The sequence below is a fragment of the Hordeum vulgare genome, chromosome 3H (genome assembly GCF_904849725.1).
Source record: "Hordeum vulgare subsp. vulgare chromosome 3H, MorexV3_pseudomolecules_assembly, whole genome shotgun sequence".
NCBI lineage: Eukaryota > Viridiplantae > Streptophyta > Magnoliopsida > Poales > Poaceae > Hordeum > Hordeum vulgare.
The window spans coordinates 608,506,890-608,578,978 of record NC_058520.1 but is presented as its reverse complement, the minus strand read 5'-3'; the positions used below and the strand labels follow the sequence as shown (position 1 = coordinate 608,578,978).

The window sequence follows — 72,089 nt, the reverse complement described above, 5'->3', positions numbered from 1 at the left end:
CAAAAATGTTCTAGATTTTCAAAAAGTATTCTTTAAATATAAACCTGTTCCTAAATTTCAAAAAACATCCTTGCTTTCGAAAAATGTTCCAAATTTCAAAATTTTATCGTTTTTCAAGCTTCAATCATAAATTCAAAAAATGTTCCGAATTTTTAGAAATTGTTCTTCAAAATCGAAAATAATTTTGTTTTCCAAAAAATTGCTCTGCAGTTTCCAAAATATATTCTGGATTATCTAAATATGTTTGCGGTTTTTAAAAAATGTTCTTGAAATTCGAAAAATGTTTGAAATTTATCCTCAATTTAAAATTTTGTTCTTGATCTAAAAATGCTTAAAAAGTTATTTGGGCTTCCAAATTTGCTTATTATTTTTTAAAATTGTTCTCGTTATTAAAATTTGTTCTCAAGGTACGAAAACTGTTCAGGATTTAAAAATTTGTCCATGCTTTCAAATTTATTCTCCGTTTTAAAAAATATTCAAAATTGTTTGCACTTCCAAATTTGTTTGGCATTTTTCAAAGTTGTTCTCCATTTTAAAATTTTGTTCTCAAGATTCAAAAAATGTCAGGGCATTCAAAAATAGTTCACGCTTCCAAATTTGTTCAGGATTTAGTAAAATTGTTCTCGTTTTTGAAATTTGTTCTCAAAATTCAAAAAAAGGTCGTGCTTTAAAAATTTGTTCGTGATTCCAAATTTGTTCGGGGTTTTTCAAATTTTGTTCTCAAGATTCAAAAAATGTTCGTGCGTTAAAAAAATTGTTCACGCTTGCAAATTCGTTCATGATTTTTCAACATTGCTCTCGGTTTCAAAATTTGCTCTGAAAATTCAAAAAACAAAATCATGCTTTAAAATTTTGGTTGCGCTTTCAAATTTATTCGTTGTTTTTCAAAATTATTATCCTTTTTAAAATTTCAATTTTAAGATTCGAAAAATGTTCTTACTTTAGAAAATTGTTAACGCTTTCAAATTTGTTCATGATTTTTTAATATTATTCTTCAAATTGAAAAAATGTTTTTGCTTCAAATACAAAAAAAGGAAAAAGCAAGAATGAATGAACCAAAAAAAAAGGAAATAGACAGAAAAGGAAAAATTAATAGAAACAAAAAAGAAACAGAACTGGACTGGCCCACTCGGGGCGCCCGCTCTGTGCAGCGCAGGAGTCCCTGCCGCAATGAGCGGGAGGTAGGAGCTCCCTTCTAATCCCGTGGGGAAGAAGGCTGAGGGGATAAGAGATAGTGGCTGCTGGTCCTTGAGCCGGTTTCAGATGGGCCGGGGTGCTGGCTGGGTTATGGGCGGCGAGTAGAATTTTTGATAATTTTAACCGGTATATTTTTTCTGTTGGGATCCACCAGATGGTTTGAAAAATCTCAAGAAAAGAGAAGCGGGTCAAAAAAGTCTTGCAAAAAATGTGCGAGATGGTGAGGGTGGATCGACATATGAGGGGTATTTAGTCCACTCTTACTGAAACATACGAATGCGCGCGCGAGGAAGTGAGGGTGGGTTTGGTTGTATAGCTTTGATAGGCTATAGCTGAGCTCAGCTCGGCTTTGCCATACTTGCCTCGGCTGTGTGTTTTGCTGGAGTAATAAAGACGAAGATGTACTTTCTCCGTATGTAAATATAAGTATTTTTAAAGATTTACTAAAGATTACTTATGAAATAAAATAAATGAATTTACATTTTAAAATATATCTATATGTATTTGTCTGTAGTTTAACAGTGAAACTTTCAAAAAAAAACTCATATTTGGAAAGGGGGGAGCATATATGCATCACAGCCCAGCCAGGATTTCCTTGACGAGCGATTATTTCCGGGCCGAGCAAAGGCGAGTTTATTTTAGGAAAACTATTATTTCCAACCGTCTAATTTTTCTAGGTCATCAGCCGCGTCGCGGGCCATCCGATCGACCTGGATCGTGGGCCGCTTGTCTTTCGCGGGCCCTCGTCTCTAGTTGGACCATCAAGCTTTCATGGACCCCCACACACGATCAACCTTATCCTTTCATCCATCTGTGTGAGCCTGATCGCTTTTGTACCAATCAGCGACACAAAATTCGGCCACCGTGTTGTGATGCAGCACATCGGCATTGTTCAGCATCACCGTACGACGCTGTAGATAGGCTCCGGTGCTGCGAAGTAGCACCCGTCGATGGCCGCCGGTGTTGCGATGCACCCACTCACGGATGATGTAGTTGGCTGGGGCACAACGATGCAGTGTCATCGGTGCCGCTGTGGAGCACGCGCCGATGCTGCTACGGGTGTCGGTTGCATCTATCGATGCTGCGAGAAGTCGGGGTTGTCCTCATCGGTGTTGGCTGCGCAAATCAACACGTGGTTGCGAGCTGCAACGGAGATTCATCGGCAGTCGTCGGTGGTGCAATGAAGCTTCGTCACAGCGATCGATGCAGCGTTGGAGCTCCTGCGAGGCTGCAATGGAGCTTTGTCGGAGCCGCCGGTGCTGTGTTGGAGCTCAGTGGGGGGCTGCAATGGGGCTTCTTCGGATGTGTCAGTGCTTCCATGAGCGTTGGCGCGCCGGTGGGGCATACCATGGCCGGCAACATCGACAACCGTTGCATACATGGCGAGCGTGGAGCAAAACTAGTGCAGCTAGGGGAGGAAGACAGGCTGCGAGCCTACGGATCAAACGACCACTACACCTTAATCGGACGGTTTCACAGGCAAATGATATTTGTAAATATCATCCGGATGATTTGTAGCATTGACCTTTATTTTAGCCGAACCAAACACGTATCCATCCTAGCCGAGCGAGGCTATAAGAGAATCTACAGTCGGGCCTTACAAATCCGGCTCCTCAAACGTTCGTGGATGAGTCCGGACGCGTCCGCGAACACCGACCGGTCATGCTTCAAGTTTCTCTCTTCACATCCAACTCTCTCATATTTCATCCTTCATATCCGTACAAAAGCATGCAAAATATATCCTACGTACTAACTAGTGTAAGGTTCTTCCTCGTCGGAGGTGGCCTGTGCCGGAGCCTGAGCCGTGTGTGCTGCCGTCCGCGCTGCCTCCTGTGTCGCCTGCGCTTCTTCCATTCGACGCCTGGCCACCACAGCCGACTCGGAGCAGATAGAGTTGAGGATGGCCAGCTGCTCCGGCCACTGATCGACCACCGTCGGCGCCTCCTCCTCCGGCTCTTGCAGCAGCGCCTCCTCCTCGGGCTCCTCCTCCGGCTCTTGCAGCAGCGCCTCCTCCTCGGGCTCCTCCTCCGACGCCTCCTTCTCTGGCGCATGTGGCTCCTCCTCGGGCTTCTCCTCCGACGCCTCCTTCTCCGGCGCATGTGGCTCCTCCTCGGGCTCCTCCCCCACCCTCCTCCTCGAAATCAACCGCCGGTTCCAGAGGTAGCCCCGCTTCCCTTCGGATTCCGACCCGCTGAAAGAGGAAGAGACGGTGATGGATCGTGCAATGCCGATGACGTGGTGGCATGGCTGACGGGCTCGGACAGGAAGTGTTTGGGTGGCGGCGGGGACAGGGAGGAGGCGAATGTGCTAGTGCTGGGGCGTCGGCCGGCTTAAATAGCCGGTCCCAAACCCGTAGCGATGCCACATGACGTTCACACCGTGTCGACGATCGAAGCGCCCGTCGGACCGTCGGGTTTCCCTGCGAGTCCGCGTGGGGCCAAGCCGTCAGGCCGACGTGGCAAACATGCCCGGATTCCTTCATATTTGCCCCATATTTGGGATGGAAATGGAGGGTACCGGTCAATCCAAGCGTTTGAGATCGGTTTGAGAGGTTTGTGTGGATCAAATTTTTATGATCGAGCAGTGACCGAGCGACCTGTCCGAAACGGTTGATGAAAGTTTGAGGGGTGCGGCTGTATATGCTCTCACAGTTTTTGTCGTGAAATCAAACAGATCCTCAAACAGATCGATTCAGAGGGTGCTTGGATCCAAGGGACTTATTTTAGTCTGATTAAAAATAGTCTCTTTAAGAGGCTAATTTCAAGCACCCCTGACTAAAGAGGGGCTAAAACTAGTCTTGATACTAAATTAGGCCCTGTTTGGAACCACAATAGATTATGATAATCTGGATTATGAAGGTAGATTATATAATCTGGTTTATAAAAATAATCGAGGTGGACATGTTTGGAGGCCAGATTATATAAACTGTAATCCAGGCTTTACATTGCATAATGACCTGTCTGCCCTCTGTTTTATTTTAAAAAAGAGGAGGGTGACGGTGGTAGGAATGTAATTATCTCCTACTTTACAAGGGTAATGGGTCATTAGTAATTCATAATCTGATTTTAGCTGGTGTAGAGTAGATTATGAGTTTTTAATAATCTGTCTATCTAGTTTTTATAATCTACACCATAATCTGTCCTGTTTGAAGACATAATAGATTATAAAAACTGGATTATATAATCTGGATGGTTCTAAACAGGGCCTAAAAATGTGGATTAGTCCTCTCTCTCTCCATTTAACTCCTCTTTTTTTAACACAAGCAGAGTTCTGAATTGGAGGGTTTGGAGAATAATAAATGCTCATTAATTTGATTTTAGTCTGTTTAGTATTTGGATTCAAGTATGGTTGAGGCTAGCAAAAATTTTAATCCCACAATTTTTAGTTATGAGACTAAAACATATGAAGCACCCCTCTCAGTTGTGTGTTTGTTTCGATTTGATAGACTGTAACTGTAACTGCCCGTACGTGCGGCCTCACCGCCGCCAATGGAGGCCACCTCCTGAACCTCCTCCGTCTCTCCGATCCCATCCTCACCTGAGCGCTCCACGGAGGATCAGGGCGCAAGACATGGGAGGAGGAGGAGGAGGACTCCCGTGGTGGCTGGCCACCACCCAGTGCACGCCGCCGCCTCCGTCATCAGCCTCCCTCGCATTCATCTTCCTCTCGCCGTGCCCGCAGCGCGCGCTCCTCGGCGGCATCGACCTCCTCTTCCTCGCCGCCTCGCTCATCCTCCTCCTCATCATCCGCCTCGGCTCCGGCCGAGCGGGCCCTGAGCACGACCCGCTGCTCCCGACGCCCGCCGCGCCGTCACGGTCCATCACAGCCCGTTACGCCGTCGCGCTCGGCGCGTCCGCAGTCTTCGCCGCGGCGTCCGCCGTCCTCCTCGCGATCGCCGCCTTCCTCCTGCCGGCAGAGACGCCGTGGCGCTACGCCGAGTTCGCCTTCCTCGCCACCCACTGCGCCGCGCACGCCGTGGCCGCGTGGACCGTGCTCGCCGCTTCGCGGAAGCCAGCCGCCGCACGCCCTCCGAGGCACCTCCGCGTCTTCTGGATCGCGACCGCCCTCTCCGCCGCGCTGTTCTCGGCCTCTGCGGCGATCCGATGCACCGCCGGCGGTCCGGTACTCCCCGACGACGTCCTCGCCTTCGCCGGTTTGCTCCTCTCGCTGCCGCTCGCGTACGTTGCTGTCACCACCACCTGCACGTTGCGCGATGAAGCCGACGAACGGGACCAGAACCCCAGCGCGGCTGCGGCGGCGACGCCGTACGCCACCGCGTCGTTCCTCTCGCGCGCGACCTTCAGCTGGATCACCCCGCTCGTCTCCAAGGGGCATGCCAATAGCTCCCTCGCCGCGGCCGGCGACGTGCCGCCCGTGTCGCCGGCCCACAGAGCCGAGGCCACCTATGCTCTGCTCGCGTCTAACTGGCCGGCCACGGCTCGGAGGTGGCGGAGCCCCGTGGGCGTCGCGCTCTGCCTTTCCTTCTGGCCTCAGCTCCTACTCACGGCCGCGCTCGGCCTCGTCATGCTCGCGGCCATGTCTGTAGGCCCGTCGCTCATCGACCGCTTCGTCGAGTTCATCCGCCGTGGCGGCACGCCATGGGAGGGGCTCCGGCTAGTCCTCATTCTTCTTGTCGGCAAGGCAGTCCAGACGCTGGCGTCGCACCACTACAACTTCCAGGGCCAGATTCTGTGCATGCGCATCCGCGGTGCGCTGCTTACGGCGCTGTACCGCAAGTCGCTGCGGCTGTCCGCCGGCGCGCGCCGCACGCACGGCGCCGGTGGCATCGTCAACTACATGCAGGTGGACGCCTGGGTCGTGTCAGGCGCCATGCACGAGCTGCACGACCTATGGCTGATGCCACTGCAGATCTCGGTGGCGCTGCTCCTCCTGTACGCATACCTCGGCCCCGCCGTGCTCATGACCCTCGCCGTGATCGCCGTGGTCACCGTGCTCACCGCGTTCGCCAACAAGCTCAACATGGGCTACCAGATCAAGTTCGTCGAGGTCCGCGACAGCCGCGTCAAGGCCCTGACGGAGATGCTCAACCACATGCGCGTGATCAAGCTGCAGGCGTGGGAGCAGACATTCGGCGACAAGGTGCGGGAGTTCCGGCAGGCCGAGGTTGGGTGGCTGAAGAAGATGATATTCTTCGAGTGCGGCAGCACTGTGGTGTACTCCAGCGGGCCCGTCGCCATGGCCGCGCTCGTGTTCGGGACATACCTCGCCGCCAAAGGGGAGCTGGACGCCGGCAAGGTGTTCACCGCCACCGCCTTCTTCCGCATGCTCGAAGGGCCCATGAGGAGCTTCCCGCAGACGATCGCCATGTCTGTGCAGGCGTTCGTGTCTCTCGGCAGGCTGGACAAGTTTCTCTCGGACGCCGAGATCGACAGCGCGACGGTGGAGCGTCTTGGCAGCAGCGGTTCCGGGGATGAGGTGGCCTTGAAGGTGAAAGATGGAGTGTTTGCATGGGATGTCGAGGGCAGTGAGGGCGGGGAGAAGGATGTCGGAGGGGATGAGCCGGTGCTGAAAGGGATCGAGATGGAGGTGAGGAAGGGTGAGCTCGCGGCGGTGGTCGGCACCGTTGGCTCGGGCAAGTCGTCGTTGCTATCCTGCATCATGGGAGATATGCATAAGCTCTCCGGCAAGGTGAGTGTACTCCTTTACTTTTATATGAAATAGCAACACCAGCAAACACTTGCATTAGATTTATGAAGGATTCATAGGATTTCTGAAGGAATTTCCAATGATTTTAATCCTCAGCAAGAATATGTATATACATGACATGAGTTGTCTGATTTGTAGGATTGCAATAACCCACATGATTTTTGCTTAGAATTCATTTGCATTAGATTTTGTAGGAAAAAATTTCATCTACTCCAACCTTGATTCTTGTGATTTTATATTGAATTAACACAGTAAGTTGGAACAAAAGGTAATTAATGTGATGATGTGAAGTTGTGAACAAGATGTTTTTTTGGGTGGACTATGTTATGGTAGGATGGATTTCTGTACAAATTTACTTGACAGTGGAATCTTGAATTGGGTTGTCCATCAGTCCTACAGAACTACATGCTATACTTATGTCACAGTCTACAAATGCAAGAATGTACAAAATCATTTGAGAGTACAAACTACAAAGTTGCAACTAGCTTAGAAGACACTCCGCGCACACTCTTTCACTCGAGTTCTCCGATTTACAGATACGCAATGTAGAAATAAATGTCACTTGCAGTCCAATCCGAAACCGCACATGAGAATAAGAAATTGGAGGGGGAAGAAAATTGTAGCTGTTCGACAGGAGAGCGTGCAAATTTATTATAGAAAAAAAAATCATCATATGTACAATTAGCTCCACTCTTGTCATATATAGTAGATTGTAGATGTTGATATGAGGATTCAGGAATTTATACATTAACATTGCAAAGCTTTTCAGTTTTTCAAATCAGTTTAGTACTTTTTTGCCTGACAAACATATTGTATTTTGTCTTTGATATAGGTTAGCATATGTGGGAGCACAGCATGTGTCAGTCAGACAACTTGGATTAGAAATGGAACCATTCAAGAGAACATCTTATTTGGACAGCCAATGCATCTAGAAAAGTACAGGGAAATCATACATGCTTGTTGCTTAGAAAAAGATCTAGAAATGATGGAGTTTGGCGATCAGACTGAAATAGGGGAGCGTGGGATCAACCTCAGTGGTGGCCAGAAACAGCGCATCTAGCTGGCTAGAGCAGTTTATCAAGACTGTGATATATATCTTCTTGATGACATATTCAGTGCGGTCGATGCTCATACTGGCTCAGCTATATTCAAGGTAAATATTATCTATTTTGTACTAATAATGGACAGGTGACAAACCCTCTAAAGAAATGTATGTTATGTAGGTACTTTAGCCGGTTATTAAACAGCACACTAACACTTAGTCCTCTTCTGCAGGAATGTCTCAAGGGCATACTGAAGAGCAAGACTGTTTTGCTTGTTACTCACCAAGTGGATTTCTTACAAAATGTGGATACCATATTCGTAAGTTCTATTTTTCAACTGTCGGATTGATTTTGGAGAAAATAGAGTATACATATATTCTTGCTTCAGAAATGAAGTGATTGCAGAGCATCACTAGGAATGTTTTTTTTTCTTTGGTTCAGTAAGTAGAGAAAGAACAGCTGAATTCTTCATACCTATGGTTCTTAAAAACTTTCTTTAATTGTATGTTTAGTTGTGTTTACCTGCCAACATATGCCACACTTATGGTACTATGAAAGATAGCACGGTGGTAAAATTAAAAAAAAAAGATAGCACGGTGATGATATCGACAGATAACAGAGATGAAACTGTATTAACTTGTGTGTGAACATGCAGGTAATGAAAAATAGTGGGATTATTCAATCAGGCAATTACGTGGATTTACTAGATTCGTGTTCAGATTTTGTGGCTCTTGTTGCTGCTCATCACAGTTCCATGGAAGCATCTGGGGTGCAAGGCCACAATATTCAGAACACTGAGAATTGTCCAGCCACCACGACGTCACAGGAGACCCCTTCTGTTAACTCCAACTCGAGTAATGTAAACAACGATACAAATACTGTTGTGCCGAGCAAAGAAGCAGGTTCGTCGAAACTGATCCAGGAAGAGGAGAAGGAGAGTGGACGAGTAAGCTGGCATGTGTACAAGCTATACGTCACGTAAGCTTGGGGCTGGTGGGGAGCTCTGCTCATTCTAGCATTGTCAGTGCTGTCAGAGGGCTCTACAATGGCAAGTAACTACTGGATGTCGTATGAAACATCAGGGGGCACCATATTTGATATCTCAAAGTTTCTTCGTGTCTATGTTTTGATAGTTTCTGTTTCGATTGTGTTTGAATTTATCGCCTTTATTTTCCAAGCATTTTTGGGACTTAAGTCAGCCCAGGCCTTTTTCAGCAAGATGTTAGACAGCATTCTGCGAGCTCCGATGTCGTTTTTTGACACCACTCCTTCTGGACGGATCCTAAGCCGGGTATGTCTTCTGAGGCCATAGATTTAGTGTTTTTACCCGTCATGTATATAGATAGAATCATGTGTTTATTTTTTTTCCAGGCATCAGAGGACCAGACTAAAATAGACGTATACCTTTTATTCTATACGGGTGCTGGCATATCGATGTGCATTTCATTGGCGAGCAGCATTGCAGTTACCTGCCAAGTAGCATGGCCGTCAGTCATAGCAGTGCTTCCCCTACTGCTTGTGAACATTTGGTACCGGGTATAATCCAGCTACTACAATGCATCTTAATTAGAGAGTGATATCATTCTTCATATCACTAAACCTTAACTGAAACATGGCAAAAACTTCTTTTTATTATTATTATTTTCCAGAATCGTTATATTGCAACATCCCGAGAGCTAACTCGTCTTCAAGGAGTAACAAAGGCACCGGTTATTGATCACCTCACTGAGAGCTTTTTGGGCTCTCCAATTATAAGGTGCTTCGGGAAAGAGGATGAATTTTATCAGAAAAACTTGGACATGATAGATTCGAATTTGCGCATGTCTTTCCATAATTATGCAGCAAATAGGTGGTTTGGGTTTCGCTTGGAGCTAATCGGCACACTTGTGTTGTCTATAACTGCTTTTCTCATGATCAGCTTGCCGAGCAATTTCATCAAGAAAGGTATTATTAAGTCTCGGTCAACTTAGTATTTATAGAATTGCTTTTCATAGGACAGAGTAGAATTTATGGCCCTCATGTTCTATATGTTTCCTTGGTCTAAATTTACTTTTTTCATTGAATCCGTCATCAACTCTATAAGAAATTGAATCTTGTGCAAACTGTTAAGCATGTAGGTATGTGAAGACTGAAGTTGCAACTGATAGAGTAACAAAACATACTCTCATATTGAATTATCCATTCATTCATGTCGCACTCCAATTACATTATGTCACAGAACTAGAGTAATCGGTATCGCAATCCAGAGACCCACCGTCGAACCAGATTCTTAGGAAGTCACAGACCATGAACCGAGTGAATTATGGATCTGATAAATCTCATGTTACACAAGAACAATCAACTCATTTAGCAGAAAAATCAGGCATTGAGATTGTAACACATTCATACCTGTAATAAACTACTCCCTCCATCCCATAATATAAGAACGTTTTGACACTACACTAGTGTAAAAAACGCTCTTATATTATGGGACGGAGGGACTAGTTCGTGCAACTGCTAGCAACTGGGCAAAGTTTCTTAATTTTCCGCCTTTCTGGCTCTGTATAATTGTGTGTGGCCTTCAAATGCGTTATGACATTCCTTCATTGATATTTACTATTTCTAATGTAGAATTTGTCGGCATGTCTCTATCCTACGGTCTTTCTCTCAACTCGTTGGTGTACCATGCAATTTCCATAAGTTGTATGATAGAAAATGATATGGTCTCTGTGGAAAGGGTGAATCAGTACAGTAGCCTTCCTTCTGAGGCAGCAGTTTCTCTGCGTTCCTCACCAAATTGGCTCCGACGAGGAGACATTGACATAAAGGATCTAGAGGTCAGCAATTCTTCTTTTCTTTTCTTGGTTCTTCCTTTAGCAAGCTTCTTTTTGTAAGCTACTATTCTCTAGGTGACTGATAGAAATGAGCCACAAAATGCTGTTGTTTTCAGGTCAGGTATAGACCAAACACACCTCTAATCTTGAAAGGCATTACAATAAGCATCCGCAGTGGAGAAAAGATTGGCGTTGTGGGAAGGACTGGCAGTGGCAAGTCAACTTTGATCCAGGCGTTGTTCAGGCTTGTGGAGCCGGCGAAAGGCCAGATGATCGTTGACGGAGTCGACATTTGTACTCTGGGCCTTCATGACCTGAGGTCTTGCTTCGGTGTGATTCCTCAGGAGCCCGCGCTCTTCGAAGGAACTGTGAGAAGCAACATTGACCCAATTGGGCAGTACTCTGAGGCTGAGATATGGCAGGTAACAGGGTATAGCCGATGTGTGTTTCAATACATGAACTTCCCTTTTGACACGCTGAGTAATTCACTATTTTTCTGTTGACCTTAATATGTTTGTTCGTATATATGCAGGCCCTTGAGCGTTGCCAGCTGAGAGATACAGTAGCTGCAAAGCCTGAGAAGCTTGACGCACTAGGTATGATATGATTCCTTACCATATGGAAATCTTGATCCTTTGTAGGATCATGACTAGGTGGTCCATAGATACAAGTCTGTTAGATAATATAACTTTTTTTTGGTGTGTGTCAGTGGTTTTCAGAAATTACAACACAAGTTTGATGATTCTTAGTGCAATGTATGCATTCATTTCTTGTTCTTTAGTGACAACAGGAACTTATTGTTTGTCTGCAGTTGCGGACATGGGGGAGAACTGGAGCGTGGGGCAGCGTCAGCTCCTGTGCTTGGGCCGTGTCATACTGAAGCGCAACCGGGTGCTGTTCATGGACGAGGCCACCGCCTCTGTCGACTCCCAGACAGACACAGTCATCCAGAGGATCATCCGGGAGGAATTCCGTGAGTGCACTGTCATCAGCATTGCTCATCGTGTCCCGACCGTCATGGACAGCGACAGAGTTCTGGTGCTGGATGCAGGTAGGCTGCGCCCCTTTTCTGTTACATACACGATGGAATCATACTATGTGTTTCTCGTGTCTTCCACACAAGGAGACTGAATCATGTGTGTATTTTTCTGTTTCAGGGTTAGTGAAAGAGTTTGATGCACCATCCAAGCTGATGGGAAGGCCGTCAGTTTTCGGGGCGATGGTTCAGGAGTACTCGAGCCGCTCGTCGCAGGCAACCGACTGATGATGTGCATGTCTACCTAGCAAAGGAAATAACATAGATAAGATCTTCCTCACAAAAAAAACATAGATCAAGATTCAAGCTGAAAAGGTTTAGAAAAACAAGCAGTCGTAGGAAAAAATGAATTCTAGAATGAAATCTGTAAAGTATGCAACCGTAGGACAATAAGCATATCTGAGTTCAGTATGCCTAACAGATATAGAGGATATCTCTGAACTTCCCTAACTTCCCTAACTCTGAGTTCAGTAGGCGCTCCAGAATCAAGATCCAGGGCTTGAGGTCGCTTTTAGCCATCGCTTGGAAGGAGGCTCCACTCGTGTTGTGTTTTTCGAGAAAAGAGGGCTCCGATTTCATTCTAACAGAAAACTTGATTACAAGCTGGAGTACCAGACTAAGGATTCCTGGCGGTTCAGCCAGCCCAAAATAAGGAAGCTCATACAGCTATCACTCTCACTCTCCCTAGCAAACATATACATTTCAAATATCATTGCGATTTCTCCAGATAGTCCAAAAGAATAGCAGCCATACCAATAGAGACTAGATGCTTATAAACTTTCAGATAAAAAAAAATTAGCCATGCTCCATAACTGTTATTCAGATCAATAGGAGACTAAAAGCACACCGTCAAACTCAATATAAGTCATTAAAAAAAACGCAAGACAAGTCTGGATACGGAGCACGAGAGAAAAAATGATGGTCCACAGTTTCATCTTGTCCACATAACGGACGAGCATTGCTATCCTTTTTCAACATGTCATCTTTGTCAACACACTATTTTTATATGATGACGAAAAAGGATTCCCCTGCTTTATATTATAAAGCAACCAACATCGCTACGTTCGAGATCACCGATACAAACACACGCCCACACCTCACTCAACACACACACCCAAGGCAAGATATAAGGGTGCCGGACACCGACACACCATCCAACAAGTAGAAAGCACACTACAAATGAGCAAAGAAGAACCGCTTTGAGCCGATGGAGACCATCACAAGTGTGATGTACCGAGGAGGGCTAGACGGTCAATGTCGGAGCAGGGACTCTAAAACGACAAGCCGCCACCGTCTGATCCCGCGGATCAAGTTTTCATCCACAACAATACGAAGGGAGTGGGAGCACCGCAACGGTGCTTGAAAGGAAGGAACGACGGCCATCGTCGCCGCCACCGTCGGTCAGTCCAAAGACTGGGCAAGCGATGTACCCCAATGCTCTGACCCCTTCGACGAAACCCCGCTCCACCAACCACCCGCATCCATGCCGCCCAAGCAGCCATGTCCGCTTGCCCGCATCCGAGCCGCGCAATCTGCCAAGACTAGCACGTCCCCCACCGCGAGGGCCACTGCCCTGCATCCAGACCACCCCGAGACCATCAAAGGGGATGGCCTTGGACAGCTCCGCCAACCCCAACCACCGCCGGAACCGGCAGCGACCATCCCGCCTCAAGCACCACCAGGAAAGCGACCAGAAAGAACCATGTCGGAGAAGGGGGAAGGGGAGGAGCGACACACGACCACGACTGGCACCCCCCCTGTGCCAGCGATGGGCGGCTCGGCCATGCCGGAGCCCCCATCCCTCCTAGCACCCTGCTTCACGCCAACACAGGTACTGGCGCAGACCGATGAGAGACCACTAGCAGCCCTCCGCCCTTCGAAGAAGGGGGGGGGGGTAGATCCACCGCCCCCATGGCCAGGGATGGGCCCACGAGTAGCCTTCCCATGCCACATGCCGTCGTCCAGATGCCGGGGAAGAAGAGCCCAAACAGAAGCCGGGACACACACACACACCACAACTGCCGCTGCCACGCCACCAGCATCGTCAAAAGAATCACAGCCGCACCAGTCGCCCGTGGCCCCTGTTGGCCTCAGCCCTAGCCGCTAGATGGGCCACCGGCAGTAGGTCTGGCTGGATCTGACCGGGCCAACGCACGCGAAACCACCCGGCGAAGAAGCCCCGTCACCACCGTGGACCGCTTCGCCAGCAGCTGTCGCGCCGCCACCAAGCAGCAAGCAGAGGCCGCGCCACCGCCGGACGGTGCCATAGTGCCCGTGCATGGCCGGCACCGCGCCCCTGAGCCCTGCCGTAGCCTAGCACCTCCGGCAGACAACCGTCCCGCGCCGGCTAGGGGTTTCGCATAGAGGGGAAAGAGGCGGACCCGTCGCCGACTATGCGGCCGGGCTTCGCCCGCTGGCTCCTCTAGGTAGCGGCGAGGGAGGGGCAATCAGAGGAGTGGGTGAGAGTGGCGGTGGCCGTGAGATCCCTTGTCCGCTCGTGGGAGCTAGCGGCTCGGGGAAAAAGTCCGCCCCCCTTATTTTTGTACAATTTAATCTCATGAGGTACTTTAACTTCCCACATAAACTTGCATGGAAAGTTACTATCATTGGTCCAATTTTTGATAGAGATTTGACAGAAAATTTACCATCAGCGGTAAGCATCCATCTAATGTTATCTCTATGATCCGATAACGCTATTTCATCACATTCTTCCTTCAATTCATTCCACACCTTCAAAGCATCCCCCCATAGTGTTGTTTGAAAATTTATTATATCCCACCCTTTTACAAACTTAGTAGAAACAAAAATGTTCCTATCAAAACCAATATTTATAAACTACTAGCATGAGACTTATATAAAGGTCTAAACCTAGCCACCAATCCCCCAAAACCTGGTATTTTTACCATCTCCTATAACCTTCTTACATTCTGATGGAATGTCTAGATTTATAGTTAATGCCTGACAGACATTTACCTACCATCTTTACTATTAACGGGGAGTCCGCGCTTGTGATGGTATCTTTGGTGCTTGTTTGTTCGTCTATCGTGCCTCCTCCCAATACCACGGTTTGCATTAGCTCAATCAAATCTTACCAACACTTCAACTAAATCAAAATCAAATCTGGCTTATTACCCTATCCATACCAAATCCAATCAAATCTTACCAAAACCTCAACTAGATCAAAACATTCCTTACCTTCCTTGTCCATACTCAAGTCAAATCAAATCTGACCAAGATCTAGAATATGGTAGATGCAAGGTATATGTCGGACATGAGTGTTGAACCACTAGAATATTTATGCCCTCATTGTCTGCCACAAACACTGCTCAGTCTTCATTTCCAAAACCATTTAGCCAACAAGACCTTGATCATATGTTACAAATTTAAAATGTCTACTTGTTTTTTGGCTAGGCAAACAGTGCCTCAATTAATCAAGTGTTTTTTTTCTCATCCTCTTGCCAAACCATCCTAGGGTTATATGACATGAACTTAATACACAATTTTATCTTCAATTGAAGGTCACGTGCATAGTATTTTAGTTATGTGCTATGCCCCCAAACGATAATTTTGTCATACATGAAGGCAGACAATCATGATTCTGACTTCTTTTGACGTTTTTGTACAAAATTCAAGTCCTAATCCGCTCTAGTGGTCACCCCTCCATGCCGTTTGTGCACATTTTTGCCGAGTATCCGATTACAACATTGGATAACAAAACAACCAAAAAGGATGGCTTTGCCGGCCCGACCACTAGAGTGTGCCGTAACACTCAGAAAACATTTGATGAGTGTTTCCCAACTTTTGCCGCCAATTTCAACGGTATTCACTATCATCCACATATAATCCCTCTGTTTTTTATTTACTTTGCATACTACCTATGTCCGGAGTTAGACTTTACAGAGTTTGACCAAATTTATAGAAAAAAATATAAACATTTACAATAAAAATACAGTGCTCGTTAAAATATATGCAAAATAGTATCGATTTGGGATTATAGACGCTAATAAAATTGGGTCCCGATATTCACCACATGTGTGACATATTAGACATCCGTTCACACATTATGTGTAGAGTACGCAGGAGGCAGCCCACACGGGTCGTGTGTGGACGAACAGTAGAACTACCAACACGTGTGGGCACAGCTACTTTGTGTCACAGGCCCAACAAGTACTATTCATCCCTATCCGTGCATGTGGTGCGAAGTAAATCTGCCCACATGTTCTGACGGAGCTATGTTAGTTACCTGCGGGATGACATGTTAGTTACCTTCAGGGATGGCAACTTAGTTGGACGGGATGGCAAATATAGTTGTAAAAACATGTCAACTCTCTCAATTTTGGTTAACTATAGTTATCTGCGGGATGATACTTTAGTTACCGGGGATAGCTGCCATATGTGTTTATCTAGTTGTCACGTATGGTTCAATCATAGTTGCCATGTTGCCATGTGTGTTTACCTGGTTGTCACGTACGCGCAACTACAGTTGCCATCTAGTAACCAATCATAGTTTCCATATGTGTTTACCTAGTTACCACGTACACGCAACTGCAATTGCCATCTAGCAACTTACGGGTGTTGTGTTGGTGAAGGGCACTTCACCCACACGCGCGTGGACTAGGTGATGACTGTGTGGGCAAAAAGTGATTAGCCCACACGGCACAGCTAACAACCATGCGCTGCGGGTCGTGTGGGCGAACTCTTCAATGCCCACACACACGATGATGTCTACGTGGCACTGAAATTCCAACAGATTTCTTTAGAATTCGTGCAAAACAGAATCTACGTAGATCGACGCGTATAGGTGAAATGCAAACATGCCACACGTGTGGGGTCATCGTTTGGCATAAAATTTTCTATAAAAATGGTCAATATTTACAAAGTTTGCCCGGACAAGGTAACATGCAGAGTGAACAAAAATGGTGCTAGTATCAAAATCTGACCAATTTTTTCATTAATCAGTGGAATGCATTCAATTTGTTTTTCATAAGCTTGGGCAGGTATAGCAACTTCCCAGGGATGTCTGGTTTTCCATAGCTGACTATTCTCATGTATGCATTTCACATTGCAGCCTGCAAAAGGTAGCGTTGTAGAGGGAGGTACACAAAACCTAAAAAAATCAAGTAATTAATTTGGAACTCTGAGTTTCGGCTGGTCTATGTATGGATAAGGCCCCTCCCTTATCACCTGTATTGGGGCACAAGATTGTCATCAGGATTTTTATCTATTCTTATGCCAAAACGATAGTGTTTTCTTACCAGTCTAGACTTTAGGTGACCTAATCTGTCTAACACACCGTGAATGATATAGCGCCTTTAGGCAGTGGTACCGCATATTTTGCATGAAGGAGGTTGTACCACTTTTCGTTTCTCTAACCATGTATCACAGATATTCAGGATCATACATTTTGTACCATGCTCGTTCACCTTTTGTTCATGTAAAATATTAGCATATTATTGTACATGATAATATGCATTGATTCAGGATACATCATTTCATTCCACGTTGACATTTTCTATTTTGTTGTGTTTAGTCGAGGGTAACTTGTTTCCAAACTTATGCCAATTATTTTCATTTATTATAAATCATTTTCTCAACATACCATCAACAATATTTTTTTTAGGAGTGACTATGGCTTGGTTTATTAGATATTGGTTTTCTAAGTTAACACTTGATTCACAAACACTTATTTCAAATATATTCTTTAACTACGGTGACATTTAATTCTTTGATTTTGAAAATATTACCTCATAAAAAGTCTTTAGTTTAATTGATTGTTTCTAGATAAGAGGAAATATAAAATGACAAAATTGTGTGCCTCCACATATTAACTTCCGGTATTTGAATGAATAGTAGCATATGTAGGTGTTTTCATTTTTTCTATTATTCTTAAATATCTTGGCATGTATGTACAATCTGACAAATATCTTGATAGGAATTCTCAAAGTGCATAGTTTTCTATCTTATGTGTAGTGAATGGAAGAATTTTAAGTATGTATTATGTCTACTAGGAGTTTGTTGTCGAATTGTTGCCTTTCCTTGGTCCAAAAATCTGATAAAATAATTTATGCGTACATTGTACTTTGTGTGAAACATGATGGATAGTGAACCAAAGTGCTTCTTCTCTCACCAAGAGATACAAGAAGACTCTCATATGTTCCTAAAGTGTGTCGGCAATGAATAATGTTCTTATGATATTGGCATTCATGGTATCTATCTATTGTATACTGAAAATGTAATATAAGTCAAAATAGAGATAGGCTAGAAATTGTTCTGTGGTTGGCTTCTAGGACGAGAGCACATAGTATAGCGGTCTCGGTTGTAACATGTATCTGATAGTTGTTGGTCATGGTCTTGTCTTGAATGGTCAGTTGGCTTCGCCTAGTCTTAGGCTTGTAATTATTATTCATTCTATCAATGCATCAAGATTTGAGACGCAAGCTTGGTGTTTTCTAAAGAAATAAAAATGGTAAATATCCAACAAAAGACAACCTGATTGGCGTAGTTATGTCTGGTATTCCCGTTGATTTTTATTCCATGATTCTTTTTAAGTAAGAGCTTGGTAGATCATCAAGAGAGCCCACCTCAATTCAAATGGCTATGGAAAAGAACCTACCAGCTCAATCACAAAGTGTTCTTTTGGCTCCTACTCAGTGATACAGTGAATGACGGAAACATTTTGACTAGGAAAAACAAACATCTGCATAGCTATATCTGTATTTTCTGCCGAAAAAGATGCTGAAAAACCATCAACTAGCTTGGGACTATTTTTTGCTCAACAATATTGGGACCTTCATGTCTTCAAGCAATAAGGGTATCTTCCAGCTCGATTAAGTCATCATCTTTAGGGATAGTCCCAGTGTACCTTGCTTAATGGAAATTATTGCAGTAGTAGCTCGGAGCATATCAAAAACCACATGGTTGAAAGAAAATTTGTAATTTTATCTTTACCTCCGTCCACTCTACTGAAAAATTAGTAATGGTCCTTGAACTCCAAAACCAGCAAAGCTTAGTCCTTCAACTTTCAAAACTGGATAAGTTCAGTCCCTCATGCCTCTTTGGGTGGTTTCCATATGATGTGAACATCAAATTAAAAAAATAGCAGAAATAATAAATCTGATTTTCTTTCTGGCATCGAAGGTACTCGGTTGTGCAAAGTGCATGCACATATTTAAAAATAATTTGAATTTATTGTAATAGAAAAGTGAATAGTCAATTGTAAAAAAATAGCAAAGCAATTTAAAAATAATATGAATTTATTGTTGCAGCCAAGGTTCTTTGGTGCGCGGGCTGCATGAAAATTTTCATGGTGTTTGTACATTTTAGGAGCCCGTGGCCAAAAATAAATTTGGCTCTAAAAGAAATTTTAAAAAGTGCGCTCTTTTTTTGGCTAGAGCTCCTTGGATGTCATTTGATCATGGAAATTTTCAGACACTTTATGCACCTGAGGATGATGCCAAAAAAATCTATTTTCAAAATTCTTTTGCTTTATTTATTTATTGCTCACCCCAGGGCAAATTCTGTCAACTTTTTCCCATAAGCTCCACGAACGTCCAAACACCATGGAAGTTTGCAGCCATCTTGTGCACCCAAGTATCTTCGATGTAAAAATAGTTGCACGTTAGACGGAAACCACCCGAAGAGGCACGAGAGATTAAAAATATCCGGTTTTGAAAGTTCAGGCACTAACTTTTGCTGGTTTTGGAGTTGACAGACCCTTTTTAAACTTTGGGAAGAGTTGAGGGACGAAAAATATACTTTTCTCTTTCTTTTTTTATTTATATAAACTCATTCTTTGCTAATACAAATACAGTAGGCAATTCTCCCACTGGTCCCCTCAATAGAAAGTATGTCCACGCCGCAATAATTTGCTTCTCAGCGTGAAAGGGCACAACAATTTGACGCAATTTCTTGAAATTAACACAAATGTAACAATGTGACAGTCTCTTGATGATTTGACACATGAAGCAATATTCCATCTCGATTCATAAATTCCACTTTTGTTGGGCATATAAATCGATCGTGTCCCAAGTATTATCCATACCGAAGTCAGTCAATGTATGTCCACACACATATATCACAATCGGCAAGAGCGGAGGGACCACATTGAAATATATGCCTGACGTTTCGTACGGACTAAATTGTAACATTAAGTTGGAAAATGACTTCAGGATCACACACATATTATCCTGCTCTGTTCTTTTGCAGAAAGAGGCAAGGCCCAGGCACATCGCAAACTAAGTCTTTTAGCGCTTCTTTGATTCAAATGAACTTCGTAGGATTTTGGATCATTCGAAATTATTTTTTCTACATAGGTTGTTCGATCTGCAGGATTGAAATCATCCTTAGGAAAATTTCGAAGGATTGCTTTGCACACTATTTCGAAGGGTGTACAATTTATTTGTTTTCTTGGCAAACACTTTAATTACAAATTCTTGTCATTTGCTAGTCCTATAGGATGAGGAGATGCCACTACAATGATCCAATCCTATGTTTCTATATATATTCCCACATTTTGAAAATCAGGACCTAATTATTTTACGTAAGGCAATGCTCAGCACAATCCGTCATCTCGCTCCGAGACTGGAGAGCTCACACACCCAACGCCACCTATAGCTAGCCGGCCAGCTGCGTCCATGCATCTCCATCATGCAGTGTGTAAGCGCTCCCTGTGGACTGGGCAAAGGAAATGGTCAGTCTTGATGAACATGAGCATGCACGTCCTTCTCCTTGGACGCAGAATTCAAGCTATATTCCTCCTTACTCATCTCCTCCATCCACGTTGCACCGTATACATCAAAGGCTACATAACTCCTTCATACTTCCGAAGACCAGCGGCGAAAAGTTGCAGTACTAACTGCATATATTCAGAGATCTATGTATGATGTTTATCTAGCAAACAAAAAACTGGACCACGTACTCATTAATAATTTGTGGCCAGTGTCTATCAATACCAAAAGTATGGGCAACCACGTCACAGCCATGGCTGAAACCTCACACTCAAAGAGTTAATGGCAAATAGACTCTCCTTGTATGTCCAACAAAGGTAGTGAGGTTGTCTCTGTCCTAGTCGGCAATTTCTTGTTGCAAAAAAATAAAATAAACAAAATGAAAGGTATATTCACTTATGTGTTTTCCTACTCACATCCTGCAGTAAGCCGAACCAATCAAACACATGCCCATGTGAACGATAGCCTAAGTACATCACTATTATTATGTGAGTACCATCATTATGCTTTTTAACTTAGTTCCATTGCATTCTGGAAAAAAATCATGCTCCAATACTCGGGTGACTTGTAGAAGGCGGTCAACAATCTCTAAGCTCACGATGATCGCAAAAAAGTAGTTAGAGCAATCGTCGCTTCACCTTCACATATGACCCATTTCTTCTTAAAATCTAGATTTTCCCTTTTACGATTGTCTGTTTTCTAATAAGAAGTGTACATCACAACTTCTGCAAAATCTCCTCAAAATTTTATCACGGCATATTGATGCCATATATGATGACAACATTACAAGTTTCATGTTTTTCAGACAACATTAGCAGTTTTAATTAAAAACCAATAACCTCTATGTTCGGAGTCGAGTCTTCGTACCCTGAGGTTTGGGTTTGCTTTCCTTTCCTTTGATAAGGCCTAAACATGTTTTCACGAACAGAAATACGGGTTTCAACCTAATTTTGCCATATTTTCATGCAACTGAAGTTCAAATTAATTATATACACTAAATGACGACAATATAGCAAACGAACCTCGAAAAATGGACAACACTTCGTAGTAGACCGAGTAAGAGGAAAGATTGATGGGGCGTGGGGTAAAGAAAAGACCTTAAATTATTTAGGGAGACAAATGGTGACAAATTAAATAAAAAATAGAATGAAAGGAAGAAAATAAATAAAATGCAAAAGATAAATTTGCCGAGAGTACCCCACTCGGCAAATGAAAAATAAAACGAAAGAAATGAAGTGTAGAAAAATGAAAGGCTTTTGCTAAGCTCACAACTCGCCAAATGAAAAAAAACAAGTGGAAAAACAAGAGTAAAAAAATAAGAATGTTATATCTACTGCGGCCATCAGGGACACATCTCTAACCATTTGTCGAGTTCTAGGTTCTCAGTTCGAGGTTTCCAAGCCCTTAGTCTTTGCTGGTTTTTTTACCGATGCACTTGGCTTTCTTTAGGTTTGCCAATCTCGATAAAATGGGCAAAGTTCCATACTCCCTTCGTCACGGATTAGAAGGCGTGCATGCAAATTCTCTAGGACCTGGGTGGTTATTGATTGGCTGTGAAATGAGTTAAAAAATAGCATTCACACTACGCATGCATATAGAAATAGTACAACAGAGTTCTAATTAGCTGGTAGGAGTAAATGCAACGCGTCTTAATCTTTGTCTATTTTAGAAACGCACGCAAGTCTAACTGTGCCTTCTAAACCGTGACGGAGGGAGTATTTCGGTAGTGTGTAGCAATAGTAATGGACGTTTGAGTAGGACGTGCCCTCATTGTATAAGGTGGGCACTGTTTTTTTTTTTTTTTTTGCAAGCATCAGTTGATTCCAATGAGGTTGGAGACGGTGGTGACGTGAGGAGCTCCACGATGAGCATCGACCCTGGCATGGCGCGGCTGAGCCATGATCTCGTCAAAGACGACAACGACACTACAAGAAGTAGGGGGGGACGGAGGCGAGGATGTCAAGGCCAAGAGAGGTGCATGCTTAGATGGCTGGCCTTTGACAGTGGCAAGCAGAACGATGTGTGTGTGTGTGTGTTGGGGGGGGGGGGGGGGTTCGAGGAGAGCATGGGGTGGAAGAAGTCATATGGCAAAGGGTTGGGAGGCGGCACGGCAAGAGGAAAATCAGGCAGGGAAAAAGTAAATAAAGATCGAAGAACAGTTGCCACACGATCTCAGCCATTGGGTAAAGATCCTAAAAAATCCATGACCCTATTTTTTTGTAATGTAGCTGATGAATAGATGGTCATTGAGAGTAGGTTTCAACTCTCGGGTGTCCCTACACCCTCTATGAATAGTAAATTCAAAAATATAAAAAAAAAACTTTGTGACATCAAACATGCTCAAATTTTGTAGGTTCTTGCAAGTTCTAATGCAGAAAAAATATTTGAAGAGCTCTACACAAGAAAATGATTTCGGTAACTTTGAGCACTGAAATCTGAAAATCAAGCATACACCTTTCTTTATATGATATTTCATTATGAAAACTCGCAATAACCTTCAACGTTTGAGCGTATTTGATGTCGCAAAGTTTCAGAATTTTTGAAACTTCTTTTATATCTGATTGAATTTACTGTTCGTAGAGGGGTAGGGACACCGGGGTGCTATCACACCTTTCTCATTTTATATTCCTTTAGATATCCTTTTCTATATTTATATATGTAAAAGTTTGACTTGACTAATCCAAATAGTATTCCTCGTGTCAAGCTTGCAATTGTCTCTAGGGCCTTTGTCCACTCTACTTGAATCAAACTAATAAATAGTTCTCCACCCCAGCATGCATCGTCCTCCATGAGCTGACATGTGTTGATCACTAGCTTAACTCCCTCGGGTTTCTGCTAGCTGCAGCCATGGCCCATGCAAGAAGCATCCTCATACCCACGTACTTCCTGTTTCTAGCCGCCTACACGACTGCTCACGCCGCCGCGCTCTCCTTCGACTACAACTTCACCGTCCCCGGCGACCGCGAGCACCTCAAATTCATCAACGCCTCCTACGCCGGCCGCGCCCGGATCATCCTCACCGACGACAGCTCCAACCTCATCGGCCGCGTCGTGCACCGTAAGCCGGTGCGCCTCTGGGACGACCGCACCGGCAGGACGGCCAGCTTCACCACCAGCTTCCGCTTCGCCATCGTCCAAGACAGCAACATGACAGACAACCTCTCACGAGGGGACGGCATGGCGTTCTTCCTCGGTCCCTTCCCGGCGACGACCCCTCCTCCGGGATCGGACGGCGGCCTCCTCGGGCTCTTCAGCAACCCCAACAGCACGGGCGCCGCCGACTCGCGACGGCCGCCGCACACCCTCGCCGTCGAGTTCGACACGCGCTGGAACGATGGCTGGGACCCCACGAACGAGGACGGACCCGATTACATCGGCATCGACGTCAACGGCATCAGGTCCAACCGGACCAGGAGCCTGCCCCCGTTGAGCCTCCATGGCATCATGTGGGCGAGCGTCACGTACGACGCCGAGTCCAAGGTGATGAAGGTGGCGCTTCGGAAAACCGAGCTGGCCTCCGAGTCCAGCACCACGTACGAGTTCAACGCGACGATGGATCTCAGGGACGACGCCGGCCTTGTACAGGACGCCGCCGTCGGATTCTCGGCGGCCACCGGTGTCCTCTGCGAGTCGCACCAGCTGCTCGCTTGGTCCTTCCACTCAACAGGTAACCCATTTCAAATCTAACGATGTCACCATGCATGAACGAATTTCTAATCTTCCGATCGATAAGGTGTACCAATATGTCACCAGTAATTGTAACACTGGCGAACGTTCCCTGTAACTGTAATAAACCATTTTTACTGTAATAAACCATGCACAAGAACGTTCCCTGTAACAGGCAAGCGAACCATTTTTACTGTTAGTTTTAGACAAGCTTTAAACTCACCAGCCGAGTTTAAACTGTATTAGTTTGATGTTCTCTTTTGCATGTGGCACTCTAAACTCAAGTAATAAACCTACCGTACCCAACTATTATCATAAATCATCCCTAATCTGATGCGACATTCTCATCACCCCATCTGATCGAGCTCCTTCTAGAAGTTACACATCACCAAGCAAGGGTCTTGATTGCATTATTATCGATCTTATCCGCTCGTGCATGACAAAACCTACGACCCTGCTATTGTTGCATGGCAACATCATGTCATCATGTGCACCTGCCCCGGCGCTCACGTCTGTACGGACTACGGACAATCGTCTTCATGCTCAATTGCCAGTCCACATCATGATTCCTAAGATCTCAGAGCTGAGACTGAGGGGACTATGATGAAATCCATATTGTTAATTAGACTAATTTTTAAATGCAACTTCCGTGCTATTGCTTTTTCAATTCAATTTTGATTATGTGAGAAAGAGGAACACATTTTAAGAAAGGAAGAAATTCACTCCCAATGAAGGTACATGCTTGGCTCACATAAACTATGTTTGATATTACGGTCGATTCTTGTAAATCCTAACCCCGTTTACCCAACCCATTTCCTCCTATTTTAGTGGTTCTGTGGATAGTTTTTTTTTTTCTTCTTCTTTTTTGTCAATAATTTTATATTATTTAATAGATAATCACATCACAACATCATTTAGCTACCTAAAACTAAGCGCTAACCTCCCAAAGTATCAAAAACAGGAGCAATTTACTCCTTCTCCCATTCTCGCATGCATCGATTGGCTTATGTAAGGTGAAAATTATAGTGAAAAATCAAATAAAATTTGAAAGTTTTAATACATGTAGATTACATGATGAAGTAATTAAAATATGCGTGCATATATTGGTTGCAAAATATTAACATTTCAATGTATGCGCTAAATATCTTTATTTGATTTGCATAATTTGTAGATGGTCATACCTATTGGAAGAATATGTGTATAAACTACAAGATTTAGGATTCATATCTTAACATTTTAAAACAACAATTTTTTCCTTCACAAAGATTGACAAACCCGAACATGATGATTTAGAGAGTTTGGTGAGCATAAAAGAATTAGCTTATATATCAGTCAAGCCAATGTTTCAGGAACGTAAAACGGACTTTCTATATATTTGAAATTTTGTGTAGCATAAACTCTTAGAACTATAGTTAAGCTAGATTTATAAATAGTAGGATAAATAGCAATCTTGACACATGAAAAGAAACATCTAACAAAGTGAGCTAATAAACCCAATAAATTGAGATTATCCCCAATAATTTGTGACTTTATGTAGCCTATTGGTTGGTGTGGACGCCATTCGACTCCGCTCACTAATAGCATACATCAAAGAGTCGAGATCGCATAATTGATTGCGCGGCAGAAACTAATATAAACATAAAGCTTAGGCATCCTCTCGCCATTAGCATACTTAAGTATATATCTTTCAGTACTATAATGTCTTATGTATTAACTTCATTTTGACCCAGACCAAAATGACCCAACACAGAATGTATTAACTTCATTTTGACCCAGACCCTTGCTTGGTGATGTGTAATAAAAACAGAAAGCTTCTTTTCTATTGTGTATGTACGTGAACTAGCTTGTTTCCTGCTGGTCCATCACAAAATGTACCACCTTGCCAATGTTGCATGGCAACATCATGTCATCACGTGCACCTGCATGGACTCTCACGTCCGTACGAGCAATCGTCTTCATCTTCAACTGCCACACATCATGCTTCCTAATATCTTAGAGCTAAGATTGGGGGGGGGGGGGGGGGTCATGTTGAAATACATGTTGTTATTGATGTTTAAATGCAATTCCATTGTTATTACATTTTCAATTTAAATCTTGGTTATGTGAGAAAGAGGCGAATTTTTTTGAAGGAAGAAATTCACTCCCGGTGAAGCTACTAGTTTGACTCACTTAGACTATGTTTGATATCACAGTGGATTCTTGTAAATCATAATCCCGTTTACCCAAGCCTTTTCCTCCTATTTTAGTGATTGTCTGAATAGGTTTTTTCTTCTTCTTTTTGGCAAAAAATCATAGTATTTTATTAAATAATCACATCACAACATTATTTAGCGAACTAAAACTAGGCCTTAACCTCCAAAAGTACCATACCCTGGAGTAATTTACTCCTTCCCCGGTTCGCACACCCACCGACCGGTTTATTTAGAACAAGATTATGTTGACAGCAAGTCCTAAAACTTTAATATTTCAATACATGTAGTTTACAAGATAAAGTATGTTTGTGTATATATTGGTTACAAATATTAACATTTGTGATGTATGTGGTAAATATCTTTCTTTTCTTTGCATAGTTTGTAGATGGTCATACTTTTTATAAAAATGTGTGTATAAACTACATTATTTCGGATTCATATTCTAACATTTTACAACAACATTTTTTCCATCACAACGGTTGGCAAACCGGGACGTGATGATTTAGAGAGTTTGGCGAGCCTAAAAGAATTAGCTTAATATATGAGCCAAGCCAATGTTTCAGGAAGGAAAATGGACATTCTATATTTTTCAATTTTTGTCTAGGGTAAATTTTCAGAATTATAGTTAAGCTAGATTTATGTTTTTATAATGACCTTACCATTTAGCACAAAAAATACAATAATTGATTGTTATTTTGCTAACAGATCCATCTCACACGGAGACAAAAATGTGGGTGATATTCCTAGCTGTCACGGCAGTTTTGTTAGCCGGTTTACTAGTGGCTCTTCTCTCTCTTATCTATACTACATTTATAAAAAGACCAACACGGTGCCTCGACGGAAATTGTTTGCAAGGTAAACATATGTATCATGGATTTTATTTAGTTATTTGATTAGAAAAGGTTCTCTATCAATTCCCTTCTCTTAACTAACCATGTTATTCGATCATGGAAAAATCAAAGTTGCGAGAAAATTCTCCTACTCTGAGCTGGTAGCGGCGACGGACAACTTCTCGCGAGATAGGAAGATCAGCAAGGGTTCCTTCGGTGACGTGTACAGAGAGTTGCTACCTATGCCGGACCTACGGGAGGTGGCAGTGAAGGAGATGCGGCAGCCAACATTGAAACGGAATCGGAAGAACTATGTGCATTAGATCGAGACCCTATGCCAGCTGCGCCATATATAAGAACCTCCTACAGCTCATTGGCTGGTGCGATGATGGTGGCCGGTTGGTGCTCGTCTACGAGCTCGAACCCAACGGTAGCGTCAGCGACCATCTCCACGACGGCGGTGCTAGCGGCAGAATATTGACATGGCCGTAGAGGTACAATATCCTTCTCGGTATCGCGGACGCCATTGACTACCTCCACAACGGTGCCTATGACTCAACAAAGAGGTACGTGTTGCACCGGGACATAAAGCCCAGCAATGTGATGCTGGGAGAGGGCTTCGAGGCCAAGCTCGGCGACTTTGGACTCGTACGACAGGTCATCCGCCATGGCGGCGGGGGTACTCCTCGGACAACCGTTATCGGGAGCATGGACTACATGGACCCCAACTACATTGAGCTCGGCACGCTGAGCCCCGCCTCTGATATATACAGCTTCGGGTTGGTGCTGCTGGAGGTGGTCACTGGGGTGAGACTCAGCCTGGACGTACCGAGCGGGCTTCGTGGCCTGCTCGTGGACCGTTCGGTCCGAGCCGGCTCAGTCCAGGCCCGACCACAAAAACCGTCCGGTCCGGTCCCTCAAAACAAGACCGAAATTTGCTCGGTCCGGTCCGGTTAAAGCCCGGTCCGACCGAGCGGACCGAACAGCTCACCGGCGGCATGGCGAGGCATGGCGGGGGCATGCTGGAGGCATGGCGGGGGGCGTGCTGGAGGAGTGCCGGGGGCGTGCTGGAGGTGTGGCGGCTCAGGCGTGGCGGGGGAGATGTGCTATGCCGCCGCCGCCGTCCAGAGCACGAGATGGAGGAGGACGCGGCCACTGTCCTTTCCAGGACGAACCACCATGTACAGGAGCTTCGCAAGCATCGGATCTCCTCCCCCCCGTAACAAATCGATGGGATTCGCCGCGAGTCAGTCGGGATCTTGCTCCATCTCCAGCTTCGGCCGTCGCCGTTCGTCGTCGATTCCGTCGCCGTCGCTGCTTCTCCGACCTCCCCGACCTCGGTATCGAGCTCTACATGAGTGCCCGCACCTATTCCCTCTGTCTCCGCTTCCGATTACGACCTATAGCCTTTGATAGCCGATACCATGGTCACCACCTCGCCGCCGGTGAGCTGTTGGCCGGTCCGCCGGTCCGGCCCGGGCTTTTGCCTCGCCGGTGCGGTCCCTGAAAAAAGGACCGCCAGCCTACTCGGTCCGGTCCGGACCGGACCGCCGGCGGCCGGTCCAAACGTCGGCTCGGACCGGGACCGGACCGGCCCGGACCGTGTCCACCCTGAGGTGAGACCGTCTATCCCGGGAACGGCGGCACATCGGAACATCCTCATCGCCGCCGTCACAGAGTCTCACAGCAGAAAAGCCATCCTCGAGATGGTAGATGAGCGGCTGAAAGGGGAGTTGAATCAGTGGTGGTGGCAGATGGAGCGTGTCATGGTCACCGGACTGACATGTGTTGACCCGGCGCGTGATGAGCGACCATCAATCAAAGATGTCATCGACCTGCTCTCCAAGCACGAGCAATCTCCTACATCCAGCCGTTACATGAGAGATGCTTCAATGAGGCCCAGGGATCGATTTCCTTTCATACTAACTAGGAATGTGGCTCTCGCAAATGCAAAGGTAACATCTTTAGCATATTGAACATGACCGTGAAATAAATTTATGACTTCATAGATATTAAATATGTGGAATTTTAAATCATATGGCTCAGTAGGCGTGTACAAGATCATGTTAAGTAAAAGAACTCTAGTGTGGTAACTATTTTGAATTATGTTAATTTGTGGGCAATAATAGTTGTAACATTTCCGAAAAGACCACGTCACTATACTACGAAACTTCGTCTATTCTTAAAGTAGGTAGTGCTATTGTGATGTGTTTTTATGAGAGAGCCTCCAGCATACGGAGACAACTGATACGTGTAGGGGCAGTGGCGGAGCGTGAACCAAATATTTTTGGGAGGATAATGACTGAATACGACATAGAAAAGGCTAGGGAGATCAAAGAGACTAGAGGATAAGTAGAGCGATTAGGTGAAGGATAAACTTATTTGGCAGAATTTCTTCTACCAGGGGGGGGGGGGGGGGGGCAAGGCCCCTGATTGTTCCCAAGACGCTCAGCCATTAGGTAGGGGTAGGTACCGATCGAGTGCCCACTAGTCCAAATCTAGGGCGTGAGAGAAATACTGGGCTGATATATATTACTTTCAGCATAATTGTGTATATTGTGTCTAGGAGACTGGGACCCTCCATTTGGGGATATATTGTGTATAGAAGCTGGGCATAGGTTGGGAAAATAGAAAACAAAAACAAGCGTGACATGTTGGATCTTCAATGGATTTAAAAATGTTCAGAGATTTTATAAATAACGTTCATTAATTTAAAATGTGTGTTAACAGTTAAAAACTGTTCGTGTAATTTTTTAGAAGTGTTCATGAGTTTCAAAAATTGTTCACGTAATATTTTAGAAGTGTTCACGAGTTCAAAAAATTGTTCATGTAATTTTAGAAGTGCTCACACATGTATTCATACAAAAAATCATGTACTTTATATGTTGCATTTTCTCATGTTGTATATTCTTCAGATTATCTCTTTTGATTTTACACCTATGACAGCAAAACTTACAACATTTTCCTGTAGAAATGATCCACCATCATACCCCTAATTTTATGCCTAAACTTCTGCCTTTTGTATCTCGATCTACATTATTCGGCTTTGCCACGAAGAGAAGCACATCATCCATCGGTTACCTACTCGCTAGAGGAGCGGTTCACGTATTCCTGAACCATCGCCCCAAAGGCCAACGACCTTCCCATCAGCTTGGATGGAGCATCAAACTCTTTCACTAAACCTGAAACAGTAAAATACATATAGAACTAAAACAGAAGCGCAATTTCTTTGTTGAAAAAAGACTCTTGAAGAAGCTAGAAGTAGATCATTATCCGTGTAATGCCAAAGCGTACCTGCATCCAACACAAGAACTCTGTCACTGTCCATGACAGTTGGGACTTGGGACACGATGAGCAATGCCCGCTGCTGACAGTGCACTCTCGGAACTCCTCCCGTATGATCCTCTGGATGGCCGCATCTGTCTGGGTCTCGACAAAAGCGGTCGCCTCATCCATGAACTGGATCTGGCTGCGCTTCAATATGACTCGGCCGAAGCAGAGAAACTGTCTCTGTCCCACGCTCCAATTCTCCCCCATGTCGGCGACTACAAACAACAAGCAACAAGTATTTGTCCGCCTTTATTACCAAATAATAGGAAATGTCCTAGATTGCACTGAAAATCATCAATTTTTGGCAGTAATCGATAATAACAATGTCAGACACGGAGGGGTGAGCAGGGGTCATACTCATACCCCTGCCAATCGCTCGCCCCCCTCAATTATTTGTACCAGGTAGTGTGTATGTGCTATTACTATATGTCTAACGGCCGCAGCTATTTACATAATTAGCCCATATTGTATAAATAATTATTGAATCAACAACAAAATGGAGAAGCCCAATAGCCCATATATTGTATAAATAATTACTGAATCATGCATGTACGGGCTGTGGATGGCTATTACATTGCTGCGGTCGAGTTTTTAATCCATCGGATACGGCTAGATGCTGGGTGAGCAGGATAGATGGAGGTATACCACACACTACTAGCATACAGACATTAGTTATTAGTACCACCTTTCTAAAAATAGTTAAAGTTTATGTCTGTCCTTGGTGAACTTGTTTGAATTTGATCATATTTATAGAAAAATGTGATACGATATGTTCCCTCGGTTTCACAATATAAGGTACATAGCATGAATATTTTCTGAAGATTTTAATTTTCAGGCATCGATATATTTTCTATAAACATGCTCAAGCTTGAAGAATTTTGAATTATGATAAACCTAAAACTCCAATTATTTAGGAATGATGGAAATATATGTTTAATATACATAAGAACCTTATTTGCTCAATTAATGTTTCACATGAAACCATAGTTTTAAATAGCGGGCTACGACAAATAGCGGCGAGCCTCTAAATCAGCTATAGCGTGCTATAACGGCATATTTGTACAAGATACCATTTAGCGGCACCCTGCTGAAAAGGCTATAGCGAGGCTATAGCGGGGCCATAGCGGGCTATTTAAAACTATGCATGAAACAGTAAATTTGTCTAGTAGTAATTATGTATATCTTTCATATTAGTCAAAGGTGAAGTGAAAGACAACAACAAACTAATGGGGTGAATACTTTCTCAAACCAATTGCTTCATCTTCAAGCTCCAACCTTCTTGCCGAGAATTATCTTTTTTTTTTGTAGTTTCAAAACAAAAAAATTATGCTTAATCATCGATGCTATCATTGCACTTAATATACTGTGATATTTCATCTTTTATGTCAACAATAGTATTTCGCCCCCCTCATGTTCAAATCCTGGCTCCGCTCTTGTTTGGTTCCCCTCTGGCAAATATATATATTACCATTTGATGGACCTGTATCTATGCAAGGATTGAATTTGTGTATTTCAAGATCAATATGACTATTGGATCCGAGCAAAGAAGCAAATCCAAATCGTCTTTGAAGGGCTCGCTCAAACAGAAGGTAGAGGCATGAAGCTGAATGGCGTGCTCAGCCGTGAGGTCGTCCTACAAAAGCATATAGATGAAAATTGATCTCGTAAAAGCTTGCGGGGATGTAGGAGTCTTTCGCAGTGTGCTTTGCATTTTCCCGTACTAGTTTATTTCTACACCCCACTTGACTCATTCATATTTCACATTGGATGCAGTGGTTTATCAATAACTGTGTTTCCTGACACCCTGCATGAATAGTAAATTCACAAAAAATAGAAAACAAATAAAAAAATCTGAAAATTTGCAACGTCAAATATGATCAAACTATGTAGGTGCTTGTAAAGTTTTCATGCCAAAACCATTCGAGGAGCTCTACACAAAAAAAAAAATTAGTGCTTGAAGTTTTGAGCACACATTTAGAACTAAAATATGAAACTTGTGTGTACACCTTTCTTAACATAATATTTTATTATAAAAACATGCAAGAACCTATAAAGTTGGACCATATTTGATGTCACAATTTTTCTGATTTTCTGTAATTTACTGTTCGTATGGGGTGTGGAAGTTATCACAACTTTCTCACAGACCTCGATCACAACGTTGCAGCTCAGCCAGCAACAAAGAATGAAGTAATCAACGTCACTTTCTTAGCTAGCTGGACATAATTAAACTTGGAAAGATGATCACAAGAACGTAACGCCGACGTTGATGCCGACCTTTGATCGATCAGTAAGCACTTCCCAAGCCAGCCCTCTACAGCCATTCTATGCATATAAGGAGACCCGTTTTTGGGTTCCCAAGCCAGCCCTCACCCTCGTTCATGCCATGGCAACACCTCCCTCCTCACACCTCCTCGAGGGCTGCCGTCCGGAGCTGTGGCTGCCGCCGAAGTGGAGCGACGAAGCAGAGAGAGGGAGGAAGTGGGAGGTGGAGGACATGGCAAGTGGCAACGCCCTCGCCCTCGTCTTCACTCCTCCTTGAGGGCCGCCCTCCGGGCCTATGGCCGCTGCCTGAGTGGAAGAAGAAGGCGAAGCCACAGGAGGTAACCAGAGACTGGGCGGAGCTGCCGCGCGATGCGCTGCTACTGGTGCTCGAGAAACTGCAACAGGTCGACGTTCTCCTAGGGGCCGAGCTGGTGTGCCGTCCCTGGCACCGGGCTACCCGGGACGAGCCGTCGTTGTGGCGCTGCATCGACCTGCGGTTCAGCCATCTCCCCGACCACTCCTCTTACCGTTTCCTCCCATGGGCCACGCCGCCATCCGGCGCAGCCGAGGGAGCTGCGAGGCGCTGTACAGTGAGGATGTCATCGATGAAGAGGCCATATCCCTTCTCAAAGAGTCGTAAGTGCTTCTCTTCGCTTACTACACGAGTCATGAGACATGGTATTCTTATAGCCAAACGGGCCGTGCTTTCTGGAACGGCCCCGAGGCACGGCGGCCCGGCACGCCACGGGTCAGGCACGGCACGGGTTAATCACGCCGTGTCAGGCACGCAGCCCGCCTCGGGTCATGCCTGGGTCTAAAAGCTGGGCACGCGGGCCGGTACGGCATGACCCGTTTATTGTTTTTATTATTTATTTATTTATATAAGATAAAAACATAGCTCAACAGACTTAAATCGGTCCAAAAAACAGGCCAATGTATCAAAATCGATCCAAAAACAGCCGAACAAGTCCAAATCGACCCAAATAACAGCCGAAAATGCTAAAAGCGTAGGAGGCTAGCGGGTCTGGCGTGTCGATGGACCGGCCCGTATAGCCCCGTGCCGTGTTTGGGCTGGGAGGCTGCGCACGTGGGCGAGCACGACACGGCCCGGCTAATATTCGTGCCTGGGCGGGCCGTGCCGGGCCGACGGACCGGCCGTATATCCCGCGTGTCGTGCCTGGGCCGGGAGGCTGCGCACGTGGGCCAGCACGACACGGCCCGGCTAATACCCGTTTGGCCAGGACTGGTTCGGTGTCATCCTCCTTTCCGGAAAAAAACTAATAAGTAATACTCTAACACTGCATCCTCTTTTCATAAATACATGTAACTAAACCTTACTAACTTTCACTCTTCATTGCGAAAATAATATCTCTCCATTTATTATAAAAAAACATATTCATTATGTTGTAAATCTGTAAGTTTGAGTAATTTGGATCAGAATTATATACATTAATTTTTATTTGCAGGGCGCTCTCCTTGAAGAGTCTTCGACTAATCAATTGTGTATGGATCAATGATAGGATCAGTCATAACATGTCACATTTGGTTATGCTTGAGGAGCTAGAGATCTCAAACTGTAGTTTCAGCACGTTCTCTTCCATATGCGTTGCGGTTGGATACTCTTGCCCGCGCGTGAAGCGCTTTCGTCTCATCAGTTTCTGCTTCATTAAACGGCCCGTCTGGGGCCCGATTGACAGCCAAGTTGGGGGGATCACCATGATGCATGGGCTGCGTTCGTTGCAGCTCTTTGCTCAGACTATTAGCACTGCTGGTTTGACAGCCGTCCTCCATATATAGCTGCGTCCAAATAGTTTCTCTTGACATTCGCCATTGTTTCCATGTTGAGATGGGAGATGAGTTAATGTCAAGGTGTTCTAGGTTTGAGACTTTGAGGCTCCCACATGATTCTACCGACGACTACGATCTTGAGTTTTCCGCCCCAGATATGAGCACTGAGAGCCCACGACCTAGACGCGTATGCAGTTACGGGGACGAGGGCGGACCCTTTTGGGATGATTCATATTAGTGTGGCCAAAGACCAAACTGCATTAGGGATTTAGAGTTTGTTGGAACTCAGCCCTCAGGATCGATTACATTAAATCACGACAAACACGCGCACACAAAATCTTGTATCCAAGGGCCCTTGTCGTGCCCTAATTTTCTCTCTTTATTTTCTTCTTTTTAGCTCAACTCAAGGTATTAAGACTGAAGCCCCTCGTGCACATATATATGCAAGAGTAGCCGACCCAAGAAATACCTAGGCCTACACGTACTTGGTCTTGAGTCCAAACCGGACTCAACCTGCACTTTCCTAATCAAGCTAATTACACCGACACGTGAAACTCAAACTCTAAACCGGACACATACAATAGCCAATTATACTAATCTTAGCTGGACTAGGATAACTCACGCCATGCAAGCCACGCAACCTAATTAAGTCTAACACAAATCAAATCTAATTCTAGATTATTCCTAACAATCTCTCCCTAATCTTCACTTGCCATCTTCTTAGTGTTCCGTCTTGTCTTGACTCGTTGTTGACTCGTGACTTGTCGACACATCGACTAAACCGTCGTATCCGTACATTGAGTATGACCCGTCTGGAAACATGTAGAACCTCCTTGCTCTACAGTATTGTGCCACCGCCATTGCTTGGCCGCTGCCTTGCACTCAGTCCGCACCATACTCCTTGTACTTGCTTGCAGTAGATCCACTCTCCACTGCTTGCACATCTTCTCGTTTTACGATGGCATCGCCTACCATCGTCCGCCTTCGGCATCACACCGAATCCACACTGGCCGCAACCAGGGCGCTCCACGGGGACATGGATATGACTCACGGAACACCGTGCACACTCCTTGAACTCTAACAAATCATCACCAAGATGAGCACTTGGACATGACGACGCCGACGACTCACTGACACGACGACCGAGATGTGCAAACCCGCACGACTCCTTGACTCATCTAACACTCCGGGACGACGATCTTGACGACTTTTCGGCACCGTGCGTCGGCACCACCGCTCCCCGTCAACGATCATCTTCCACCGCCTTGCCGAAGACAGCCCGCCGTCCCTCCTTGTGGCTTCGCCGAACGACGATCTCCTCAACATCCTCATCTGTCGCTGCACGAACGGCTATTGCCTGCTGCTCCTCGTCGTTGCACCACCCAGCGACCATATCGCCTGCCCCGAGGCGCTAGTCGGATCGCCTCCCCGGGGCAAGCACAACTACACCTCGACCTTGCTCTGATACCAAATGTTGAAACTCGCCCACGGGATCGATTACATTATATCACGACAAACACGCGCACACAAAATCTTGTAGCCAAGGGACCTTGTCGTGCCCTAATTTTCCCTCTTTGTTTTCTTCTTTTTAGCTCAACTCAAGGTACTAAGACTGAAGCCCCTCGTGCACATATGTTAGAGCATATATATCCATATGTGGTTTTGGTAATTGATGACAATTCCTATGGACTAATGGTTGCCTTAAGTTTACATTTATAGGATTTGTCCATAGGCACTTCTTGAAGTCCATCTGTTGGGTTCAAGGAGTTTATATGATGATCAAGATGGTATTCAAGGTATTATCCAAAGAATGGTCATAGAGACACATGGTTGATCAAGATCTCAGACAAAAAGTAAATCAAGATGATCAACACACAAAGCGTACAAGATGTACCGAGAGGGATCAAGTGATCCCATGGTATGGTAAGCATTGTCCATTACGTGTTTGTGTACTAACCCATGGTCTTCGTGAGAGTTCTATGTGGGGGTTAGGTGTGTTTCCATGGGCTTGCGTCAAAAGGAAGATCTCATACAACCCATGAAGTATGACGTCTAGTTGTGATCGTCATCAAGATTGCGATGTGCAAGTTCAAGTGGATCAGCACGAAGATATCATGCTTGAAGCTTGCCATCCATTGTGGTGGCAATGGACTTGTGAAGATATGCTGAAGGGTGGCTCACCCATAGTGAGTATGGGGGAGCAATCAACTAGTCTTCATCAAGCCAACGCAATCAAGAAAGGTGGTCCATCTTGAGGAAGCCAAGATCATCATCATCTAGCTCAAGAGGACGAGGTGCAAGGTATAGGTTTGTCCTTGATAGGTTTTCTGTTTAGGATAGATTGTTGTACTATCAAGGGGGGCTCTCAAGTGAGTAGCTTGATCATATCGTTCGTTGAGAGCTCAAACCATTTGCATCCTTGCATCATACTTCTTGGTTCTTGTTTGGTGTTTCTCTTTGTGAGTTTTAGAGCTTATGGTCATCTTCGTGACAAGCTCGAGTTCTTCGAAAACGGAGTCCATATGCATCTACTATGATGTTTTCGATGTTGGAGTTTTTGCCGGTTCTTCATTCATAGAGGACTCACATCTCTATCGCTGTTTGGATAGCTCTTGTCGTCCTGAATCCAACAAGCTTGGGTTTGCTCGATTCAGAGCTCGTATGCGAAAGTTATGGCTGTTTCAGTGGCGAGCGGTAGTACCGCTGGACCTAGCGGTAGTACCGCTAGTGTTGGCGGTAGTACCGCTGGCCCTAGCGGTAATACCGCTAGAGCTGGCGGTAGTACCGCTATCCCAATGGTAGTACCGCCCCTGGCCAGCGTTAGTACCGCTCCAAGTTTTTAGTACCGTCATCTTTGCGGTTGTACTGCGTCGGACATTTTGGCGAAGACTTTCTTGGCGGTGGTTGGCCCGGTAGTATCTTTGCGCTACCATGGGCTCAGCGGTAGTACCGCTGCAGCCAGCGGTGGTACCACTGGAGGGTCAGCGGTAGTACCGCTGCAGCGAGCGGTGGTACCGCCGGAGGGTCAGCGGTAGTACCGCTGGGCTCGGGCTGTAAGTGGGGGTAACGGTCTGATTCCTTCCCCCACTATATAAAGGGGGTCTGTTACTCACCAAGTGGATTTCTTACAAAATGTGGATACCATATTCGTAAGTTCTATTTTTCAACTGTCGGATTGACTTTGGAGAAAATAGAGTATACATATATTCTTGCTTCAGAAATGAAGTGATTGCAGAGCATCACTTGGAATGTTTTTTTCTTTGGTTCAGTAAGTAGAGAAAGAACAACTGAACTCTTCATACCTATGGTTCCTAAAAAAATTCTTTAATTGTATGTTTAGTTGTGTTTACCTGCCAACATATGCCACACTTATGGTACTATGAAAGATAGCACGGTGGTAAAAAAAAATTAAAAGATAGCACGGTGATGATATCAACAGATAACAAAGATGAAACTGTATTAACTTGTGTGTGAACATGCAGGTAATGAAAAATGGTGGGATTATTCAATCAGGCAATTACGGGGATTTACTAGATTCGTGTTCAGATTTTGTGGCTCTTGTTGCTGCTCATCACAGTTCCATGGAAGCATCTGGGGTGCAAGGCCACAATATTCAGAACACTGAGAATTGTCCAGCCACCACGATGTCACAGGAGACCCCTTCTGCTAACTCCAACTCGAATAATGAAAACAGCGATAGAAATGCTGTTGTGCCGAGCAAAGAAGTAGGTTCGTCGAAACTGATCCAGGAAGAGGAGAAGGGGAGTGGACGAGTAAGCTGGCATGTGTACAAGCTATACGTCACGCAAGCTTGGGGCTGGTGGGGAGTTCTGCTCATTCTAGCTTTGTCAGTGCTGTCAGAGGGATCTACAATGGCAAGTAACTACTGGATGTCGTATGAAACATTAGGGGGCACCATATTTGATATCTCAAAGTTTCTTCGTGTCTATGTTTTGATAGTCGCTGTTTCGATTGTGTTTGAATTTATCGCCTTTATTTTCCAAGCATTTCTGGGACTTAAGTCAGCCCAGGCCTTTTTCAGCAAGATGTTAGACAGCATTCTGCGAGCTCCGATGTCGTTTTTTGACACCACTCCTTCTGGACGGATCCTAAGCCGGGTATGTCTTCTGAGGCCATAGATCTAATTTTTTTACCCGTCCTGTATATAGATAGAATCATGTGTGTATTCTTTTTTCAGGCATCAGAGGACCAGACTAAACTAGACGTATACCTTTTATTCTATATGGGTGCCGGCATATCGATGTGCATTTCATTGGCGAGCAGCATTGCAGTTACCTGCCAAGTAGCATGGCCGTCAGTCATAGCAGTGCTTCCCCTACTGCTTCTGAACATTTGGTACCGGGTACAATCCAGCTACTACAATGCATCTTAATTAGAGACTGATATCATTCTTCATATCACTAAACCTTAACTGAAACATGGCAAAAACTTTTTTTTTAATTATTTTCCAGAATTGTTATATTGCAACATCCCGAGAGCTAACTCGTCTTCAAGGAGTAACAAAGGCACCGGTTATTGATCACCTCACGGAGAGCTTTTCGAGCTCTCCAATTATAAGGTGTTTCCGGAAAGAGTATGAATTTTATCAGAAAAACTTGGACATGGTAGATTCGAATTTGCGCATGTCTTTCCATAATTATGCAGCCAATAGGTGGTTTGGGTTTCGCTTGGAGCTAATCGGCACACTTGTGTTGTCTATAACTGCTTTTCTCATGATCAGTTTGCCGAGCAATTTCATCAAGAAAGGTATTATCAAGTCTCCGTCAACTGAGTATTTATAGAATTGCTTTTCATAGGACAGAGTAGAATTTATGGCCCTCATGTTCTATATGTTTCCTTGGTCTAAATTTACTTGTTTCCTTGAATCCGTTATCAACTCTATAAGAAATCGAATCTTGTGCAAACTGTTAAGCATGGAAGGTATGTGAAAACTGAAGTTGCAACTGATTTTGTAATAAAACATACTGTCATATTGAATTATTCATTCATGTCGCACCCAACTACATTATGTCACAGAACTAGAGTAATCAGTATCGCAATCCAGAGACCCACCATCGAACCAGATTCTTAGGAAGTGACTGACCATGAGCCGAGTGAACTATGAATCTGATAAATCTCATGTTACACAAGAACAATCAACTCATTTAGCAGAAAAATCAGGTATTGAGATTGTAACACATTCATACCTGTAATAAACTACTCCCTCTGTCCCATATATAATAGTGTTTTGATACTACACTAGTGTCAAAAACGCTCTTATATTATGGGATGGAGGGAGTAGTTCGTGCAACTGGGCAAACTGTCTTAATTTTCCGCCTTTCTGGCTCTGTATAATTATGTGTGGCCTTCAAATGCCTTATGACATTCCTTCATTGATATTTACTTTTTATAATGTAGAATTTGTCGGAAATGTCTATCCTACGGTCTTTCTCTCAACTCGTTGGTGTACCATGCAATTTCCATAAGTTGTATGATAGAAAATGATATGGTATGTGTGGAAAGGGTGAATCAGTCTTCCTTCTGAGGCAGCAGTTTCTCTGCGTTCCTCGCCAAATTGGCTCCGACGAGGAGACATTGACATAAAGGATCTAGAGGTCAGCAATTCTTCTTTTCTTTTCTTGATTCTTGGTTCTTCCTTTAGCAAGCTTCTTTTTGTAAGCTACTATTCTCTAGGTGACTGATAGAAATGAGCCACAAAATGCTGTTGTTTTCAGGTCAGGTATAGACCAAACACACCTCTAATCTTGAAAGGCATTACGATAAGCATCCGCAGTGGTAAAAAGATTGGCGTTGTGGGAAGGACCGGCAGTGGCAAGTCAACTTTGATCCAGGCGTTGTTCAGGCTTGTGGAGCCGGCGAAAGGCCAGATGATCGTTGACGGAGTCGACATTTGCACTCTGGGCCTTCATGACCTGAGGTCTTGCTTCGGTGTGATTCCTCACGAGCCCGCGCTCTTCGAAGGAACCGTGAGAAGCAACATTGACCCAGTTGGGCAGTATTCTGAGGCTGAGATATGGCAGGTAACAGGGTATAGCCGATGTGTGTTTCAATACATGAACTTCCCTTTTGACACGCTGAGTAATTCACTATTTTTCTGTTGACCTTAATATGTTTGTTCGTATATATGCAGGCCCTTGAGCGTTGCCAGCTGAGAGATACAGTAGCTGCAAAGCCTGAGAAGCTTGACGCACTAGGTATGATATGATTCCTTACCATATGGAAATCTTGATCCTTTGTAGGATCATGACTAGGTGGTCCATAGATACAAGTCTGTTAGATAAAATAACTTTTTTTTGGTGTGTGTCAGTGGTTATCAGAAATTACAACACAAGTTTGATGATTCTTAGTGCAATGTAGGCATTCATTTCATGTTCTTTAGTGACAACAGGAACTTATTGTTTGTCTGCAGTTGCGGACATGGGGGAGAACTGGAGCGTGGGGCAGCGACAACTCCTGTGCTTGGGCCGTGTCATACTGAAGCGCAGCCGGGTGCTATTCATGGACGAGGCCACCGCCTCTGTCGACTCCCAGACAGACACAGTCATCCAGAGGATCATCCGGGAGGAATTCCGTGAGTGCACTGTCATCAGCATTGCTCATCGTGTCCCGACCGTCATGGACAGCGACAGAGTTCTGGTGCTGGATGTAGGTAGGCTGCGCCCCTTTTCTGTTACATACACGATTGAATCATACTATGTGTTTCTCGTGTCTTCCACACAAGGAGACTGAATCATGTATGTATTTTTCTATTTCAGGGTTAGTGAAAGAGTTTGATGCTCCATCCAAGCTGATGGGAAGGCCGTCAGTTTTCGGGGCGATGGTTCAGGAGTACTCGAGACGCTCGTCGCAGGCAACCGACTGATGATGTGCATGTCTACCTAGCAAAGGAAATAACATAGCTAAGATCTTCCTCGCGAAAAAAAAACATAGATCAAAATTCAAGATGAAAAGGTTCAGAAAAATAAGCAGTCGTAGGAAAAAATGAATTCTAGAGTGAAATATGTAAAGTATGCAGCCGTAGGACAATGAGCATATCTGAGTTCAGTATGCCTAACAGATATAGAGGATATCTCTGAACTTCCCTAATCTCTACAGTTTGTGCATCGCTGGCACTGCGCCTGCGCTACCATGTTAGGCGGTCCAGAATCAAGATCCAGGGCTCGAGGTCGCTTTTAGCCATCACTCAGACGTGTGGCTTTTCCGGCTGCGTGAGGACCGGTGGCTATAAGTTTTCAGGGGCTTGGCTGGTGCTCGGAAGGAGGCTCCAATCGTGTTGTGTTTTTCGAGAAAAGAGGGCTCCGATTTCATTCTAACAGAAAACTTGATTACAAGCTGGAGTACCAGACTAAAGATTCCTGGCGGTTCAGCCAACCCAAAATAAGGAAGCTCATACAGCTATCACTCTCACTCTCCCTAGCAAACATATACTCCCTCGGACCCAAAATTCTTGTCTTAGTTTTGTCTAAAAATGATTGTATCTAAATATTAAAGTGTGACTAGATACATTCATATCTAGAAAAATCTAAGATAAAAATTTTGGGACGGATGGAGTACATTTCAAATATAATTTCGATTTGTCAAGATAGTCCAAAAGAATAACAGCCATCTTCTCGGGTGCGGCGTTTTGGCTCTCGGGTGCATCTGCACCCGGGCCGACGGAAAAAATCAAAACAAATACAAAAACAATTCAAAAAAATCCATTTTTTATGTGGTAGATAATTAGATGCGCGAGGCCCGCTCCAATTTTGAGTTCATTTGGGGATCTGAGGCGCTCTCAACAAAAAAGACAAAATCTGGGTCTGTGAAAAAGGTTAACTGTTTACAATTTTTTTGATTCAATTTGTCTTTTTTGCTGAGAGATGCTCGAATGTCCAAATGATATGAAATTTGGAGCGGACCTTGCGCATCAAATTGTATACTACTCAAAAACAAATTGGATTTTTTTGGATTCTTTAGTATTTCCTTTTATGTTTTTCGTCAGCGGGAGCATCTGAGCCCGTGCTCAGAAGCGAATTACTCCCATCTTCTATATCTAAATAGGGGCACCCCACTAGCTGATTTTCATGGATCCTCATGAAGCCACGTCATCAAAATAGTTATAGCCATTGATGCAGTATAACTAAGCAGTCTGCAGCCGTTTGATCAGATGTTACTGATATTACCGAGACTTGCCACCGCGAAGTGGAAAATACCATTTTGTTTTTTCAAGCGACCCCTCTCGCTAGCTGCCTCCTAGCGCTACGAGTTGGTTGGGATGTAGGTGTATACGTGTTTAACCCAACAACTAGGCTGCCAGGTCCAATAAACCCGATGTAGGCCTGGCCAGGTTATTTGGCGTGTGGGGTAGGACCATGTACTTGTAGTTGATCAATCAGGTGACGAGGCATCATCTTCGCTCCCCGCCGCTCTCTCTTCAGATCGACATGCTCGACTCACGATATGAAATGACAAGCACATACTCACATCAAAGAAGAGGATTAATCGCCCCACTATTTTTCGCTCTGTGCTAGATTTAACAGAGGGGCTTTTGGCATTTGCTCTTCCACCCAACGAATCACATCTCTCTCTTCACCTTCTCCATCAAATCTTACTCCTCTACCTCCCATTGCAGGACTAACCGATGCAGCTGCTCCCCAATCAGTGTCAGTGGCTAGATTGTTTTGCCTTGCTATATATACCGCGGGTCTATTGCATGTTTTGCCTCTCCAAATTCAAGAGGGCACCTATGAGAAGTAGGTTGGAAGGATTCCAGGTGAGCGATTCGTGCTGCTTTCCATGTTTGACCTGTGCATTACCTTACTTTTCTGTGGAGCAAGAACATAGATTGACTGTTGGTTTTTTTGGCGGCCCAAACAAAAACATCAAAAAGTTGGCGTTTCCGAAACAGATATACCTTGCCTGATCCTTGGGGGAGATCCTGGTCGTGTGGAGATGCCTATAACTAAGTGTTAGAAGACGAAGGGATAACAAAAGGAGGACCATAATTCATTTGTTTCTATCAAGGAGGTAAATACGGTCCAAAATTCATGATTTATCTTAATTCCTTATTAATTCCCAGTCCCTTTTACAGTTCATCATCCATTGCCGGGGAAGCTTTTATCCATACTTATATTATTGATTAAAATGTCCCCTGTTCATCTTGCTTAATTATAAATTTTGGTTATAAAGTCCGATGCATACATGCAAGAAGTGTGGAATTTGAAAAGTTACTTCCCCGCACTAAATCTCTACTGATACACTACTAAGTGTATTATTCCTTCAACATATGGTTATATTCGTCTTATATTCATGTAATAAGGTCGTCGCTCTTTTGTATCAGCTATCCTATATCTCCTTAACAGTGGCATATACACTGTCAAACTACCGCAGATAAAGATTGAAGTGTGCATACGGACTTGCTGTACAGGGTGTATTTTTTGGTATGAACAGAATTCCTTTATGGCCAGTAAATTTATTTTTTTGGTTCTAGTCATTTGCTTTAGATGTACTTATATTCTAAGATCTGGAGAAATACATCTCTCAACAAATTTTGCATAGTGAAATAATTTGGATGTATGAAATTGGGTTAGTTCGTACTAGAATAAACTTGGGATCATTGCAAGAGAAGTAAATTATTTCTGCATGAGTCATCATCTATATCTGTGTAATACACCAAGCTTGCTTGAGTTGATTACATTATTCGTATACGTATATATCTGAACTTAGTGAGAATTTTGACATAACGTATTGTACGTGTTCTTACATGGCCAAGCTGTTATGGTCCTCGAAGTTAATTTTTGTCCATCTATATTTATTTATCTACTGTTGGAACATTGTAAAGGGACTTTGCAGAACGATTACCTTACTACAATAGCTTCATTGATTTGACAAGCTTACTGTAATTTGCATGACTGAAAGTATGGAACTAATATTTTAGTATGACAATCACTTATAAATTTTACAACTGTGGTTTGCATGATCTCACAAACATGCTACTTCAGGACAAGTTCATTTTCGTCTTATCTCTTACCTGCAGTCTAAGAATGCACCTCGTTAATGTTTGCAATATTGCATACTAATATTCCGCAGCAACGCGCGGGGTATCACCTAGTACCAATAGAGACTAGATGCTTATAAACTTTCAGAAAAAAAATTAGCCATGCTCCATAACTATTATTCAGATCAATAGGAGACTAAAAGCACACCATCAAACTCAAGATAAGTCATTAGAAAGAACGCAAGATAAGATGGTCCACAGTTTCGTCTTGTCCACATAACGGACGAGCCTTGCTATCCTTTTTCAACAGGTCATCTTTGTCAACACGCTATTTTTATTTTTATATGACGACGAAAAAGGGTTTTCCCTGCTTTTTATTATATAAAGCAACCAACATCGCTACGTTCGAGATCACCGATACAAACACACGCCCACACCTTACTCAGCGCATACACCCAAGGCAAGATATAGGGGTGCCGGACACCGACACACCATCCCAAATAGTAGAAAGCACACTACAAATGAGCAAAGAAGAACCACTTTGAGCCAATGGAGACCACCACAAGTGGATCTACCGAGGAGGGTGAGATGGTCAATGTCGGAGCGGGGACTCCAAAACGGTGCCTCCAAGGAGGGCACGACCACAAGCCACCACCACCTGATCCCGCGGATCAAGTTTTCATCTCGAGCAATACGAAAGGAGTGGGAGCACTGCAACGGTGCTTGAAAGGAAGGAACGACGACCGTCGTCGCCGCCACCACCGGCCAGTCCAAAGATGGGCAAGTGGTGTACCCCAATGCTTTGACCCCTTCGACGAAACCCCGCTCCACCAACCACCCGCATCCATGCCGCTTAAGCATGTTGGGGAACGTCGCATGGGAAACAAAAAATTTCCTACGCGCACGAAGACCTATCATGGTGATGTCCATCTACGAGAGGGGATGTGTGATCTACGTACCCTTGTAGACCGTACAGCAGAAGCGTTAGTGAACGCGGTTGATGTAGTGGAACGTCTTCACGTCCCTCGATCCGCCCCGCGAACCGTCCCGCCATCAGTCCCACGATCTAGTGCCGAACGGACGGCACCTCCGCGTTCAGCACACGTACAGCTCGACGATGATCTCGGCCTTCTTGATCTAGCAAGAGAGACGGAGAGGTAGAAGAGTTCTCCGGCAGCGTGACGGCGCTCCGGAGGTTGGTGATGATCTTGTCTCAGCAGGGCTCCGCCCGAGCTCCGCAGAAACGCGATCTAGAGGAAAAACCGTGGAGGTATGTGGTCGGGCTGCCGTGGAAAAGAACGTCTCAAATCAGCCCTAAAACCTCCGTATATATAGGGGGAAGAGGGGGAGCCTTGCCTTGGGGCTCAAGCAGCCCCAAGGGGGTCGGCCGAGCCAAGGGGGGAAGGTCTCCCCCCCAAACCGAGTCCAACTTGGTTTGGTGGGTGGAGTCCTTCTTCCCTTTCCCACCTCCTCCTTTTTTTTCTTTTCTCTTTGATTTTCTTCCTATGGCGCATAGGGCCTTCTTGGGCTGTCCCACCAGCTCACTAAGGGCTAGTGCGCTAGGCCTATGGGCTTCCCCGGGGTGGGTTGCCCCCCCCCCCCCCCCGGTGAACTCCCGGAACCCATTCGTCATTCCCGGTACATTCCCGGTAACTCCGAAAACCTTCGGGTAATCAAATGAGGTCATCCTATATATCAATCTTCGTTTCCAGACCATTCCGGAAACCCTCGTGATGTCCCTGATCTCATCCGGGACTCCGAACAACATTCGGTAACCAACCATATAACTCAAATACGCATAAAACAACGTCGAACCTTAAGTGTGCAGACCCTGCGGGTTCGAGAACTATGTAGACATGACCCGAGAGACTCCTCGGTCAATATCCAATAGTGGGACCTGGATGCCCATATTGGATCCTACATATTCTACGAAGATCTTATCGTTTGAACCTCAGTGCCAGGGATTCATATAATCCCTTATGTCATTCCCTTTGTCCTTCGGTATGTTACTTGCCCGAGATTCGATCGTTAGTATCCGCATACCTATTTCAATCTCGTTTACCGGCAAGTATCTTTACTCGTTCCGTAATACAAGATCCCGCAACTTACACTAAGTCACATTGCTTGCAAGGCTTGTGTGTGATGTTGTATTACCGAGTGGGCCCCGAGATACCTCTCCGTCACACGGAGTGACAAATCCCAGTCTTGATCCATACTAACTCAACGAACACCTTCGGAGATACCTGTAGAGCATCTTTATAGTCACCCAGTTATGTTGCAACGTTTGATACACACAAAGTATTCCTCCGGTGTTAGTGAGTTATATGATCTCATGGTCATAGGAACAAATACTTGACACGCAGAAAAACAGTAGCAACAAAATGACACGATCAACATGCTACGTCTATTAGTTTGGGTCTAGTCCATCACGTGATTCTCCTAATGACGTGATCCAGTTATCAAGCAACAACACCTTGTTCATAATCAGAAGACACTGACTATCTTTGATCAACTGGCTAGCCAACTAGAGGCTTGCTAGGGACAGTGTTTTGTCTATGTATCCACACAAGTATTGTGTTTCCAATGAATATAATTATAGCATGGATAATAAACGATTATCATGAACAAAGAAATATAATAATAACTAATTATTATTTCCTCTAGGGCATATTTCCAACATCTACAACCTTCCTCCTTGGTTGTGCATGAAGCGGAAGTTCATTATGATGCCAGTGCTTATCCAAGGTCCAAACCAACCCGGCAACGATATTGATGTGTACCTAAGGCCATTAGTTGATGAAATTTTACAGCTGTGGGCGGAATCAGGTGTACGTGTGTGGGACGAGCACAAACAAGAGGAATTTGACCTTCGAGCGTTGCTTTTCGTAACCATCAATGATTGGCCTGCTCTTAGTAACATTTCAGGACAGTCAAACAAGGGATACAATGCATGCACGCACTGTTTGGATCAGACAGAAAGTATATATCTGGACAAATGTAGGAAGAATGTGTACCCGTACAATCGTCGTTTTCTTCCGCCCAAGCATCCCTTAAAGAAAAAAGGCAAGCATTTCAATGGCAAGGCAGAACCCCGGGGGAAGCCTGTCATCCGTACTAGTGCTGAAGTATTTGATATGGTCAAAGATTTAAAAGTAATCTTTGGAAAGGGTACTCGCAGCCAACCTGTTCCTAACGGCCCTGATAAGCGTGTACCCATGTGGAAGAAGAAATCTATATTTTGGGAGCTACCCTACTAGGAAGTCCATGAGGTCCGCTCGGCAATCGACGTGATGCACCTGACGAAGAATCTCTGCGTGAATATTCTAGGCTTCCTGGGCTTGTATGGGAAGTCAAAAGATACACCGGAAGCACGGGAGGACCAGGAACGTCATAAAGGAAGAGATGGCATGCATCCAGGACAGTTTCAAGGGCGTGCTAGCTACGCTCTTACTAAGGAAGAGAAGGAAATCTTCTTTGAAGTCCTTTTCAGTATCAAGGTCCCGACTGGCTTCTCGTCGAATATAAAGGGAATCGTAAATATGAAAAACAAAAAATTCCAAAACCTAAAGTCTCATGACTGCCACGTGCTTATGACGCAATTGCTTCCGGTTGCATTGAGGGGAATTCTACCGGAAAATGTTCGCCTGGCAATTGTGAAGGTATGTGCATTCCTCAATGCAATTTCTCGGAAGGTAATCGATCGAGAAAATCTATCAGGGTTCCAGATTGATGTGGTCCAATGTCTGGTCAGCTTTGAGTTGTTGTTCCCGCCATCCTTCTTCAATATAATGACACACCTCCTAGTTTACCTAGTCGAAGAGATTAGAATTCTCGGTCCTGTGTTTCTACACAATATGTTCCCCTTCAAGAGGTTCATGGGAGTCTTAAAGAAATATGTTCATAACCGTGCTAGGCCAGAAGGAAGCATCTCCAAGGGCTATGGAACAGAGGAGGTCATTGAGTTTTGTGTGGACTTTCTTCCTGACCTTAAGCCGATTGGTGTTCCTAAATCTCGGTATGAGGGTAGGCTGACAGGAAAAGGCACACTAGGAAGGAAAGCAAAAGTATGTATGGACGGGCATTCTTTCTCTCAAGCACACTACACAGTTCTACACAATTCCACCGTGGTGGCTCCGTATATCGTGAGACACAAGAATATTGTACGCTCCGAAAACCCGGGGAAGGCTGACTCTTGGATTAAAGGGGAACACGAGAAGACTTTCGATAGTTGGTTGCAGAGACATCTCATGAATGACGACACCGTTAGAGATCAACTGTACTGTTTGGCCAGGCCACCATCTTCGACTATATGTACTTTCCAAGGGTATGAGATAAATGGGAATACATTTTACACGGTTGCCCAAGATAAAAAGAGCACCAACCAAAATAGTGGTGTCCGCTTTGATGCAACAGACGAGAATGGGCACTGTTTGGAAACATATTACGGGTACATAGAGGAGATATGGGAACTTGACTATGGACCTACTTTTAAGATCCCTTTGTTTCGGTGCAAATGGGTGAAGCTGACAGGAGGCGGGGTAGTTGTAGACCAGAAGTACGACATGACAACAGTGGATCTCAACAATCTTGCGTACATGGACGAACCATTTGTCCTAGCCAATGATGTCGCTCAGGTTTTCTATGTGAAGGACATGTCTACAAAAACGAGAAAAAGAACTCAGCAAAAGAAGATATCGTCCGATGAGCCAAAACGCCACATAGTTCTTTCAGGGAAAAGAAACATCGTGGGAGTAGATGACAAGACAGACATGTCTGAAGATTATAATAAGTTTCATGAAATTCCTCCCTTCAAAGTGAAAACTGACCCAAGCATCCTACTGAATGATGAAGATTCTCCATGGCTACGACCCAGAAGAAAACAGAAATAATAGATAGGAATATTGGTGCAATAATGTAATAATGTATTAAACCTTTTATGTAATGCATGTATGGAATGTACTAAATTTCAAACACTTTTCATTTTCATAGTTTTGTCAAATTCTCAAATACGCAAAAAGAATTTTAATAAACCTTTATAAGAGATGAGTTCTCGTTCGAAACCCTGATACTTCGAGAGAGATTGTCCGTTTTGTACGTGAAGTGCATCCAGTTTTTGTCGTACCCCTCTCAACTTTTTAACACGTGCTATGTGGGTGAAATGATGATAGCATGCCAACTTTCAACATTTTCAGAGTTCATTTGTAGTGCTTTTCAATTTCAGGGTCAACTAGCTCAAAAAAAAAAGTAAATGCACGAAGAATACCAAATGAAGTCAGAAATTGTTGAAATTTTGTGATGTGCCTTTGAATGGTACATTTTGAACACACAAAAAGTATGGAGTTTAAATAAGTTCAGAAAAACGAAATCCCTTTGTAAGAGATGAGTTCTCGTTCGAAACCCTGATACTTCGAGAGAGATTGTCCGTTTTGTACACGAAGTGCATCCAGTTTTTATCGTAGCCCTCCCAACTTTTTAACACATGCTATGTGGGTGAAATGATGATAGCATGCCAACTTTCAACATTTTCAGAGTTCATTTGTAGTGCTTTTCAATTTCAGGGTCAACTAGCTCAAAAAAAAATAAGTAAATGCACAAAGAATAGTAATGATCAAATTAATACAAGTTCATCATCACATTAAAGCCAAAGAACAGTAGTGATCAAATGTTATTATTGCAAAAAATAAATACATAAAGTTCTCTCATAAAACAACATACAGCTATGTAAAACATTTAAATAAAACAAAAAATACGATCAAAATAGCAACTAAGGTAACAATTGACCCGACAGCATAATGATACCAAGCCTCTTTATCAATGACATATTTTCTAATATTCCTAATCTTCAAGCGCATTTCATCCATCTTCAAGCGCATTGCATCCATCTTCAACCGCATCGCATCGATCTTCATCTTGCGATCATCGATGACATCAGCGACATGCAACTCCAGTTCCATATTCTTATCCTCAATTATTTTCAATTTTTTCTTCAAGTATTTGTTTTCTTTTTCAACCAAATTTAACTTCTCGACAAGAATTTCTATGTGGGTTGGAATTTCCGATTCACATACCTCCTAGATTAAAAAATATATGTCACGTTGGTCGTCATAATTGTCATAAACACTAAATAAAACAAATAGTTATAAAAGATAATATATAGCACATCCGAATCATAGACAGGACGAGGGCCGACGGAGGCGAATACCAAAACCATCGCACTATATAATAACAAAAAATAATGAAAGTGAGTAATTTATACAAGTATGTATCTAAATCATACAAGTAAGATTTTTTTTCTTTTAAAAATAAGATAAGAACAAGAGGCTCACCACGGTGGTGCTCGCGACGAGATCGGCGCGGGGCGATCGACAATGGTGAGGACGGGCACGGGACGACACCCTACGCATGTGCAGACTCTAAGAAGTTAATTTGAGCATTTGAAATGAGCTACACTAGTAGTGACAAATGAAAGGATGAAGTAGCTAACCTTTTAAAACACTTGTGCGGTTGGTACACGGCCAAACCTAGACAAATATTAAGGAAAATGGAGCTTGGAGGTCGAGCTTGGAGAGGAGAAAGCTTAAGTAGAGTGGCTCGGGCATTTCATCGAACACGTCATGTGCATGAACTAGAGTGGCAAGAGCATGGCATGGTCACACTTCAACAACCAAAAAACAGGGGAGAGGGTGGGCAGGGGCGAGGGTTTACATAGGCAACACTTTAGTCCCGGCTTTTGTCTAAAACCGGGACTAATAGCCTAACCTTTAGTCCCGGTTCTTGCTACAAACCGGGACTAATGCTCCGCGGCAAGCCCCTGCTTCCTGCCTTTTGGTCTGTCGAAAAAGGGCCTTTAGTCCCGGGTCGTGGCTCCACCCGAGACTAAAGGGGGTCTTTAGTCTCGGATCGAGCCCCGAACCGGGACTAAAGATCCACCTATATAAGCGGGAGTTAGAAAATTTCCAACCCAAATCCTATTTCCTTCTCTCCTTCTTCCTCGTTCTCCTGCCCGGCGCTGCACAGCGACGAATTCGACGACGCCGTCAGGCTGCCCGTCGTCCTTCTCGCCACCGCCTACCGTCCTCCTCGCCGTCGCCGTCGTCCTCCTCGCCGCCGCCGTCCTCCTCGCCGCGTGCCGCCCTCCTCGCCGCGCGCCGTCGACACCTCCGGCCGGTAAGCCCCCCTCCCCCTCCTCCCCAACACTCCGGACAGTAGAAGAAAACAAGAAAAAAGAGAAGAAAATAAGAAAAAAGGAGAAGAAAGGAAGAAAAAGGAGAAGAAAGGAAGAAAAAGGGAAGGAGAAGAAAAGAAGAAAAAGGAGAAGAAAGGAAGAAAAAGGAGAAGAAAGGAAGAAAAAGGAGAAGAAAAGAAGAAAAAGATATTTTTTGTCATTTAATTCCTGTTGTTATTAGGTTTGTGCTAGATTATTAGGGTTAGTAATATGTAGAATTAGGAAAAAGGAAAATAAGAAGAGGAGGAGAAGAAAATAAAAAAAGGAGAATAAGAAGAGGAGGAGAGGAGAAGAAGAGGAAAAATAGAAGAAGAGGAGAAGTAGAAGAAGAGAAAAAAATAGAAGAGGAGGAGAGGAGAAGTAGAAGAAGAGAAGAGGAGAAGTAGTAGAAGAAGAGGAGAAGTAGAAGTAGAAGAAGAAGTAGAAGAAGAGGAGAAATAGAAGAAGAGGAAAAATTGGTTTAGGGTTACAAGAAGAAGAAATATATTTTTTGTCATTTAATTTTACTATTGTATAGTGTATATGCTTAAGTGTTAATAGTGTTTTTTAGATTATTGCTTAATTTTGCTATTGTATATGCTTAAGTGTTAATAGTTTAATTTTGCTATTGTATATTCTTAAGTGTTAATAGTTTATTTTTAGCAAGAAAATTAATAGAACTAGTTTAATTTTGCTATTGTATATGCTTAAGTGTCCGGGACTGGGCTCCGCCCGTCTGGTATTTTAGAGTTTAGGTTCTAGCCAAGACCCGGGACTAAAGGTCCTCCTATATAAAACGACACTTCGAAGTTTCCAACCCCTCTTATATAGTTTGTTAGTTTATTAGTTAATCAAATGTTCGTTTTTTGCAGAACTATGGATCCACATATCAGGAACCTCGAAGAGGAAGAACTTCTCGAAGATATAATCAAAGACGGCCTCGACGTTGAACCAGCTGAATCTCCGTCGTCATATCTAAACCCCTCCGGATATGGAATGGAGGTCGAGCGACACGAAGATGAAGCCGATGGGGCAGGAGATAGGTCCAATGACGGAGAAGGTGATAGCTCCACTGATGGAGAAGCCGGTGGAGAAGCCGGTGAAGAAATAATAAAGTCCGACGAGGTATACATATGAAGTTCGACAATCACTTGTAATATGTGAAAAATATTGGAGATAGCTCTATATTGTATACATATACATTCATTTGACGAATGTTTCTCCCTCTTAGGCCTCCACATCGAGCAAAGCTACGAAACGAGGCCCGACTAGAAAGTTGGATGCACGGACGCATTACACCTTTGAGGTGATATTGCCCACGTGCGAACCCAAGCTTCCTAAGAATGCTGCCGACACATTCAAGAAGCAATGCGGAGTTCTCGTTAGGGATCACGTCCCGATCAGCGTTCGGGAGTGGAACAAGCGCAATGGGGCAGCCGATAGTGACTATGTCGCCGAAAGGTACAAAGATAATCTTTGGAATGATCTCATGTCACATTTCAACCTGCCAGAATGTGAGACTGAAGACGCCGTAGACAAACTAAGGGCCAAAGTCAAGCAGTGGACTCTAAAGAAGATGGTCGAACTGTTCCGTAGCTGGAAGAAGAAGCTATGGAAAAACTATCTGAAGACAAAGAAAGTGCCAGTATTCGAGGGGTATCTAGCCAAGAAGGTGAATCACTGGAAGGCATTTCAAGAGTACAAGGAGTCAGAAGATGCCCAGGCATTATCAGAAAAGAACAAGAAAAATGCCGACAAGAAGAAATATCACCACAAGCTGGGGCCAGGGGGCTATGAGACTGCCATCCCAAAGTGGGATAAGAAAGAGCAAGATCTGCTAGATAAAGGCATCGTACCTGAACCACTCCGTGATGAGTGGGAATTGAGAGCAAGAAATTGGTTCCTTGCACATGGTGGTTCGTACGACGAAGAAACAGGGGACCTCATCTGCAGTGACGGTCTTAGGATACCCAGGGAGAATTGGAAAAGGATAGTGAAAGAAATTAAGGAGGGAAAAAGAAAGTTCACTGCAGATAGAGAGAATGATTTGCTCACACTGGTCCTCGGCAATGACGAACATGGAGGACGAACGCGAGGCTTCGGTCCTTCTTACCCGTGGTGGCTTGGGTTTGCCAGAGACCAAGACACTTACAGAAGCCGAGAGAGAGCAAAGAAGCGGCAGCAGGGTGATGAGAATGACAAGTTCAACCAGTTGCTTGCCAGGATTAACGAGCAACAGAAGCAGATTGATCAGCTTAGAGGAGTAGCGCGCCAGGAAGATCCTGCACTTGATATTATCGGCGCCCCATCTAAGCGGAAAAGCAGCGTGGCTGAATCTGAGGCCCCGCCCGACGATGCACGAAGAATGATAGAGGGCGGTCCCGGCTACCCCGTGGATGGAATCAAGGAGTCAACATCATGTGAACTCCATCAGAAATTCAAGAACATATTCATGAAGGTGACCGTCGGACAAGCTTTACCTTCTGGCCCTGATGCACGCTGGCATGGCCGTGAGATTCTAGCTGGCTTTGCTAAAGTAGGGGTGGATGAAATCATGGCGGGGTTTCATGATATGGAGCTCGACATAGCTGGACCCGAAGATGAGAGGACACTCGGAGAAGTACTGGGTGGAGTCATCCTATGGGACAAGAACTACATCAAGCTTCCAGGCTCGGCCCCAAGGACAACACCGCCTCTGAGTCGTCGCAGGTCACCTACACCTCCATTACCTCCAAGCCCTCCACATGACGTCGGCCAGCACAACACGAGTCCATCTCGATCACCGCCGCCGGACTTGGGTCGTCCGTCTCCGCCGCCGCCCGCTCCGGATACTAAGCGGGAGCGTGCCACCAAGAACGCTCCGCCGACGATTTCTAAGCGACGGAGCCCCCCAAAGCGCAAACGGTCGCCCCTCCCAAAGGTACCTCATGCTAATCTTCCTATCAGACCTTATGATCGTACCCCCGAGGAAAACGCCAGGATAGCAAAGGAACATCATGATGCGCAGATGAAAAAGAAGGAACCCGAGCCCCGCCCGGAATACACCGAGAAGCAAATAGCATTTGCAAAATACTTCACGACCCTTCCATCACAGTATGACTTACACCATAAGCCTGATGACTATACACGCACATTGCAAAAGGAAGTGAAAAAGAGCAGATCACGTGCAAGTGCAAGTGGGAGCAAATCAAGTTCAACTACAAGCAAGAAAAAATCAGACGTTCCTCAGCTTGGACAACAGGCCAAACAGTCGATCCCACCCCTCAAGGTGTTAACCGAGAATGTTCCCCCTCCGGTGCAGGGGCAAGATTTTGAATTAGCAAAGAAGTGGGCGGCTGAATGGGGTGTCTCGGTTGAAGATGTTCTGGCTTCCCAAGACGACAGGTTACCCAAGGCTGTGGTAGCCCCTAAGCCACAGTTTGTCATGGGAGAGCCTTTGGTCAGCAAAGATGATCTCCCAACAAATATGCGTTACTTGCATACATGGTACTTAAGTGAATCAAAGAATGGGAGAACGATGACCGTGGTGAGTGTCCCACGGGAGTACTACAGCCGCCCCGAGGAAATCCATATCGACTTTGATGAACTCTTCCGGATGTACAATGGCGACGCCCTCGACAAAGTGCTTATGAGTTTCTATTGTCTGTAAGTTTTCCAATTCGTTGTCTACATATAACTTGTTTAGTTATTTCAATTCATTGTCTATATATAACTTGTACTCTATTATGCAGAATGAAGATTCTGGATTGTAAAAGTAAGAACATCCTAAATATTGGGTTTATTGACCCAGATAAAATACATATAGCAACGCTAACTGACAAATCCAAGGAGACGGAGGAAAACCTTCTAAGGTTTCTAACAGATCAAAATTGATGTGACCACATACTGTTTCCATACAACTTCAGGTGAGGGTCTTTACTCTGTTGTGTCCATTCACTTATAAGTGTAATTGATAAGTTACTAACACACACACACACACATATATATATATGTGTGTGTGTGTGTGTGTGTGCAGCTTTCATTGGATTCTGTTGGACATTCAAATTGATAAGGGAAGAGTTGATGCCTTCGACCCATTATCGAGACCATTGGAACAGTTCCAAAGCCTGCAGGGCATGCTCCAAGAGTAATTTCAATCATTCTTGCGCTCTATCGGTCTCTTTCGATGATTTTCTGATATATCAATTAATGAAAAACTTAGCAAATCATTATCCTTGTCGGGCAGGGTTTGGAAGCGGTTCAAGTGCGTGACTCCCGGTATCTTTCCTGAGAAGCTGACATTTAGAGCAGCTCAGGTAAGTAGTAGTATGATATACTTCTATTTTCAATACATTTATGATGCTAGATTATTATTTTGATTATATATATTCTATTCTCGTAAAGTGCGACCAGCAGCCACGGGGAACGCATCTATGCGGATACTATGTTTGCGAGACCATTCGCACTTTTACCTCTGAGCACAAGGATCACAGATTCGACGTAAGCAATGAACATTCACACCTCTATATTTACCTGTCATTCTTTGTTATCATGATTGATATTCATATTCATCTCCTCTTCTTATATAGTACACGACCATGAGGACAAAGGTCCTACCAGAGCAACGCGCGATTGCTGTTGCAGAGGAGCTTGCGACCTTTCAGAGGACGGAAGCTATAGATGACAAATGACGATTTAGTGTAGCTAGTGGCCATTACTGATGTTCGTCCATGTAATCGAATAGACGGTCTCTAGTTCCGATAATTCAGATCTCCATATAATTGTATATATATGCTCGCTTGTAAGATAAGTTAATCTTATATATATATGCATAATTATTTCTATTTAAATTATATGAAAACTAATTCTCGAACACCAAACGAGGCATCATGTTAATCTCCCAAACACCTAAACCCTAAAACCCTAAAACCCAGAAATAATTTCATTCAAAAAAACCCCAAAAATAAACAAAATCTGAAACTATTTAGTCCCGGTCCGTGTAACGAACCGGGACTAAAGGGCCTGCCCTTGGGGCGCTACGAGGCACTCACGTGGAACACCATTAGTCCCGGCTTGTAACAGGGTCGGGACTAAAGGTTAGGCCTTTAGTCCCGCCCCTTTAGTCCCGGTTGGTGAACCGGGACTAAAGCCCCTTATGGGCCGGGGCTAAAGGCCCCGTCCCCACTAGTGTCTATTTTTACCCGTCATTCTTTGTTATCATGATTGATATTAATATTCATCTCCTCTTCTTATATAGTACACGGCCATGAGGGAGACGTACCTACCAGAGCAACGCGCGATTGCTGTTGCAGAGGAGATTGCGACCTTTCTGAGGACGGAAGCTATAGATGACAAAGGACGATTTAGTGTAGCTAGGGGCCATTACTGATGTTGGTCCATGTAATCGAATAGACGGGCTCTAGTCCCGATAATTCAGATCTACATATAATTGTATATATATGCTCGCTTGTAAGATAAGCTAATCTTATATATATATATGCATAAACATGTATATTTAGAATTATATGAAAACTAATTCCCGAACACCAAACGAGGCATCACGTTAATCTCCCGAACACCTAAACCCTAAAACCCTAAAACCCTAAAATAAACAAAATCTGCAGAAACTCTTTAGTCCCGGTCCGTGTTAAGACCCGTGACTAAAGGGTCTGCCCCTTAGGGCGCTCCGAGGCGCCTACGTGGAGCACATTTGGTCCCGGCTTGGAACAGGGCCGGGACTAAAGGTTAGGCCTTTAGTCCCGCCTCTTTGGTCCCGGTTGGTGAACCGCGACTAAAGCCCCTTACGGGCCGGGACTGTAGGCACTGTCCCCACTAGTGCAAAGATGATGCCTACACCAATTTGCCTTTGCCAGATGTTATGTACGACTCTTCTTCATACCTTCTCCATATGATATGTGAATTTGCTAGATGTGGACGTGTAAAAGATGGGGAAGCTGTTTGATTTTAAATTTTTAATTTGCCTCGGATTATATTAGTGTATTTCGGGTAAAATACAATCATATTTTTTATGTAATTTTCGAAAAAATATTAGCTCAGTTTGATTAAAACGTCTGCATTTATTTCAAAAGGTATTCATGTAATTTTTAAAAATGGTTCACACATTTAGAAAAATGTTCATGAAAGTTTAATAACTTTTTGCACATCCTCAAGAAATGTTTGTTACATTTAATATAGTCATCATAGATTTCTCAAATTGTTCATGACATTTAACAAGTGTTCACGTGTTAAAAGGAGTATCCATGAAATTTCTAAAACTGTTCATGAGTTTTTGTTGCGTACAAATACCGGGTCGATGGACTTCATCACCGACTGCATCCTCTATCTCTTCTCTGCTCCACCTAGGCCAACAAGCATCCTCTTCCTGATGAGATCTCACAATGTACCTATAATTATTTAGTAGTTATTATTCTATGGTGAACGTTAATGTGTGTTGTTCAATTTAAGGGTCCAGGCAACTCAGCGTAAAACTGAGCTAACATAGTTTAAATAAATGTTGATAGCACCAATGAATGTTTGTGGCATCTAAACATGTTCACACGTTTCAAACAAATATATCTGTCATTTAAAAAACATTATAATATATATCAAATTTAGTGTAATTGAAAGTAAACTTTCACACCAGTCAAAGAAATGTAATATATGTATGTGACACTTATAAATAATGTTTATACAATGCAATGTTCTGAAAATACTATATAGAATGTAAAAAGAGGTTCACAAATTAGAAAACTATTCACGGATTTTGAGAAAAACATTCACAGATCAGCCAAATGTATGTCATGTGTCATAAAATGTCCGCATATTTGAACACGTTCGCGTATTTTGAGAAAAAGTTAACGAGTTTGAAAAAAGTTCATCGATTTTGCAGAAAAAGTTCACGGAATTAAAAGAAATGGTTTATTTATATAAAGTGTCGTAATGTAAAAACCAACTCAAGAATTTTGAAAATTTAATAAAATTTTGAAAAAGAATATATTTATTTTAAGAAAATTCATTATTTTAAAAATAAAGTTGACCAAGTTGAAACAATTGAACATATTTTGAAAAAAATACCATAGTAATTGAAAATAGTTCGTGGATCAGAATGACGGTTATGGATTTAAAAAAATCAAAAGTTTTAAGAGCTCCACGGGTTTTCTGAAAAAGGTCCACATTGTTGATAAAAGGGCGCCAATGCTACGCAATTGTTCGGCCGCCCTATATAGCTCCATTCATGTTTGATGTCTTTATTTTTGATTTTTTTTCAAATAATTATATTTCGAAACATAAAATCATTTAAAAATTAAGAACACAAAATTCGGAAAATGTTAGCAGCTTAAAAATGAATGCGCATAGATGAATGTTTGTGACATTTCAAAATGGTCACGCATTTCAAACAAATATATGTGACATTTGAAAAACAGTATAGTGTATATCAAAGTTAGTGTAACTGAAAGTAAACTTTCACACCATTCAAAAAAATGTACAATATGAATGTGACATTTATAAATAATGTTTCAAAAAACCTTTAAATTTTCTACATATGTTGTATAGAATTAAAAATGTGTATTTTGAGTTCTGCTTGCAAATTTTTTAAAAATGTCCCGTATAATTAAAAAATCAACATGTATTTGAGAAATGTTTAACACATATTCAAGAAAAGTTCAAAATAGGTATTTCAAAACAATATGTGCCATGTATTTTAAAAAAATAGGTTTTGTGTCCAAGCCGAAAATAACCGGCATCTGACCGGGAGATTGCACAGGGGCAGCAGATCCACGTTGGAAACGGTCGATATCGGATTGGTAGAGGGTGCAGGGCACCTAATCGGCGCCGGGGTAGCCAGAGCCTGCACCGGAGACGACCAAGATCTGTGTTCGGTAGGCTATTTCAGATAGGGATATATGAGACATAATGGACTAGAGAGAGGGGGGTAGTGGTGGCCTTGGGGATATGAGCAATTCGTGGATGGGGACAGAGACCTCTCGGTATCTCTCTCGTATTTGGAGACATAAAATGGCATATAAATCTTAAACTCCATGTGTAAGCAGGAAACCTAACCGATACATACCTCGTCGCTAGAAAGACTTAAAATTGCTAAAAATGCGACATCAAATTTTTAGACGTGAGGATGGCAAATTAAGTTGGTGCAAGCATGGAATTTTCTAGCTGAAAAATAGACTGAGATGCATTTACCTTGCTCACAAACTAAAATTGCCATCCTTAAAGTTGAACATAATTATCATAAAAACACTTGATTTATCATACTTAAAGAACTGAATGGATATTCGGTCCGAAAGACGTTGGCCTGCACACGCTAAGTCAATATCTATACCTATTAATAAAGGAACATGTGTTTCTTTAATTTTCAATCGTCCACCCATATTTTGGTTTATTTTTTGGGATTTTTTCTAACCCAAGGTTTGGTGTTGGTACTAATTTTTTATGTGCGCGGCCACATGTTGCGAGAACTTCTGGGCTTGAAGCTTGGCCCAGAAAAAGCGTGGCAACGATTGTGCCATGTTACTAGCCTTTTGTGTAATATAGACAGAATCAGCCAGAAATTAACACTAAAAAATTGGTTTGTGTAACCTCCTCCTATTGTACTGCTTTTGCAACGGATTGTTTGGTCCCTATTATACGGTAGTATATAAATAGAGAATTCTACACATCCACTGGCGGATATTTATTAAACATTCATCATTTTGAGGGTCGTCCGATCTACGTGTAACCGTCCGATCTGCTCCGGCCACGCATCCCATAATTCCTGAAACAATGGCTGAGTTGCAGAAACATTTGCTTTGTTGCAAGAAATAAATTTTAGACCCGTTAATTCCTAAAACAACGGTCGAGTTTCAGAAACAATTTGCTTGTTGCAGGAAATTTTTTTCTTCATCTTTCTGCAACATAGGTATTTTTGCGGAAAGATTTTTTTGTAACAAAGGTCATGTTTCAGGATTTTTTGCAACAAAGGTTAGATTGCAGAAAAGTTTGCAATGTTCATGATGCGGCTGGCGGCGACCGGATGGCCGGCCGGTGGCGCGAGAGGGTGGGGGAGGTGAGGGCCCCGGCATCGGGGGCGGCGGCGAGGCTGGCACGGCCGAGCGGCGGCACGGCTGGCAGATCTGGTCAGCGGTGTTGGACCGGCGGCACGGCCTGTCGTCTCCAGCTACAGCGAGGTTGGCGTCGCTCGATCTGGTCAGCGGGGAGGAATTCGATAGATCCGGCATGGAGGCGGGAGGCACGCGGTGGGACAATCTCGTTGGCCGTCGTAGGGCGCGGTGGCGTGACATGCATCTCCCTGCTCGGCGACTGTGCGGATGGGTCGAGGCAGCGAGAAAATAGATGAACTGGGCATTCCGCAACTTGCCATGTGTTGCGCTCGGCAGTTTTGCAACACGACCAATGTTGCAAAACACTAGTGCGGTATGAGGAGTGTTGTGCGCCCCACTATTAAGTGTTGATCGAACGGTTGCGGAGATGGTCGACGCGCGCAACCGATCCCTCGGTTGATAGGAAACATTTCCCATTTTATAAAGAAAAAAGAAACGACATATGAATATCTTTTACTGAATAATCCCACCTCACTGACTAACATCGAGTTCTACCGGTTTATATAGTTTCCATGTAATCTGCAATATAAGAAAATCCATATGGGAATAAGCCAACAACAACATATCTAAGAGCATCTCCAACAGACGCGCGAAAAGGGGCGCGCGCGGTAAACCGCCATCTTAGCGCGCGCGGGACGGAATGGCGTGCTCTAGCGGTGGCGGGAAAACAGCGCACACGGTAACCGCTTGCGCGCGCGCGAAAAGGCGACGGCTCGCGCGCCATTTTTGCCGCGCCGCTTCGCGCGCTCCTATATAAGCGCAGCTCTGCTGCTCCCTCGCGCCGCCACCGCTCCACTCTCTCTCTCCCTCTACCTCTCGCGCCGCCGCCGCTCCAGCGCGCCGCCACCGCTCCAGCGCCCCGCCCCCGACGCGCCACCATGCCGCCGCGCCGCCGTTCTGCGTCGGGCTACCGCGGCGTCCGCGAGCTCCCCAACGGCGGGTTCTACGCCGAGATACGCTCCGGCGATCTCCGGCTTAGCCTCGGCACATACGACACGGTGCACGAGGCCGCCCGCGCGTTCGACGCGGCGGCGTGGCGCCTAGGCAGGCCGCGCCGCCAAATGAACTTCCAGAACGTCTACACGCTCCAGCAGGCGTTAGACGTCGCCCCGCCGCCTCGTGTAAACTCCGCACAAGACCGTGCGGAGCACAGTGCGCGGCAGCGCCGCCTCCTCGTCGCCCAGGAGGACGAGCGGGTTATGGCGGAGTGGCACTGGCGCCACCCGGAGAACGTCGCCTACGAGCAGGGTTATTGGGCAAGGCGCCGCGAGGAGGACACGCGCCGGCGCCGTGAGGAGCGGTTGGACAGGCGTCGACGGAAGGCATTGGCGAGTGCGCAAGCCGACATCGTCAATGCATGCGGGAGCTCCTTCTTCACTGAAGAAGACGAGCGTTGGTTCGACATCTGGCTGTCAACTTCTGACGACACCAACGACGATGATGATGGTGCAGATGATTGGAGCGACTGGGATTAGTTTATATGTTTTCGATCTATCTAGCACCGAATTATCTATCTATGTTTTCGAACTACCTATCAAGTTGCAATCTATGTAAAATAACTTTGTATGCTTTTTATTTTAATGCAATCTATTTATTAAAAAATGGTGTGCGCGCGCTGCATTTTTGGGCACTGCTGGAGCGGCGCGCGCGCTGCATTATAGCGCGGCTGCTGGAGCCAGCGCCTAACCCCATGCTAAATCAGCCGAAGCGCGCGCGACAAACGCATTTTTTGAGCGCGGCGTGAAGCGCGGCTGTTCGAGATGCTCTAAATATGAAAGGAATTGTCAGCAGCGGTCTTAAGAGAGATGCCGATCGGGACAAGGGAGGAGTTTGTGGCCGAGGCCGCCTATTTGACGCCCATGCGCAGCAAATGGCTAAGCTTGCTCTGAAGGCAGAGGAGAATGGGTCGGCCCATTTAGAAGAATCAGGTTCAAGACGCGTCGAACATTATTTTAAAAAAATTGAATAATGTTCGAAAAACATGAACAAATTTAGAAATTTGATCAATTTTTAGAAAAACTGAAAAACTATAGAAAACATGAACAAAATTGTTGAAATTTTAAATAATGAACAATATTTAAATATACATAGAACATTTCGTCATATATGTTGAACAGTTTTTGAAAATGCACTGAACATTTTGTGATATGTGCTGAACAAATATTTCAATACACTGAATATTTTTGTAATATATGCTGAACAAATATTTGCGGACACACTGAATATTATTTTTATATATGCTGGAAAATATTTAAATACCCACTGAACATTTTAATGAATATATATTGAACAATTTTAAAAAACACAATGAACCTTTTTCAAAATATGCTGAGCAATATTTGAATACCCACTGAACATTTTTAATACATGTATGCTGAACAGTTTTGGAATACACATTGAACTTTTGTCTAATACAATGAACGTCATAATTTTCTAACACACATTGAACATTTTTTGCAATATACTCAGACTGTTTTTCAAATACAATGTGAACATTTGTAGTATTCGTTCAACGAGTACTTAATATATGATGAACTCATTATAATACATGGTGAACCTTTTTATAATATATACCATGAACATTTTCTTAATATGTGATCAACATTTTTAATAGAAGGTAAGCTTTAATTTTGTCAAGTTTGGAATGTTGCAAATTAATGCATCATGATTTTAATTCTTTAAGTATTCTAGCATATATAGAATTACGTTCTTGACTATTTCCTATTTGTTGTTTGTTAACCTGAACTTGGTCTCTTGGAGTCATTAACTAGGAAAACTTTAGCTAGATTCGATAGAGTTTTGTTTTTCATTTGATAGTTCCATTCCAGTTTGTTGAAGATTGATCATCCATGTAGTCATGCTTTATAAGTGTTTGGGGTTGGTCTGCTAGATCATGTGTGTTCATCTGTTCACAATATAGGTTAATTACGGCAAAAGGCGGGAGAAGTTAGATTATTATTTTTAGCATTTTCTCATGGTTCAAATTTCTATGTGGGCTAGAGATGGGCATATTGTCCAGCGCCATGGTCGTGCACTTCATGGCTTCAATGCACTCAACCGCCCTGGCAGGCTCCAATGTCGCGTCCTGTAACTATACCTCTGGTGAAGCGCCAGGGATCTGCCACCGAGTGTATCTATTCCTCAGTTTCTCAACAATATAGCATAACGTTGATTTGGCTAATTTAATTCACATATGGAGATTGCTTTGCTTATATTGCATTCTTGGGTTTGTCTATAAATGGATGTATCTAAATACAAAAACTTGACTAGATACATTCATATCTAGACAAATCTAAGACAAATTTTTTGGGACGGAGGGAGTATGTGATACAGACTTGCCCGTGTGAGATTGTGGTAGATTTATTAGAGTGGTACTTTCTCTGCCTTCACTCCACCAAGTGGCAGAAAAGTTTTATTCCAGTGTGCAAAAAATGCATATCTAATTTCAAAGAAGATAGTGTATCTGAGCTTAATGCCTTTTGTAAGGAAGATGATTAATATTGTAGTGCCTCTTTATTTCAAATTGTACAAGGCATATACTGCATTGTCCCATTGTTATAGATCTGCTTACAATAATTTGTTTAGCTGGGGTCATTTCTTCAACAAAAAATTGCGCCCCCTGTTATTTTTTGAAAAGGAGGAAACACGCCCCCTGTTTAATGGCAGAAATTTGGAATGTTTAACATTCCCTTTTTAGAATGGCAGTACTACCATGCTTTATACCAAATATATTTGTTAATTACATCATTGTTTTATTCAGCTGCGTTCTTGGCCTCAGCTTCTTGAACAACCTATAATTGACGGGAGCATGTGAAAAGTTGTGGATTTTTTTTTCTTCAATCTCTGCAATTAGCCCTTGGTGATGACGACTGACAAAGATGTATTCAAGGCAAGCTATGGCTGACTATGAGCACGAGCGACACCAGGGGAGCTAGACGGGCAGTTATGTCGCATGAAAGCAAAAGGCCATCTAGATTTCTTCAACAATCATGCCGCAAGGCCACCATGGATACATAATGCAAACCACTACTTTTTCTACCTTTTCTAAAAAAAGTCACAACTATGTCTGACTTACTATACATAGTACTTTCATGCTCTAGCACTCATAACAGCAAGAAGATAATCTACACTTTGTTTGAGAAAATATCTTACTTTATTGATCAAGGTTAATTTATAGTAAGTGCCTCATGGATACAATTCGGGTCAGTAGATGCAGTACACCAAAACTATATACACCAGGCTATCTCATGGGCTCACAAATAAAATATTGCAAGGCTTTTCCTTAATAATTTTTTTACACGGGCTTGCCTATGGGCGCGGCGTGCCGCCGCGCCTCTGCCTTCTAGTCTATGTTTAGTTCATACAAGTGTAGTGTGTTTAGTTCATCCTGCAGGGAATCAATCCATTCAAACCATGCATTGTTGTGGTTCAATAAAAAAAATTGAGCTAGCTAGCATAAAGAACAAGTAATGAAAGGAACTAAGTACCGTTGTTCCCTAGCTATCTTCAGATAGTAGTGAGCTTAATGGTTGCATAGACGTATATATTTAGTTTTAAGTCAGGGTGCGGCGTGTGAAAACAACACATGCATCATGCATGTTTCGTAGTAGCACTATGATTTCGAATGCAAGAAATTAGTAGGACATGCAGGAGGTATTAACTTTTTTGTCCTAAATCTTTAACCCCTTAGATAGTGCAGCCCGTAGTTCCAGTGACTGGACAGTTGACAACAGAAAAATCTTTAGCAGTTACTAACAAAAGGACCCGTGCGTTGCAACGGGAGAAAAATAATTATAATCTTCAATGGTGCTGATCATATTATGTCTTTAAAATTTTAGGACATTTCTTGAAATGCATGAACATTTTTTGAATTAGCAAACATTTTTTTCAATTGCACTCAAAAAATAACACACAAACTTTTTTTCAAAATCCTGGACTTTTATTGTCTTCACTAACATTGTTCTCAAAATTATGAACATTTTTCTGAATATGCGAATAATTTTACAAAAGTCCTGAGCACTTTTTGAATTCACAAACATTTTATATTTTCTTCAAACTTTTATTTCAAAATTCCCAGTTTTATAAATTGCAAAAGTTTTTCAAAGTTCTAAATTATTTAAACTAAAAAATGGAACAGAAAAATGAAAATAAAAAATGAGACTAAAAACAGGGGCACGAACTGTTTTTAAGATTTTTACATGGACTTTTGTTTAAAATCGTTGACTTTCTTTATTTTATGGACATTTTCTCAAAGTTTAAACATTTTTCTATATGCAAACATTTTTCAAAACTCCTGAGTAGTTTTTGAATTCTAAAAAAATATATGTTTTTTTGAATATTTTATTTCGAAATTCTCAGTTTCTTAAAATTGAGAAAAGTTGTTTGAAGTTCTAAATTATTTAAAAAAGTAAAACAAAATGGAACTGAAAATAAAAAAATAAAAAAATAAACTAAAAAAACAGGCGCCCACGCATGGGCCGGCCCAAACAGGTGTGCTGCATCTTTTTCCAACACCCAGACCGTAATATAGGTGGTGCCTACATGAGCCGGTCCAGTCCGGATATTTTCCTATTTGAAACTTTTTTATGACTTATAGGTGGCATTGGTGGGTAATTTTGTCAACTTTAAGGGTAATTTGGATGACGTACGGAAGAAGCACTATTTGCTTTATTATTAGCAGTTATAAACCGAGGGTGCTTGTACCTATGTACTTCGTAATGTCTCTTGCTTAGCTTCAATTTCAGATCATCAGCGTTCAATAGTTGTGACGATAGGAGTACGAATACGAAAATCCGATTCAGAGAGGAGCTGTGCAGACAAAAGTTCATGTGTCGTTATGTTCTTTGAATATTGCCTAACTTACATGATGATAGCGAACCATTTATGGTAGTTATGCTCATATCCTATCTCTTTTAAGTGTATTTCTTTGTATCTCTGAAGGCATGTTTGTCATGGTTTACTTACACGGGTGTCATTCATAGTAGGACTATTTGTTGAAATTAGCATTGGTGGATCCGCCTTCTCCAAAAAAACTGGTTTTGAAGAAATTACTGTATTTTACGCATTTAGTTGAAGCGAATCGTGCATTGCACGTGCAAATTTACTAGTCCATAGGAAGGAACAACTATATTTTTTCAGTAAGGTATTTTTGGGGGTAACAACAAAGGCACATAAGAAAATGAGGTGAATACCTTACCAACCATTTAAGTGCAATATCATATACATAATGTATCGATCACAAACAACTTTAGTCAGTCAAAGAATAATGCGGTGGACTGATAAACCTTAGCCCATTCAAAAATCAACTTGCATGCTAATTCAAGAAAATACATAGTTGCACATTGAATTAGTGACGTTGGACTTGTAATCAGAATGGGAGCAACTAAAAAAACTTAAGGAGCCCACCTTCTTTAACATGGGTGAAGTAGTACATAAAATGTTCTCCATTAACAGGTGAAGCAAATAATTCATGAACCGTTGAATACAAGGGTCATTATGCGGAATAACTTACATGTAGCTAATTAATGTGTAAATAACATAGCAGTCTAACAACCTTCTGAAAAGAACCAACACATACATAATACACATATGCCATTAGAAATACTTTACTTATTTTAGACCCCACCGGCATTCATATATTTCCCTGGCAATAGTAATATAAACTTAGATCCATGGAGAGAGGAATCATTTTCATGCCTATAGGAATTGAGCCTCAAGTCAGACCTGCATAATCAAACTAATTTTACCGTGGTTAGTTATTTACCATAGTTACTAATGTACCGTACACACTTTAGTGATGTACGGAGATCAAATCCCAGGGTTATTATACATGACCTCGAGAGCAGCATTAGGGATAAAACTCTCTTCTCTTTCCTTTTAGTGGAATCGAATAAAAGCACAATAGTTACTAGTTGATAGTCTCATCGGCAATTCAAATTGAACATGATTGTGGCTAATTACTCTAAATATTTTAGTCATGAAGAGGAATTACTATTATTGAATATATACATCGGTGGTCACATTAATTGATTCTTTTTATCCCTTGAGAAGGAAACTTTTTGATAATTGTAATTATATAATTGATCCTATACATGAACGCATGTGACCCTAATCCTAATGCCATACAAATGTTTTCTCACAAATAAAAAATAACTAATATTACCGTTTATACACCTAGAGAGCTTATACGGAAGCAAAGCTACCATGCCTCTTTATGGATATTAAGTTTATTTTGCACTCCATGCAATATCTAATTGCCAAAGTAAATTCAGAACCATGGCAAGTAGTAATAACATGTGAAATCTGAGGACTCATTCTCAATAGTATATGTTTAAAACTCGAGTGAAGTGAACAGAAATAATAGCACAACCAATATTTAACCAAATATTGTAAAACGAGGACACCAACTTATACGCGGAGAAGGAAAATCACGTGCAATAGTCATTACCCTCTTATTGTTCTTATGTGTATTTGGCATGAACTGCTCTATATAACTACAAACTGACCTCATTATTTTGTGAACATCAGTCTCTGGAATGTCGTTGCGCATACAAATTAAAGCCTTCTCAAGTGTTTTCTTTTTCTCCATGTAACTCATGAATTAAGAGCAACATCATTCGTAATCAACACATTTTACTTGGGAATTCGGCATGCTTGCTGTCCTTGACACGTAATCATGATGCTTGATGCCATTTTACTCATGATTGAACACCATTCTTTCCTATGAAATTCACGACGTCGAGGAAACATCAAGGAATTCATGGTGCATGCACATATTATCCCCACGTTAAAGTTGCTTTCCGACTACAACATATAGCAGATTCCTCTTGAACCAAGAAACACTAAAAGCTGCTAGGAAACCACAAAAAGCAATCCAACAACTATTAAGAAGGAGATAACCCTGATACGTTCAAATGACACATATTGTAATTAATCACCTGAAGTAGAGATTCTGTTCTGGACCAAGAAAGAGAAATATTTCTTTGAAGTGGTAGTTGGTAGTTGTGTCTTTTTTTTATGTTGTACGCCGGGCAATGGTGGGAAAAAAACTGGAAATCAAATATTGGATCGCAAGTGTGTTGTGTGATCTTACTTACGGTAGAAACTATGCCTGCTAGGCCTTGGTAGGTTCCATTCCATATCACATGTGAAACGCGAGCATACCCAGGAGTATGCCACTAGCTACTTCAGATAGGGCGATACCTTCCCCATACTGGTGTGTGTCTACGCAGTGGTCCAGATGTGTTAGAGCATATATCTCCATATGTGGTTTTGGTAATTGATGACAATTCTTATGGACTAATGGTTGCCTTAAGTTACATTTATAGGATTTGTCCATAGGCACTTCTTGAAGTCCATTCGTTGGGTTCAAGGAGTTTATATGATGACCAAGATGGTATTCAAGGTATTATCCAAAGAATGGTCATAGAGACACATGGTTGATCAAGATCTCAGACAAAGAGTAAATCAAGATGATCAACACACAAAGCGTACAAGATGTACCGAGAGGGATCAAGTGATCCCATGGTATGGTAAGAATTGTCCATTACGTGTTTGTGTACTAACCCATGGTCTTCGTGAGAGTTTTATGTGGGGGTTAGGTGTGTTTTCATGGGCTTGCGTCAAAGGGAAGATCTCATACAACCCATGAAGTATGACGTCAAGTTGTGATCGTCATCAAGATTGCGATGTGCAAGTTCAAGTGGATCAGCACGAAGATATCATGCTTGAAGCTTGCCGTCCATTGTGGTGGCAATGGACTTGTGAAGATATGCTGAAGAGTGGCTCACCCATAGTGAGTATGGGGGAGCAATCAACTAGTCTTCATCAAGCCAACGCAATCAAGAAAGGTGGTCCATCTTGAGGAAGCCAAGATCATCATCATCTAGCTCAAGAGGACGAGGTGCAAGGTATGGGTTTGCCCTTGATAGGTTTTCTGTTTAGGATAGATTGATGTACTATCAAGGGGGACTCTCAAGTGAGTAGCTTGATCGTATCGTTCGTTGAGAGCTCAAACCATTTGCATCCTTGCATCATACTTCTTGGTTCTTGTTTGGTGTTTCTCTTTGTGAGTTTTAGAGCTTATGGTCATCTTCGTGACAAGCTCGAGTTCATCGAAAACGGAGTCCATATGCATCTACTATGATGTTTTCGATGTTGGAGTTTTTGTCGGTTCTTCATTCATAGAGGACTCACATCTCTATATCATTAGTATTTTCATATCTGCATGGTCGCTGTTTGGATAGCTCTTGTCGTCCTGAATCCAACAAGCTTGGGTTTGCTCGATTCGGAGCTCGTATGCGAAAGTTATGGCCGTTTCAGTGGCGAGCGGTAGTACCGCTGGACCTAGCGGTAGTACCGCTAGAGTTGGCGGTAGTACCGCTGGCCCTAGCGGTAGTACCGCTAGAGCTGGCGGTAGTACCGCTGTCCCAGCGGTAGTACCGCCCCTGGCCAGCGGTAGTACCGCTCCAAGTTTTTAGTACCGTCATCTTTGCGGTTGTACTGCGTCGGACATTTTTGCGAAGACTTTCTTGGCGGTGGTTGGCCCGGTAGTATCTTTGCGCTACCATGGGCTCAGCGGTAGTACCGCTACAGCCAGCGGTAGCATCGCCGGAGGGTCAGCGGTAGTACCGCTGGAGCCAGCGGTAGTACCGCTGGGCTCGGGCTGTAAGTGGGGGTAACGGTCTGATTCCTTCCCCCACTATATAAAGGGGGTCTTCTTCCCCCTTGGCCTAATCTACCCGTTGAGCTCTTGTTCTACCTTCATTGTTGACATTCTTAGAGCTTGCTTACTCTCAATCCCTCCAATGATTCCTGCTTGTTCTTGAGGGAAAAGAGAGAGGAGATCTAGATCCACATCTCCACCAATCACTTTCTCCTCTATGTGAGGGGAACCCCTTGGATCTAGATCTTGGAGTTCTTTGTGAGCTCCTTGTTCTTCCTCTCATATTTCTCCATAGCTTTCGTTGTTGTGGAGGGATTTGAGTATGAGGGACTTGACCACTTCGTGTGTTCTTGCCATTGCATTGGTTGCATCGGTTTGAGTTCTCCAGGGTGATACGTGGAAGTGAAGTTTGAGAAGCTTATTACCTTTGGTACTTAGTACCCTAGATATTGTTCTTCGTGGATGCTTTGGCGTCCTAGAAGCTTGGTGGTGTCTCGGAGCTCAATCATTGTGGTGTGAAGCTCCGGGCAAGCGTCGGGGTCTCCAATTAGGTTGTGGAGACTGCCCCGAGCAATTTGTATGGGTACCGGTAACCGCTCCCAAGGGTTGCCACGTGTACGGGTTCGGTGACCACCCCCAAGGTTTGCCATTTGTACGGGTTTGGTGTCCGCCCTCAAGGGTCCCTTAGTGGAATCACGACATCTTGCATTGTGCGAGGGCGTGAGGAGATTACGGTGGCCTTAGTGACATCTTGGGGAGCATTGTGCCTCCACACCGCTCCAACGGAGATTAGCATCCGCAAGGGTGTGAACTTCGGGATACATCATCGTCTCCGCGTACCTCGGTTATCTCTTACCCGAACCCTTTACTTATGCACTTTACTTTGTGATAGCCATATTGTCTCTTGTCATATATCTTGCTATCACTTAGTTGTTTATCTTGCTTAGCATAAGTTGTTGGTGCACATAGGTGAGCCTAGTTGTTTGAGGTTTTGTGCTTGACATATTAAACGTTAGTTTTATTCCGCATTTGTTCTAGCCTAAACCTTAATTATTTTAAAGCGCCTATTCACCCCCCCTCTAGGCGACATCCACGTCCTTTCGAGATGGTATTACCAATGCACACCACTGATTGTAATGAGTCCTTTTAATTAATGAAAGGTCCCATTCGCAAAAAAATAGTGGAAGGAAGTGTCGGAGCAAAAAGTGGACGCTTGGGAAGATGAAACAACGACGTTTTGGTGGAAGCACCATGGAGAGATTAGGGAATGGTATCTGAAATAGATGAAGGGTGGCTGTCGTAATTATCATCACTTCTCATTTTTCCTTGTTTGCAAATTCTTTTCTTTTTGAGGGATCACACCCTATACATGAATCCCTAAGGCTTTGCGTGCCTTTTTCTAACCTTTTGTGACTTGTTTCTTTTTCCGTTTTTTGAGAGATTCCAGCTTGTAGAGAGATCCATAAGGCTCTGTGTGTTTGCTTTTTTCTAGTTCGATTCCTTTAATTTTGAGAAATCACAGCCTATAGATGAGTCCCTTTAGGAACAAATATTGAGGTGGGACAAAGGGCAATGACTTCCT

At 43.6% G+C, this 72,089-nt stretch overlaps 4 pseudogenes; 3 read left to right on the top strand and 1 right to left on the bottom strand.

The window, feature by feature from the left end:
• Positions 1–4,767: 4,767 nt before the first annotated feature.
• LOC123442252 lies at positions 4,768–11,996 on the top strand (annotated as a pseudogene).
• Positions 11,997–23,261: 11,265 nt separating this feature from the next.
• On the top strand, positions 23,262–29,927 carry LOC123442251 (annotated as a pseudogene).
• A 324-nt stretch (positions 29,928–30,251) lies between these two features.
• LOC123442250 lies at positions 30,252–30,626 on the bottom strand (annotated as a pseudogene).
• Positions 30,627–35,508: 4,882 nt separating this feature from the next.
• Positions 35,509–41,433, top strand: LOC123442249 (annotated as a pseudogene).
• The last annotated feature ends 30,656 nt before the right edge of the window (positions 41,434–72,089 follow it).